The sequence below is a fragment of the Electrona antarctica genome (assembly GCF_951216825.1).
Source record: "Electrona antarctica genome assembly, chromosome: 1".
In the NCBI taxonomy this organism is placed as follows: Eukaryota; Metazoa; Chordata; class Actinopteri; order Myctophiformes; family Myctophidae; genus Electrona; species Electrona antarctica.
This window is the reverse complement of record NC_136806.1, coordinates 48,985,432-49,057,520: the sequence shown is the minus strand read 5'-3', so window position 1 is coordinate 49,057,520 and position 72,089 is coordinate 48,985,432. Positions and strand designations below refer to the sequence as shown.

The window sequence follows — 72,089 nt, the reverse complement described above, 5'->3', positions numbered from 1 at the left end:
CATGGTGGAAAGCATCCAGAAGAACATAGAGAGGCTGTAAAGCACCACAATGCTGCTGGCACGCACACACACAACCATGCAGGGCACACTGCTGCTGACACGCACACACACAACTATGCAGGGCACACTGCTGCTGGCACGCACACACACAACCATGCAGGGAACACTGCTACTGGCACGCACACACACAACCATGCAGGGCACACTGCTGCTGGCACGCACACACACAACCATGCAGGGCACACTGCTGCTGGCACGCACACACACAACCATGCAGGGCACACTGCTACTGGCACGTACACACACAACCATGCAGGGCACACTGCTGCTGGCACGCACACACACAACCATGCAGGGCACACTGCTACTGGCACGCACACACACAACCATGCAGGGCACACTGCTACTGGCACGTACACACACAACCATGCAGGGCACACTGCTGCTGGCACGCACACACACAACTATGCAGGGCACCAAGACACACTGCTACTGGCACGCACACACACACACACACACACACACACAACCATGCAGGGCACACTACTGCTGGCACGCACACACACAACCATGCAGGACACATGCACTGCGGCGGGCAGGCACACACACAACCATGCAGGGCACTGATGATAGGCAGTCATTGTATAGAAGTCTGAGAAAATGACCCTACTTGTTGTCGAATCGCTTTAGTTGATTATAAAACATCCGAATGTTTTCGCGCCAATTTGTACATCGTCTCTGTCGGGTGGAAGCCTATATGTCCAAAACAGTTAGTTTTAAACATTCAAATTCAAAAGCATCAAAAGTAGTACAACCTCAAAACGTTCCCCTTTGCGCCGCTTTTTCGAGCTCGTGAGTCACGGATCTGCTACTTTCGACACTTTCGTGTGACGCTGTAGTAGCATGATCAGAAGGGCGTTGATTTCCCCCCAAAAAAACACAAAAAGTAAAAATATAGAGATAAAAGGTTTGTGCCTGACAGCAATAATATATTGAAAAAGAGGAGAAATAAAATGTGTTAATCAAAAAGGTGAACAATGGAATGATCACCAAGAAAAGAATGGATAGCTGCAGCCCTGTTGTATAATAGTTCCCAGCATGTTCTGTGTTTGTGATTAGTAGGTCAGCAGTGTAGCGGTCAGTAAGCCCGTATCCCTGTAATTTGCCATTAGTTTGTCCTTCCATCACAGCCCCTGCATGCCTTTTCCTGCCCACGCGCTGCATCATGCGCGCTCATTAAGAATGCAGCCTCCGTACGCTCTTTGCCCACCGCGCTTAAATAATTCACAGTCTCCTTTTTTTCATTCACATTTCATGAGCCCCCGGTGGCAACTCAAGGCACTTTTGAGCCTGTTTATATCACCGCGTTCGCCCTGTTTTTCAACCCCTAAACTTTCTTAATGTGCACAGACTGGTTCAAATTACATACGAACACAAGCTCGAAGCAGAGGGGGAATAATGTTTATATACACGCAGTCCCTGAATGAACTGCTCTGACTGCGGCCAGTGCGGCGCACACGGACCGTGAGAAACACACACATGTTCTCGTGTTCTACATCGCAGCGTCTCGTTGTGGGGTCCGGGGGACCACCAGGAGGTCCAAAATGGACCTTTATAAGGGTCTGCAACTCTAACTCTAACCCGAGTTAATGGTGAGGTAATAATAGAAGTGATGTGTTGATGTTACAATAGGTGTTAAAATAGCTCTAGATTATTGAGTGTAACCATTGCTATGGAGTGTTTGTTCAGTAACAATGTAAATGATGGATGCTTTCAGGAAGAAACCAAAAATATACATCGAAGACATATTTGAATAATATAACCACACCTGGGGGTCAATTAGATTAATGTTAACTCCATAGACACATGCAAAACAGAAAAAGTACAAAAGATCACGGCACTCCATCTTTAAATATAGCTCTATATTTTGATAGTATTAGTAATCATTGCAATAGAGAACGTTTGTTCAGTAACAGAGGTCTCCCCGGTCGTCTCTCCAGCTGTGTGCTACATATACACTGTAAAAACCACCACACTGGCTTCAAAAAGAAAAGTGAGTCATGTTATGCTGAGTTAGCCCACGCACTACATACTATAGCAGGGGTTCACATGTTTCATGTGGAGTAAGCCTTGCCATGAGGCCCACAGCGCTGGAGCCTATCTCCTGTGTCTGTAGCGTGAGGCTGTTTGATGTAGGCCTTGCCATGAGGCCCACAGCGCTGGAGCCTATCTCCTGTGTCTGTAGCGTGAGGCTGTTTGATGTAGGCCTTGCCATGAGGCCCACAGCGCTGGAGCCTATCTCCTGTGTCTGTAGCGTGAGGCTGTTTGATGTAGGCCTACAAGTACACCACCCCCAGCCATGTATGTATGCCATGTTGTGATCTTGCAGATCGGCTATTGTCACTGGGTCTTGAGCAAAGTAAAAGCAAAGCAAAGTTACTATATTTACCCAGGGTATCTGGGCTAAGCTCAGGAACTTGTTTCCAGCCAGGCCCTGCTCATAGAACATTTCATGGTAGTGGTTCAATGCCTTGCTCAAGGGCACTTCAGCGGTGGTAATTTTAACGTGTCGGACCGCTGATTCGAACTGGCGACCTTCCGGTATCAAGACCGCTCCGCAATCCATTCGGCCACCGCTGCCAAAACGTTTGCTCTTGCTATACCTGATGCAGAACACGAGACAAAATTATGACTGTTGTCGCTTCCTATCACGTATTCCATTACCCAAAAATGTTATTTTCAAATGTGTCACGCTTTCCAATGCTAACATGTCTATAATTAAAGTTATTGCTGCATATCTATAGTAATTACAATATTTAGTTATAATTGTTAAGTTGTGTCTTGTTATTCCATGTGCGAGCTATTCTTTCGTAGCTGTTCGGCACAGTAGCCTACAATTAAGAATTGTATTAAACTGTGGTCAGAGATGATTGGTATACTGTATAAGTGTACTGTATATGCTTGCAGAAGATAGAAACATCAGGGCCATATTTGGACTGGAGATATAATAGCTGCTGCTAGTCAATTGTATCATTTTCTATGGAGTCAGAAACATTTGCATACCTATGAAAGCGCTGTGCCGACGAGCACAATGGGATAAAAGAGGGGGTGGCACAGACCACCCCAGGTGCAGTAAAGTGCCACAGTGGAACTAGTGAAAACTGAAAAGGCTGATTTTCCAAGCATCTGAAATGACAGTCGGATAAAGCCATTGCAACATGCGATGGTTGTGGCTTCTTTGGTACAACGAGGACTAGAGTATTCAACAGGCATCTATGTGTAACAAGACACGGTTAAATACATGTTTACACGTGGGATGAATTGACGGTCATTTTGAATGCGTTTCAAAAGACCAAAATCAGTCCGTAAATGGACTGAATTCAGAGCGCTCTATTTAAAATTAAACATATTTCTCATTCACCTTCCGTGATCATTAGAGAAATGGACATACATTTTGCATTCCCTGACTGACGTAAAGCAAATATGCGGCTAAGAAAACGATGTATTTGTCCTATGAGTTTTATCTACAGTAAATAATTTCATCCGGAGAAAGCTGCTCAATGATCAGGATAATACACTTAATTAAATGTTTGTTACGACTCACTGTAAATGTCAAGATGAACAGAGGCATTCGATGTGGCTTACAATATTTGACTGCACAGGACACTATACCACTGACTATCCCGCTTACACATTTCGGCCATTGCCCATGGGCATATGGTATATGCATAGACAGTCCATTGCCCATGGGCATATGGTATATGCATAGACAGTCCATTGCCCATGGGCATATATGGCATATGCATAGACAGTCCATTGCCCATGGGCATATGGTATATGCATAGACAGTCCATTGCCCATGGGCATATGGTATATGCATAGACAGTCCATTGCCCATGGGCATATGGTATATGCATAGACAGTCCATTGCCCATGGGCATATGGTATATGCATAGACAGTCCATTGCCCATGGGCATATGGTATATGCATAGACAGTCCATTGCCCATGGGCATATGTTATATGCATAGACAGTCCATTGCCCATGGGCATATGGTATATGCATAGACAGTCCATTGCCCATGGGCATATGGTATATGCATAGACAGTCCATTGCCCATGGGCATATGGTATATGCATAGACAGTCCATTGCCCATGGGCATATGGTATATGCATAGACAGTCCATTGCCCATAGGCATATATGGCATATGCATAGACAGTCCCGCCATATGCTAGGTTTCACATAGCCTTGTTTACTCTCAGAGTTATATATTAACAGTCTGGAGCTTTATGGTGTATGCATGGTTGCATTTCACATACTGCTGCATATTTGCACTGCGTGCGCTGAGTTATACCCAAAGCTCAGACGGTCACGTGGATTCCAGATTACATTAAGGAACAACAAATGCCATTACAATGCACTCGGCCCCTATTAATCACTGTCACAGACCCGGGTTCATCCTCGGCGATGTGCAAACAAAGCTTCCCTCAGTCTGGAGAAATGTGTTGCTGCCTAATGCATGCATGCATGCACTGTAGCAAGAATCCATTGTGCACTGAGATGGGGTTGGGGCGGTATGACTACAAATCAATATCACTGAGATGGGGTTGGGGCGGTATGACTACAAATCAATATCACTGAGATGGGGTTAGGGCGGTATGACTACAAATCAATATCACTGAGATGGGGTTGGGGCGGTATGACTACAAATCAATATCACTGAGATGGGGTTGGGGCGGTATGACTACAAATCAATATCACTGAGATGGGGTTGGGGCGGTATGACTACAAATCAATATCACTGAGATGGGGTTGGGGCGGTATGACTACAAATCAATATCACTGAGATGGGGTTGGGGCAGTATGACTACAAATCAATATCACTGAGATGGGGTTGGGGCGGTATGACTACAAATCAATATCACTGAGATGGGGTTGGGGCAGTATGACTACAAATCAATATCACTGAGATGGGGTTGGGGCGGTATGACTACAAATCAATATCACTGAGATGGGGTTGGGGCGGTATGACTACAAATCAATATCACTGAGATGGGGTTGGGGCGGTATGACTACAAATCAATATCACTGAGATGGGGTTGGGGCGGTATGACTACAAATCAATATCACTGAGATGGGGTTGGGGCGGTATGACTACAAATCAATATCACTGAGATGGGGTTGGGGCGGTATGACTACAAATCAATATCACTGAGATGGGGTTGGGGCGGTATGACTACAAATCAATATCACTGAGATGGGGTTGGGGCGGTATGACTACAAATCAATATCACTGAGATGGGGTTGGGGCGGTATGACTACAAATCAATATCACTGAGATGGGGTTGGGGCGGTATGACTACAAATCAATATCACTGAGATGGGGTTGGGGCAGTATGACTACAAATCAATATCACTGAGATGGGGTTGGGGCGGTATGACTACAAATCAATATCACTGAGATGGGGTTGGGGCAGTATGACTACAAATCAATATCACTGAGATGGGGTTGGGGCGGTATGACTACAAATCAATATCACTGAGATGGGGTTGGGGCGGTATGACTACAAATCAATATCACTGAGATGGGGTTGGGGCGGTATGACTACAAATCAATATCACTGAGATGGGGTTGGGGCGGTATGACTACAAATCAATATCACTGAGATGGGGTTGGGGCGGTATGACTACAAATCAATATCACTGAGATGGGGTTGGGGCGGTATGACTACAAATCAATATCACTGAGATGGGGTTGGGGCAGTATGACTACAAATCAATATCACTGAGATGGGGTTGGGATGGTATGACTACAAATCAATATCACTGAGATGGGGTTGGGGCGGTATGACTACAAATCAATATCACTGAGATGGGGTTGGGGCGGTATGACTACAACTCAATATCACTGAGATGGGGTTGGGGCGGTATGACTACAAATCAATATCACTGAGATGGGGTTGGGGCGGTATGACTAACCGCTGACCAACCGCTACCAGGTGGTGAGAATGGGCACAACTATCACATCTGACCTCCTGACCCTCAGCACTACAGCTTGATGTCCTAGTACAGCATGCGCGCACGCACGTGTCTGTGCGTGAGCGAGTATGTGACATCATGAGGCACATGACTGTTAATTAGTGCATTTTTAAGGTTAAAAAGTGTTTGCATGCTCTCCCCGTGTCCCCGGCCTAGGGTAGGTACCCTTCACAAAAAAACATGCAATAATGCTAGTCTCTATACTGCCACCCCCTGGTCAGCCGGGGCTACAACCTACTCCCCCCTGTCCGGTGATAAGAAGCGACCTACTCACTCCTCATGCATTGAAGGAAGCATGAGCTCAGTTCGGGGCTCTCCCCAGGTTGGCGGAGGGAGAGTAGCGCCCAGGATAATAGTTATAGTGAGCGGTGCAACTGTACCGTGTGGGGGTCCCCGCAACATCCAGACCCCCAGGAACACGCCCAGGGGGGCGGCCCGTTTCCGGCGAGCCTTCCCGCGTCCGAAATAGTCGAGAAATGACATACAGTACACGTACGTATAGGGACACACATAGCTGCGTAATGGAGCGGAGGCACCACTCAAAAACATACTGAAGTTCACAGGCCATATTTCTTTTTTTACTCCGTTATTCTCGTTAAGTCTTTCTCTCTCTCTCCTCCGGTTTTTCTGGCCTCTATACGTCAGTGTCGACGGCGACACACATGAGCCTGGGATCATCTGTAGAGCCTGTTCATTAGCCCAATCAGCAGTGAACAGGCGTGTGTTATCGCTGTCGAACGACAGTCTTTCAGAAGTGAAATTAAACCGTGCAAACTCCACTTTCAGTGCCAGGGGGAGCAGAGATTTAGCTCACACTGGCACCGCACACGCACGCACATGCACACGCACACGCACACGCACACACACACACACACACACACACACACACACACACACACACACACACACACACACACACACACACACAGATAAATCACCACCACTAAACAGCAAAAGAAGGGAATAAAGTGCTGCCGTTTTTATGACAAAAAGTACATTATATACTATGATGAAATGCGGACGAACAATGAGGTTCAAAAGAGAAGCGCCTGTGAGCTGCATCAAAGGAGGGGTCTATCACTCCAAAGGAGAGTGGAGAGAAAGAACTGAGCTAGAAAAGAGGCAAAGCAATGCATGAGAAACAAATGGGCAATGCCAAAGAACCTCTCCAAAAAAAACAAGAAAATGTAATGACAAAAGAGATAGAGACGGAGACGGGGAAGGAGTGCACTGATTGCTGTGAGTGGAGAGTTGCATTATAAACCACAATCATCTCTTTATGCACCTGACTCGTGCGTGTGCGTGGATGAACACTGTGTGTGCGCGTGCATTGCGTGGGCGCACACGCCTGTATGTGTGCGTGGGGGTTCCACACACTTTGCATGGCTGAGGTGTCATTACTTAGTATTTCCCAGCCCATATACTTGGCCTGTTTACTCACCTCAAAATGCAGATGTTGTTAATAAATCCTGCGTTTGCTCGTTTATTTGGGGGGGGGACTGCACCTTGGTTTATTAAAGGCATCCATCACCGAGTGCTTCTGAATCAATGGGATGCGGAGGAACGCAGTGTCAGCAGCACAGACACGCACGCGCACGCACACGCACACGTGTGCACACGCACACGCACACGCGCGGCAAGAACAGCAGCAGAGAAGCACTGAAGCACGGATACATCTAGATATGTATCACCAGTAGTGGAAAGTAAGTACTGAAATGTATTCAAGTACTGTTAGTACTCAAGTACAATTTCGAGGTATCTTTACTTAAGTTGAATATTTCCATAGCCAATTAGCTTTATACTATGTCTATTTTATCTATTCAATCTACAAGCTCACAACTGGGACGGACGGATCAACATACCGAGGTTTCCTTCCGTAATTACTTAAACCATTATATATACAGTACTTAGTTGACAGGGGTCCCCCAGGGGTCTACGCTTGCATGGCCCCCACCTTTTTCCCTTCTGAAGCAAATCTCTTCATCGAACATATAGCGGATGTACAGTACAAGCTCAGAAACGCATCATTTGCAACACATTGTGGCTATTCCAGCTATTTTTCAAATAGGGCCGTGATAAGTGGTTAAAGCCCCCACAACGTAAAATGGCGATACGCTTCATATAAGATATTTGGCTTGATAAACCCTGATGTCCATTTGTGCATTATTGTATATATATAATCTAGTTTGCTCACACTAAAGTTCAGATTTAATCAGTGGTGGATAGTAAAAGTACATTCACTAGATATTTGTACTTTACTTGAGTATTTCCAATTTCCAATACTTTTACTTCTACTGCACTACTACTGTACATCTCAGATCCAGTATTACAAAACATACATTAACCACTTCAGCCATATATACATTTCAGCCATTCTAAAATGGGTCAAGCTCACAATGCGCATTGTGAGCTTGTAGATCTGCTATTTTCAAAGTATTTTATGCATTTTAAAACTTGTGAACTGCATAATGACTTAAGTACATTTGTATACCAATATCTTACTTACTTACTTTTATTCAAGTACATTTTGAAATCCGTATTTCTACACTGAAGTATTTATACTTTTTGATACTTTTACTTAGTATACTTAAAACATGCGAGTACTTCTCCCACCACCACAGGATTTTAATTAGCACTGCGAGGCGATTGATAATAGTCCCAGAAGCAGATGCAGTGTAAATACAGACCTAAGTGCAGGCAGGTAATTAATGACTCTCCATCCATATTTAGAGTTCCGATTTGCACTTCTATCCCGGGATGGGAGTCATCTAAGGAACCGGAGGTGCACTGCCTCAAACAGAGCCCATCTGGAGATGCTTCCCTGGGAGTACATCTCCTGTGGTGCATCTAGGGGACGGGGGACGGGGGAGGTACAGCTGCGTATCCACCATCCAATCAGCCAGTCTGCTGAATTCTTTCAACCTGCTAGTCAGTAATTGATTAGAAATAAATCCCTATTTTTTTTGCATGTCATTATAGGCTTGTGTGAAGTGAGTGTTTGTTGAAAGTGCTGTAAACAAACATCATGGGCGCCCATTTTGAAAAACATTTTGAAATTGTTCAACAAGCTCTGATCTACATCGACGAGCTTGTAGATCAGCTATTTGAAATATTTAAAAACGTTTTTAAATATAGTAAAAATGGCAAAGAAGTTTAGGGATAAGGGGTAAGGCTGCGCGCAAGATAGGGTCCTAAAAGTCCATAGACTTGGGTGCCTCATGACATCACGTTTAGTGCTCTAAACAAACGTTAAAAGTCCACAGACTTGGCTGCTACTCTGTTTGTTAAAGTGCTCTAAACAAACATTAAAAGTCCATAGACTTCGCTGCTATTCCGTTTGTTAAAAGTGCTCTAAACATGGCTGCCGCATGACGTAATTTCAAAAGCCAGACGTTGGAGGGGATAGCGTCCCTCAAAAATAAAAAAGAGCGAGTCACGTTGTGACCTTGTAGATCTGCTATTTTCACTATTTTTGCATGACACCGTTGTGTGACAAAGTAGGCTATAAAATAATGCGTAAGTGGTTAATTTGTTGACACATGAAACATAAAAAATAATAATATGATTTAAAAAAGTGCTTCTTGATTATTCGATTAAATCGGAGAAAAAAAACTTGATAGAATAATCACTAAAAAAATAGGACAAGCAGAGAGTCTGAAGATAAAGGCAGAGAGAGAGAGAGAGAGAGAGGTGGGGGGGCATCTGTTTCTCAGCCAAACGGACATGGCCCAGATTTGGCCCCAGCACTTCTTTGGCTCTGCTAATGGCCGTACGGAGTGATATGGCTCCCCCTGGGGACAGACTGACACAGCCACTACCTCTCGCGCACGCTCTCTCTCACTCACACTCACACTCACACACACACACACACACACACACACACACACACACACACACACACACACACACACACACACACACACACACACACACACACACACACAGGTTCTGGTGACGGATGTTTACAAAGCCGCCGTCTATCGCTCATCCCACGGACGGAGCCGGGAATGCGCGGCGGTGACAGCGGCGAGCCAGCAGCGGGCCCGTTGCGTGTCAGCATGTGGTCCATCTGTCATCACCTTATTTATGTGTCTGTCTGAGTTTAGCCTGTCATCCATCCCCAGGACATGGACAGAGTTTAGCCTGTCATCCATCCCCAGGAAATACAGAGGAGACAGACAGGGCCACCGGAACACCAGTGGTGTAAAGCAGTGGTTCCCAAAGCGGGGTCCGGGGAACCCCAGGGTCTAAATGTCTATAGTAGTTCTCACATTCTACTATAGCCTATAGTGGGGCGCCGCGTCAGGGCCCTCACACAAGTATACTGTAGTAATACAAGTGCACAATACCCTAAAAGTGAGACCATGCATAATAGAGCAATGCGATACTTCCTTGGGGTACACAAATTCACACCAACCCTGGCTATCTTGGGAGATATGGGGTGGGAACCCAATGAGGTACGGTGGAGTGTGAACATGGTACGTCTGTGGAATAGAATACTGGGGTTGAACTCTAATAGAATTGTAAGAAGGATCCTCGAGTGGGATATTTTGAGGGCGCATGGGCTATACGGACATGTATGATATTCTTTCGAGAGCTGGTTATGAAGACCATTAATAATAAATTAATAAAGAACAAGTAGAGGTTAAGGTAATAAAATAAATTATTTTTCAAATTGTAAAGGATAGATGGGCACTGGATATATGGTGGAAACCAAAGCTCCGCACATACTGTGAGATAAAGCATGTCTATGAGACAGAAAACTATGTAGCCTACTGTATAATCTGTCGAAAAAGATGTAAAATGGCCTTGTTTTATTTGTTTTCATTTTGTTCAAATACTGGACAAACATGTATTTAGTAATGCATTATGGAATATGAACAGGAAGGACCAATGTCAGCTGTTTTCAATGTACTGTTAAATGTGTCATATAATCCCATATGGGATGGGCCAAAGTGGCATGACACGAAAATAAATATTTCACGCACGCACGCACGCACGCACGCACGCACGCACGCACGCACGCACGCACGCACGCACGCACGCACAGGGTTGAAGTGGTCCTTACTACATTGCGGTTGCGGGGCACTTGGGAGGCAAAGTCAGCAGAGAGGAACACTCAGTCCCCCGCGGTCAGCCGTCATCTGTTAGGACAAGGTTAGGACGAGGTAAGAGGCACTCTCACGCCGTCTGGGGACGGACTCGTCTCTGCTTAATACCACCACGGTCACCAACCCTACGAACACTTCATTGGAAGGTCAATGCACACATACAGTATAGGGCTGCGAGGATTATTTACTTTTTGAGTCTGGCTTTCGGAAATTACATCATATGGCAGCCAAGTCTATGGACTTTTAATGACGTTAAAAAAACAAGTCTATAATCAAGAAACGCAGTTTAAAAAATCTCACACACACACACACACACACACACACACACACACACACACACACACACACACACACACACACACACACACACACACACACACACACACACACACACACACACACACACACACACACACACACACACACACACAAATGAATCAATTAACCACTTAAAGAGAAAAAGTGTAAAAAAGTCTAAACACATTCCACCTCCAGCTGCACTTTTGCTCCCAGTGCAGAGGAAGAAAACTAAAGGCTTGTTTGTTGATGTTTCGGTGACCTCTCCTACTGTATATATATATATATATATATATAGGGTTTCTGAACTTTCTGTGGTGAAAGTGATTCCCAAACCAGTTTGGGAATCACGGTTGCGCCTCCGGTTTGCGTGATCAGCCGGGATCGGCACGCGAGGCAGTCAACCTCACGCCCAGCAGATCTCTCGCTTTCCCAGCGTCTCGCTCGGGAACGGCCTCACGAGCCTTGCACACAGGATGTTGAATGAACCGAAACGAGCGCTCCTCAAAAACAACAACAAGGTGTATTCTATAGTTTGTATAGAAAGAATAGGTCTATATAAGCACCACGTCGGAAACATCAACAACAAGGTGTATTCTATAGTTTGTATAGAAAGAATAGGTCTATATAAGCACCACGTCGGAAACATCTAACAGGCAATAATGTCCCGTGAGTCACATTCAGCAGGCTAAACATGCCAGACCACTGCCAGTGCCATGGTCCTTTAAAAGCTTGAAAGTGACAAATGCTGCACTTGAGTACGATTTTGAGGTGCTTGTAATTCAGGTATTTTTAAGATTGACTATTTAATTTTTTTGAGGACTTTTACTTTTGTACTGCAAGTAGATTTTGCACTTTTACTCAAGTAACATTTTGAATACATGCCTTTTACTTGTAAGAGAGTGTGTCTACATTGTGTTATGTGTTACTTTTACTTAAGTAAATAATCTGAGTACCACTGCTGGGAACAGTGACCACAGTAAACGACCTTCTAGACTTTAATAGCAGGTTTTAAAGGACAACGCAGCTTCACACAGACTGCAAAACATCCTGCTGCTCTTCTTATACAAACAATCATGATGATATGAAGAGAGTCTTTTTACGGTGTGGTTCTGAAGATGGCTAGCCGCCTATTAAACCATGCCCAAATGTAGAGATGACTGACGTCATCATCACTATGACTATGCAGAAATACATTTAGGCTGCATACACTGTACGTTCAATAGAGGGGCGTTCCCAAGTTACGGGAAGACAAGTCTATGGAAAAAAGTAGTACCACTCGTGAGTCGTGACATCATGTGGCAGCCAAGTCTATGGACTTTTAATGTTTGCTTAAACAGCACCCCTAAAAACAGGACCCCAGCCAAGTCTATGGACTATTAATGTTTGCTTTAAACAGTGACGTCAAGTGGTATAGCCACAGTGGGCGCCCCTCACTTCACACAAGTGTGATTTTTCTCTTTACAGTATGGCTGTGTAAGTGCTACCCACAATGCTTTGCTATATTCAGTGATGCAAAGCCAAGGCTCTAAAACCAGGAGGGATTTCTGAAGCGAATGTTGAAACGCAGCCCGTCCGTCTGTTTGCAGGTTTCTTCGGAGATGTGCACATATGCACAGACTGTCTAGGAGCGTGCGCGCGTGTGTGCGTGTGCGTGCGTACGAATAATTGTTTTTCACATTCATACTTTTCTTCACTATACTTTTGCCCAAAATAGGGATAGATTATTATTAATCAATTTCACTGTTAATATTTTTGCATGACACCATTGTGCGATGTATAAAAGTATAAAATACACGCTTCTTATGCAATAAATCTATAAAATTATCGCTAACATAACATAATCATTCTAACTCATGTCTGTGGTTGTTGTGTTAAATCAGGCAATTACAACAGCCTATTAAGAGATAATGTGGCTAAAGCCAAACGGCAAACATGGGCAAAACAGCCAAGCGCACACAGAACATCTGACAGAAATGTGACAGCTTGTGGAATATTACTAATGCAGTTGGTTCAGAACCTTTTCTGGGTCAGAGCCCACTTGAATCCTGAAAGAAAATCCCATAAGTGTCCGTGGTCCACCCATCTGACCACTTAGCGCGGCAGCCGAATTGTGTTTATTTTAATGATCAATCAAGCGATTGCATTCTGGCTTGGACCAATAGAACTTATACTAGTATACTTTCAAATGTATCTGCATCACAATGCAATGAGTTGACACTCATTAATGTTACTTGCATCAAGGCAATTATGTTTGCAGATACTACTGAACAGTTATTTCTTATAATGAAGATTTATTTGGTTCCTTGGCACAAAAGGGGGAAATACTAACACCAAAAACTAAATAGACAAATATCTGTATCAGTATCGGCTAAATTGTTATTATAAACATATTATAAACGGTATTGGCCAAGAATTTCAAAATCGGTGCATCCCTAATTAATTCTGTAAATTAATTAACTGAGTAGTTATTTTGACAGCCCACATAAATACTGTTGTTCAATTAGAAAACAAACCACTGTTATCTTCTGCTGCTATCAACACTTGTGTACTTGTGTACAACATGGGCTTGTCACACATCCAACATGGGCTTGTCAGGCATGTAAAAGTACCTCAAACAAACAACTTTAGGAGAGCATTGAGCGATGGAAATATGACTCCTTTAAAAAAATAACTCCAAGTGCTTCAAGAGAGGGCTAATCTTAAGGTGCCACGCGGAGCCTCATGCATAAATCATGCAATCACAATCAATGCATATTCAGTGCATGTGTGTGTGTGCGCGAGTGCGCGTGCGTGTGTGTGTGTGTGTGTGTGTGTGTGTGTGTGCGTGCGTGTGCGGGCAGGCGGGAGGTTGGGTGCGTGCACGCATGCGTGTGTGTATTTATGGGACATGAGACTCTGACACAGCCCCAGTGATTGTAATGAGCAGCTTTGTGGTTTCCTGTACCCAGAAAACAAGTCTAAATTAATCATAATAACAGCAACCGCCTACTGTGGCGAGCGTCTATCTGCATGTAATTTGGACTTTGAAATAGAGAAAACGGTTGAGATACAAAGCGAAATAAGCCCTGAAAGCGGTTTAATTTGAGTCATTTGTGGGGGAAATGGCTGAAAGAATATGTCCTCAATAACAAAGTCTTTATGGAAGCTGACTCAAACGGCTGTTTGCGGCACCATCTGCAGTGAAAAACCTTCAGTAAGTGAGAGAAATGAGGAACAAACAAGCATTTGGCAAAGCCTGACAACTGCACTGAAATCTACAGCTGGACCCCTGTGTGTGTGTGTGTGTGTGTGTGTGTGTGTGTGTGTGTGTGTGTGTGTGTGTGTGTGTGTGTGTGTGTGTGTGTGTGTGTGTGTGTGTGTGTGTGTGTGTGTGTGAATTAGAATTTAAAAATTAATTAAAAGAAGAAAAAAAGGTATACCAATGGAACCAAAAACGTCATTGCATAGATAAGAAGCCAAGGACATTTGAATTAATAAATCAATCTTGTCTCCAGGGACTATTTTGGGACAGACTGTTCAAATCCATCCACACTTTAAAATGCATGAAAATGCAACGATAACATAACTTTGACCCAGAATAGAGGTGACATAAAGGGATTAAATATCTATCTCAAGCTTGTTTCAAGTCTCTGAAAGTTGTTTTCATACCACACGGCAGCGGTTCCCAAACCTTTCTGGAGCAGCTAGGGCCCACTTGTAAACCTCGAAAGCGTCCGTGGGCCCACCACTCTGACCACCGTTAAGTGGTGAGATGGGTGGGCCTCATACATTTTCAGAGCATGTTTTTTTTTAATGATCAACCAATTGATGGATCCATGGATCAATGGAACTAACATAGTAGGCCTATAGGCCCATAGTAGGTTCTATTTATCGGCATCACATTTTCAAGGTCTTAACCGTCTGCCCGCCGAACACATGGAACACGAGAACCTACTTTTCTCAGGTTCTCCGCCAAACGCTAGATTCTCGGGTTTGAATTGTTTAATCCATTTTAGATCCGTTTCGATCGCTAGCTGATGTTGCTACCGCAACAACACTCTGGGACACAAACACACAATGGCCGCGGCCATTTTGAAGATGCGCCACTTGCATTGTCCGCCCGTCTTCAGAGGCCTGTATCTCGGAAGGGACATTGAGGGGGAATATTTGGCCCAGACAAGCGTTTTCAACGGCCTGTAGCAGGCGCTGTGATACTAGCGGTCTACTTTTTCCACCGCAGAACGAGACAACAACAACCAGTCATGACAACACACACGGAATTTTTCATAGTAACATGCGATTAAGGATATTTGGTTATTCAAAGTAAGTGTTACGCGCGATAAAACCTTGGCAGTACCTTATCGAGGGATTCATTAATGGTGGCGGGTAAATTAAAGAAAGATTTTCTACGAGTTTGGACGTGCACTGCTCGCTTTCAGTAAAGTAACGTCCTGCTGCATCCTCCATTACCTGCCAATTAAAAACAGGTGGTGGGCTGGGCCGCTGAGTGATATCCAACGAGCAGTTCCAAACTCCAACACTTACAAAAAATAATCATCGGCAAAGAATTTCTTGACCGAAGGTAGCACATAACATGTGGATTTTTATTAAACAAACACATAGAAAGAGGATTTAAGCTTTTCTTACAGCTGCAATGTTGGTGAGTTTGACATCGATTAATACAATCAGATAGGACTTTTCTGTTTGGATGTGTGAGCTGTCAATGGCAAATTGCGGCTAGTTGCCACCCTGCCATTAACATAATGGCAAGATGGCCGCCGTGTGCATATGTTCTATATCCTCATGGACCACCAATGGGCCCCGCAGCCTACAGATTGGGAATTGCTGCTGTATGAAAATTAACAGAACTGCTTCCTCAACTACTTAGGGCTCCATCTCGCGCCAGGAGCCCTATTTCCTTCATTTGGGGATTTAGTATTGTGTAAGAGGCGTTCCCCGTAAAAAATGCTATCTTGTGCCACCACCTAAATCCTTAAAACACCTCCGCTATACCCATTACATTATGCATAGGTGTGGCGACCAACACAGCCAAGTTGTGCTGCTCCACCGATCATTAGTGTCTAATGATGCGCTCACACTGGCAGATACAAAGTCACATGCAACCATAATTTTCAATGGAAGCCAACGACATGAAGATACAAAGCTACACGCTACTGTACCATAAATTTACAATGGAAGCCAGTGACATCAAGATACAAAGCTACACGCTACTGTACTATTCATTTACAATGGAAGCCAGTGACATCAAGATACAAAGTGCCGCCCGGCATTTGTGGCTGCCATATGCTCAAAAAAGCAACAATGCAAAATTGAGCTGGCTTCAACGGCAGCAATAAAGCTACAAAATGCTTCCTAAGAGTTTCATTTTGATAGAGACAGTGAGTGAATAGAGATATGGGAAAGGTGGGGCGGCAAAGCAACTCAAGTAGGATTCAAACCCAGGCCAACTGCAGGAAGGAACTACGTAGTGTGAGCTCTAACCAGGTGAGCCCCCAGCGGGCCCCCCACTCAAACATTCCTTTAAAAGTTAGCTTGCTGGCCTGGACTGGTAATCCAGTCTGGCAGTGTGCCGCAGGTTCGACTCCCGATCCCGACGGCCTTTACTGCATGTCATCCCCCCCATCTCTCTCCCCATTTCCTGTCAGCCTGTCTGTCCCTCTATAAAATATATAAAATAAAGGCGAAAGCCACACAAAAAAAACATTTAAAAAGTTAGCTTGCTTAGCCGCTTTACCTGGATCCTGAAATATAAATTCAGACGATATAACCACATCTTCAGAGAGACTACGGCAGTGGTTTGTGGGCGGTTTGAGACATTGACACTGTCCGGGTCAGGATTAGACAGGGCAGAGTGTGCGCCAAAGGCCTGTCTCATCATCAGCACTCTTTAGTCACACTGCGGACGTGCCTCTCCCCTCCGCTGTGCCTACCGGTATTATAAGCCATACTTGTCTCATAAATGCATTACTTGGAGTGAGCCAGTGGGATGCTGCTTGCCTGGTATACGGTCCTAACCAGGTCCTAATGAAGCTAGTGGACGTGCCAGAGAATATCAAAAAGTTAGCAGTGTGTTCTCCTTTACAGTACGTCCAAAACCAATTACTGTACTGCTTTCCAGTGGAATCAATGTAGTTATTATTTAGAGTAGACACAAGCTTGCCTTTCATTGGTTAAACATATATCCACAGATACACTTAACCACTCTACGAGTTCACGTGTTGCATCGCGACTTGCAGATTGTGACCTGTTGTGTGAGACTCTTGTACAACGAAGGGCTTTAAAAAGGTGAAATATAGTCATAGAGATACAAGGTTTCTGTTGCATGTTAAACATTGTGTCATCATAATAACACAACGGATTAACGCATTCCTCTCACATCATTTCAGCAGAAGTGAGAACTCTTTGCACATTCGTGCAACTCCCCTATAGCCGCTGGACAGACAGGAGAGAGAGCTTGTGTTAACTTTGAATGTGAACTTTTGTCGAGGACTTCTTTCCAGACAGAGACAAAAGGTCACGGTATACATGACCTCGTACAAAATATATGATGCCCCGGCTGCAGGAATGAAGAGTAGTACTTTTAAGTCCCGTGAGACTTCTGGCGACATCCACTTGGCCCCGGTGGTATTCACTTCCCAAAATCTGATACCTGCGGCAAAACCGCTGCTCGAAAACAATGTTGTGTGAACAGAATACTCCCGAGGCAAAGCATACACAGACTTGCACATTCTGTATGAGAATAGAGATGCCCAGAAGTAATTTACCTAGAACGACCCGGCGGATGAACATGGGTCATAAATGAAATGTTGAGATGTACAGTTGGAGGCCATCGATATTGTCCTTTTCTTTTTGCTGAGGTTTGCGTGATCTGCGCAAAAGGACAGTTAACCCATTTTGGGCGGGAACCCCTTTTGGTGTTTTAAACGTTATAATTTAGCTATTGAAAAATAGCAGATCTACAAGCTCGTAGCGCGCCACTCGGTGGCGCGCTACGAGCTTGTAGGTCTGCTATTTTTTTTAAATCGTGAAAATATTTATTTCAGAAAAATGGAGGATTTAGAAGGATTTTTTTTAAATTTTGAGGTCAGGCCTAAATGGGTCAAATGATAAGGGACAATATCGGTGGCACCCAACTGTAGTGGTTAGATGAATTTGCCTTGCCCTATTCACCCAGAATGACCCAGCGAATGAACATGGGTGAGAAATAAAATGTTGAGATGTCGTGGTTAAATGTATTTGCCTTGCCCTATTCAAACTATACCAGCAGAAAGGAAACCAACAGGAGAAAAGCCACACAAAAACAGCAGGTGCCATGGACTGTGCACTGCCAGCCCATAATGTACTTGCTGACTCCTGTAAATATAATGTGAATTCAATCTCGGCGCATGTCGTTCAGGTGGAAGTGAAAGGCATTGAACCGGCGCTCAGTACTGCGATGGGGACCGCCTGGGAACCCCGTAACCATGTTTATCAAAGGAGAGAACCTTCTGTAGAGACGTCCACAAAAGGGAGAAAGTGTTACTGCGCGCGCGTGTGTGTGTGTGTGTGTGTGTGTGTGTGTGTGTGTGTGTGTGTGTGTGTGTGTGTGTGTGTGTGTGTGTGTGTGTGTGTGTGTGTGTGAAAAGTAAGGCGAGGAGAGGAGATGAATGAAATGAAAAAGGAGTTATAGAGGAATGAAATGGTGGAGGGGTGAGGAGTGAGTCTGCCAGTGGTGGAAAAAAACATGGCAGGACAGAGCCATTATACCTGAGGGGAGGTGGAGTGTTGGGGGGGGGGGGGGGGGCAGGGGGGGTACATGGCAGGACAGAGCCATTATACCTGAGGGGAGGTGGAGTGTTGGGGGGGGGGGGGGGCAGGGGGGGTACATGGCAGGACAGAGCCATTATACCTGAGGGGAGGTGGAGTGTTGGGGGGGGGGGGGGGGCAGGGGGGGTACATGGCAGGACAGAGCCATTATGCCTGAGCGGAGACTTTTTTTTTTTTTTTAGGCCAGCGGATTTGGACGCTGTCCAGCAGACACCCAGGGATGTTATCATCGTGCCGCTTCGAATGGGAAGTCAGGAGCTCAGCACTAACAGGCCTTTTCCCTCTGATGACGGCGGCGTTTTAAAGCGGGTCAAGCTGACAGGGCAGCTGCCAGAACCCCCCTCCCACCCTCCCACCCACCCACCAGTGACCCTTTCAAGTCCAGCTGCCTGCACCTGGTGGTCAGGCTAACTGCCACCCGCGCCTGTCACTCAGCACCGTACGCACGCACGCACACGCGCACGGTGACTGATTCTCAACATTTTTTCATTTCAAGGACCGCCAGGTTGACATGCATAAGGAGAACCAGAGATGAAGATGAAAGTGAGAGAGAGAGTACTTCCTTATTGAACTTACGCGCTCAGAGCTACGTTTGTACACTCTCAGAGTACTACAGACCTTGGTGGTCCCCGGACCAGACATTGCACACACAGGCACACACATGCATGCATGCACATTACAGTATGTACGAGGAAATAGTACAGCATACGGGCATCGCGATGTGTGCAAAAGTAGACACAGTAGCCACCGGTGCACGCAGATGGGAAATCTTTATGCATAGTATACTGTGCATACGTACGGCCAGGCACAAACGTGCACATCACACAGATGGCTTGCTCAAAGAACACAATGCACGATACAGTAACAGTATACGTTAGGCAGCACAACGTTGTCTCCCCTCTGGGCGTTCTTCTAGGCATAACACGGTGTGGTGCCCCTTATAGAGTCTGTTCACGCCACTGTCAAAGATTAAGAAAACACACTTGGCTTTTCCTCTCCTACTTGAAACATCTCTGGATTACAGAGCACGCCTGAGGAGGAGCGGCAGAAACTCAGTGTTCCTGAACAGCGACCAGACAGACACAGACAGACAGACAGACAAACAGACAGACATTTTGTCTCTGTCGGGTTGGAAACCTCATACTGTATGTCCAAAACTGTTAATTAAAGCAAATCGACAAGCTCAAACAAAATGTGTAGCTTTGGTGTGACGCTGTAGTATGATCATGTAAAGGACATTAATTTAAGAAGAAAAAGTGAAAAGGAAAATGGAGATAAGGTTTCTGCCCGACTGCGGCGATTTCAAGGATGGTTGGTGTTCTGGCTGAGTGGAGAGGAGTGGAGCTGAGTGGAGAGGAGACGGAGGAAAAGATGAAGCAAGCAGGGAGGGAGGAGGAAGCGGGCGGGCGGGCGGGTGGGGGCGGTGAACCTTTAAGTCCTTGGTTCTGTCAGTCAATGCTGATCAAACCTTTTTGTTTCCAAGCTGATTTCCTCGACTGTTTTCCCTCTGAAATGCTAATGTGGCGACTAAGAGAGCCGACGTCAGCCCATTCCTATACGATGCCATTCTCACATCTCCATATCTCTCCTGGACCAGATCTCTCTCTCTCTCTCTCTCTCTCTCTCTCTCTCTCTATCTGTCTGTCAGGGACGTGCAGAGAATGTTAGAGAGACAAGGGATGAAATTCCCTAAAAGCGTACTTTTGGCCAAAAATACTGAAAATACCGGATTTGTAGATCTGCTATTTTCGGGACGCGACCCGCACTCTTTAGATGCAGCGTACGACATGGATTTCTACACAGAGGACAAATTCTGTCAGCACATTCAACTTCCGGAGAGTTCAGGAAAAAAGAGCAATTCTCCCGAATGCTGCATTCAGGTATCGCAAAGGAAAGGAGGGCATTTTGCATTTCTTTTCACCATAGTAAATGCTGCATTCATGGTCTGGAGTGGGCACTTTTTCTTTTCAGACGGGTAAACAGGCAGGGGCTCAAGTCCCCTTTGATGTCTATTGTGTACACGTGCCTCATGGTCTCTGTCCATCTCTCACTCTCTCAATCTCTCCATCTCTCTCCATTTATTTCTCTCTTCCTTTACCCCTCCACTCTCTCTGGATGTGCACAGCATGAGCAAAGATGAAGCCAGAGTTGAGTTGCTCATTTAAAATTCCTGCAAAGTAAGCAGAAGGTCAACAGTCCAGCATAGTTTAGATCCTCTGAGACAACAAGGACAAATAAGCGCCATTCTATTACAGCACAACGTGGCTCCCGACTCCTCCAATGTACGCCTGGCAAAGAAGTTAAGAACTGATTGCTAGTGCACTTATCCACTTGACTTTCAGAAAAAGAAAAGTTATATTCTCTCAGCTGCAGCTTTCTACGATGTCAAAAGTTGGCGAAGGACAGTGTCCCCTGCGATTAGCACAGGTGCAGAACTGTTCGCGTTCCGCCCCATTAAAATGCACACCGGCTTCTACCTCTCCCTGGCAGACAAATCTAAATGTTTCTTCATCCGAGGAGAAGAAGAATGAAAGTGGCCACGATTATTATTAACTAAAAGGCTCTCGCCATCGATGAGCCTATTACGTCAGTCAACTCCAATGTGTAAGACGGCCTCGTCCAAACGCGGCATAATCAAAGGACGGTCGAGCTGGTTGGTGCCGCTACTGTTGGGGTGTAAACTTCAGAACCGACTTCCGAAGGAACTGTAGGAAGTGACACTTTGGATTAACATCATAGTGCGCCAGGCCTGCTCTCCACTGGACCTGCTCATTGGCTAGTCCTTAGTACTTATAGCCTGTATCCATTCTAATAGGGAGCCAGAATTAATGGAGAGCGCAGTCAGACCAACATAGCCTCCCTCTGGGAGCAGGCAGCCAGTGCGGCTGACTGTAGCGCTGACAGCCAGAGAGCATTAAGCACAGGGGCTCCTACGGCCCAGTGCAGGGGCTCAGTGAGCCATGACGGTGTCATTTCTTTTAATAGGGCCACTCTCTCTCTCTGTATCTCTCTGTCTCTCTTTAACACTCTAACTGTTCTCTCTCTGTCTCTTTATCGCTCACTTTCTTTGCTTTTTCACTCTCTCCTTATCTCTCTATAGCTCTCCCACTTTGTCTCTTCTCATTCTGTCTACAAGCTCTCTTAAATTTGCTGTCTGGGTTCTCGTTTATTCCAACCCCCACACCTCATCCCACCTCAGGCGTCATTTCTCTCCGAAAATCTGTTTCTCTCCTTCATTCGCCCACTTCCTCCCATCCACCCCTCGCCCCCGCCTGCGTGGAGTGTTTAAAATGCAAGTGCGAGTGGAGATGCGGTTTGTTGCAGAGAGAAGAACCGCAGCGATGTGCGGGGAACTCTAATTGGTTTGCTTAACCTTCAGAGCAACAATGAGCGAGCCACGCAGGCTCATGATTCACGCCCAGGTAATAAAGCTGAAGAGGGACATTTACATTGTGGCGTGCGCACACACACACACACACCTCGAAGACGCCTGCAGCATTAGCACACAGCTGCATATGGGGCTTTAAACACAACAAGCGTGAGTGTGTTTGTTAGACAACTCGGGGTCCCTAATAAGGCCTTAAGCTATTCCGTTGAAGGACGATTGGGAGGCGTTCTTACATGGCGAGCGCATTTTGTTTAATCAAAAACATGCAAGCGGCATGGCGACCAGGTGTGGATAATTTAAACATTGCATGCCAACGGGGGGAACTATCAGGGGGCTAAGGGGGGGGGGGGACTATCAGTTCTTGGTGACAGTTGACAACATAATGCAAACATTTTGAGCAGTCAGCAGCACTGGCGCCCAACAGCGCGAGCCGTTGACGCGCCTACGTGACGTGAAACCGTCAACACGACTGAGACTACTTGGAAAAACATAGTCAAATATCGGTGCCGTCGGGCAGAAACATTGTATCTCCACATTTTTCCACGGAAATGTATTATTTCATCATACCACAGCGTATAACATCCTTGGAAAAAATATATATAAGTGGTTAATTAGGTCTTGTCTGTGGGTTTTATGAACACTGATTCAGTATTCATGCAACCCACAGACAGACATAATTCATGGTTCGGTATTACTGAACCAATGGAAAGTATTATTAACAAGAGATTGTGTGACTACATAATGAATACTTTCAATCCACTGGAACACATGGTTGTTTCTGTTTTTTTCACCTATTTCCAGAAAAGTATACGCGTTTTGGACATACTGTACGTCAATTAAGGTTTCCACCCATCAGTAATATACTGTACACGCCAGTGGTGGGAAAAGTACTCACATTCTTCTTTACTTAAGAGGCCCATTTGAAAAAAAAGGCTTTTAAATCCTAACAGTTTTCTGAAAAACCTATGTTTCTATCAGTGGCGGTGCTCAACCATCTGAAAATATCTTGTTCCAGGGACCCCCCAAGGAGGAGAATATATATTCAAAGATTTGCACATAATTTTCACGATTTTTCAAAGATAGCAGATCTACAAGCTTGTAGCTATGAGCTTGTAGATCTGCTATTGTTCAATAGCTGAAGCATAACATAATGCCTAAAACACCAAAAGGGGCCCGGACGGTTAGCTCAACCGTCTGGGCACCTAGGCTGCTAAGCCAGCCTGACGGCGTGCCGCGGGTTCGACTCCCGATCCCGATGGCCTTTGCCTCGTGTCATCCCCCCATCTCTCTTCCCATTTCCTTCTACTTTCATCCTATCAATAAAGGCAGAAAAAGCCACAACAAAAAAAAACAGGGTTTCCCGTCCCGAATGGGTTAAGATAGAAATACACTTTTAGAAGTAGAAGTCCGGAATTCAAAATTTACTTGGGTAAAAGTACAAAAGTATTGGCATCAAAATGTACTACCAAAAGTGGAAAGTATAGTACTCCTTATGCAGAATGTCCCATTTGAAAATAGCCGAGTAGATCGGCTATTTTCAAATGGCCGGCTATAGGCTCAAAGTGGGTAATGTTTGTTTTGTAACAATTATCAAAACCGGTAGTAAGTTTTCAAATAATTGTAGTAGATTAAAAGTACAATATTTGACTCTGAGACATAGCTCAAGGTTCAAGGTTGTACTTTATTGTTACATACAGGTAAATTGTTACATAAGAGTAAAACTTGTTTTAGTTTGGCTTCCTTACAGACAGGCAGCAGCACATAGATAGCATAACATTCAAACAACAAAACACAGCAAGCACAGCAAACAGAGGGATAGAATAATGAGTGCAAGAAAGAGCATTCAAAGAGTAAAATAAAATAAAATAGTAACATATGTGCATGTTTTCCCTGTACATACTGTAGGTAAACTTTATGTGAACAGCTTCACAGTAGGTTATGTTCCATATATACAACACAATTTAGTTTAAGAAGGTGCAATTTGAGGTTATGTTCCGTATATACAGCAATTTTAGTTTTCAAAGGTGCAATTAAAGCCTGATAGTGCAACGTTTTCCCGGTTTCGCTCTGGTTCTTATCAGTTCGTTCATGTATCTGATTGTTTGGGGGAAGAAGCTTTTTTGCAGTCTGCTTCCAGTGGCTTTGAGACTGCGAAAACGTTTTCCATGTGGCAGCATCTCAAACAGTCTGCGGTTGGGATGGCTTGGGTCTTTCATAATTCCACGAGCCTTGCTGACACAACGATGGTCGTAGAGGGCTTCGATGGGGGGGAGGGGGGGGGGAGATCCCCGGAGTAGAAGCAAAAGTATTGGAGATTGTAAATACTCCAGTGAAGTACAGATACCTTAAAATTGTACTTAGTAAGTAGATGTTCTTAGTTACTTTCCACCACTGTACTGTACACACATCAATCTAAAATGTACACTCAAGTCAGTCAGTTTAGGAAGGTGTTGCGCGTGGGAACGAACGTCTGTTGTGGTAATTAATGAGAGTACGCTGTGATGCAGAAAGGCCTTCAGGAATTCAGAACAAACTATCCCACTATGCATGGGGGCCGAGGGAGTCTTGTTATCACCATAGGGCACAACACACACACACACCACAAAACTGAATTAACTTGCCACACGTGCACTGTGTGTGTGTGTGTGTGTGCGTGCGTGCGTGCGTGCGTGCGTGCGTGCGTGTGTGTGCGTGCGTACGTGCACTGTGTGCGTGCGTACGTGCACTGTGTGTGTGTGTGTGTGCGTGCGTGCGTGCGCGCGTGCGTGCGTGCGTGCGTGCGTGCATGTGCGTGCATAACGTCAAGCCTGAATGTACATGCATGAACACAGTATGTATTTGTATGTGTGCACACACACCTGCATTGGTATTAAGTCTGAATGCATGCGCAAATGTGCATGAATATGCATGAATGTGTGTGTATGTGTGTGTGCGCACATGTGTACCTGCATTGATATTAAGTTTGAATTTGTGCCCGCATACACATGAATATGCATGATATACAGTGTACAGTACACACACACACACACACACATACACACACACACACACACACAGATATTAAGCCTGAATGCGTGCCCATATTCATGAATATGCATGATATATATTGTCTCTGTCGCATGGACACCTCATATGTCCTGCTTTTCAGGATTAAAATTCGATATAGCAAACGTAGCATGCATGATCCAAAAGCTCAAAACTCGTCCCTTCCCTTGCAAATCTGCAACTTTTGATACTTTTGTATGATGCTAGTATGATCAAGTTAATTCACGAAAAACACCAAAAGTTAATATGGAGATAAGAGGTTTACGCCCGACAGAATAGATATCTGCGTGTGTGCGTGAGTGCGTGCGTGCGTGCGTGTGTGTGCGTGTGTGCGTGTGTGTGCGCGTGCGTGCGTGCGTGTGTGCGTGCGTGCACTGATGAGGTGTTTTAATGAGGCGGAATAGAGGCAGATTCCGGGCAGCAGGTTGCTGCGTCAGGTTATCGTCTGCCTTTTTTAAGGGCCCTCTTGAATAAGTGATGATATTTGTGGAGATAATGAGACGGAGGAGGGATGGAAGGACAACCAGGACATGAAGGAGGACGCTTCATCAAGCGAGGGGAAAAGGGGGGGACGTCCCTGAGAGCAATGACGTGACAGCTGGGAGAGGGAAGCTGGCGGGGTGACGTGTTTGTGGCCCTTCCGGGGTGGGTGCACGCACGCACGCACGCACGCACGCAAGCGCGAAAAAAAAGGTATTTTTCCTTCAAGTTGTTCAAAAAAAGTTGTTTTGTAATTCCCAAAGGTGTAAATTGCAGACTTGTAAAGAAAAAAAAGGGAATCCAAGGCACTCCGTCTTTGGTGAAAAAACATGTATCATTTATTGATGATGAGCAAGGCCAATAAAAAACAGGACCTACGCGTTTCGACCGATAAAGGTCTTTGTCAGGGTCTATCTGATAGACCCTGACGGAAGGAAAAATACCTTGTTTCAGATCAGATCAGATAATCAAAAGTGTGATTTATTTTGTGAGTTTGCATGTTCTCCCCGTGTCCCCTAGGGTAGGTACCCTCACGAAAAACATGCAGTAATCCTGGTCTCTAAACTACCTCCCCCTGGCCAGCCGGGGTGCCTGATGGAGGGGAGAGGAACTGGTCGGAATAACGTGCTCCTTCCACGCGCTATGTCCGGCCGGGGAAATTCCCCCCTGTCAGGTGAGAAAAAGGCAGCTTGGACTCCTCATGCATATAAGGAAGCATGAGGTGATTGACCCTTACTGGTCCATTTTGTTCCATTTGTACAATCTCAATTATGGGGTCCTTGAAATTAAAAAGCTTGAGAACCACTTGTCTATATTATGAGATATATTGTGTAAGGTTGACATTTTGGCCTGAGGGTGGCGCTAAAGTTCAGTCAAGGACGGTCCATCCACTGTGCACAGCATGTACACTCCATCCACACATTGGATTTTGAGATATCTCTTGTGCAAGTAGTAGAGTATAGCCAAAGGGTGGCGCTAGTGGAAAGGCAATGAGATCATCCAAATCAGTATTTAAAACAAGCAACTCCCGCACACTGTCTTCAAATGCAGTTGAAAGGGTTTTAATGGGAAATCACAACATTTCGGTCCGTTTTATCAGGCTATCTGTAAAGATGAAACAGACTGAATTTGTGTTTTCCCATTCACAATTTTTCACCTGCAATTGAAGTCAGTGTGTCGGAGTCAGTATGTCGGGCCCTTGCTTGGTCTTCTCCTACGCACCTGTCACCGTTATGTGTGCAAGAGTCTTTCCTTCTTGTGCAGCCTTAGCCTTATTAAACAAGCTACTCTAAAATCAGTACACTGCTACCCTTAGAGCCTCACCGCCTGCAGGGCTAAAACAAAAAAATAAGCTGAAAGAGCAAAAAGTATGTTTGCCCTAAAGCAGGCTTATTTAGGTCTCTGTGGTGTTCCGATGCATAAACTTGGTAAACAAAAAGAAAAGAAAAGTGTCTCTTCGGACATTTGGGAGGTATATAGACTATTCTTGAAATGTGCCTGAAATCTCCATGCAGATCAAACTGTCCTTGTCCTCTTTAATACTATATAATGTAATAATAATAATAATATAAGGAAGTGGATCATAGTGGACTTCAGTTCTTAGATCTTTACACTGGCTTCCTGTCTGTCACAGCATTGATTTCCAAAATACTACTGTTCGTTTGGTTTATAACGCATTGAATGGTTGAGGGCCAAAATACATTTCTGATCCCGTACGTGCCACATGGTGAACCATCCAGACATCTCAGGTCTTGTCTGGGACAGGTCTGCTTTCTGAAAACACGTAGCGTTCCATTTTTATACAGACGCATTATCTGGAACTCCCAGAAAACTGCGGTGGGTCTTTTTTTTACTGAGTTTTATTTCTCCGGCTGTTCTCTTATCTTTCTTTTATTGTAATTCAGATTTTATAATCATAATGTCTGGACCGTTCCCGGGAAGGCTTCAGACGTGCCTCCTGCAAGGGGAGACTCTGCTCAGATCTTCAGATTTGATTATATTTATTTTAATGTTCTCTGAATTCACGCTTAATGTTCTGTGTAAAGCATTTTGAATTGCCCTGTTCAAATGTGCTATATACCAGTGGGTCCCAAAGTGGGGTCCGGGGACCCCTAGGGGTCCTTGAGAGAGTTCCAGCGCGTCCCCATCTAAATGATAGTTTGGAACCAAATGGACCCTTATGGGTCTGTAACTCAGAGAGTTAAAATTACATTGATTTTACAATATAAAATGGGGGTCCCAGAGATAGAAATTCCAATAAATGGGGGTCCGTAGACTAATGCAGGTCAAACTGGAGGTCCTTGAAATTAAACGGGTTGAGAATCCCTGGCTTACCTTTTCAAATGGGGGTCCGCGGGATAATCAATTTGGGGGTCATGAAAAAGGTTTGGGAACCACTGCTCTATACAATCCAACTTCCCTTTCCTTTCTATGCCTGAATTGCCTTACTTTACCTTGCAGTCTGGCAGACATCTTGGAGGACTACAGGTGAATTGCCTTACTTTACCTTGCAGTCTGGCAGACATCTTGGAGGACTACAGGTGAATTGCCTTACTTTACCTTGCAGTCTGACAGACATCTTGGAGGACTACAGGTGAATTGCCTTACTTTACCTTGCAGTCTGACAGACATCTTGGAGGACTACAGGTGAATTGCCTTACTTTACCTTGCAGTCTGGCAGACATCTTGGAAGACTACATGTGAATTGCCTTACTTTACCTTGCAGTCTGACAGACATCTTGGAGGACTACAGGTGAATTGCCTTACTTTACCTTGCAGTCTGGCAGACATCTTGGAAGACTACATGTGAATTGCCTTACTTTACCTTGCAGTCTGGCAGACATCTTGGAGGACTACAGGTGAATTGCCTTACTTTACCTTGCAGTCTGACAGACATCTTGGAGGACTACAGGTGAATTGCCTTACTTTACCTTGCAGTCTGACAGACATCTTGGAGGACTACAGGTGAATTGCCTTACTTTACCTTGCAGTCTGACAGACATCTTGGAGGACTACAGGTGAATTGCCTTACTTTACCCTGCAGTCTGGCAGACATCTTGGAGGACTACAGGTGAATTGCCTTACTTTACCTTGCAGTCTGGCAGACATCTTGGAAGACTACAGGTGAATTGCCTTACTTTACCTTGCAGTCTGGCAGACATCTTGGAAGACTACAGGTGAATTTAATGCACGAGGAACATGTACGTAGGGGTCAGAATTCTGCCCGCACCAACATCTTGTTCTACACCTCAACTGTGACATTGCCCTTTGACCCTTTCAACCCAAAACATAACAAAAGGTCTATACTCTATTCTCTCCCACTACGTTTCATGAAATTCTACCACCATCCGTTCTCTGTAGGAACAAATGAACCACGAAAGATTTATTTCCACTTCACAGAAAAGTGCATGACTTTCAACCTAGCGTCTCTATTTTGGGCAAGTCATTATACCGGTATGTGAAAATTGGGAAAGTTCACCAACTTTGCCAAAAGGTTCACCTAACTTTGCTACTACAGGGAAAACGTATGCGCATTTTATATCATGATGTTTTTTGCATTTTCTTGAACCTCGAACCTTGAACAGAGAAAGAGAGAGAGGTGGTGTCATACGGTATATGAAAGGTTGGAGCAATACGAATATGACATCATATTAGTGTTGAATTATGATTGTAGGAGAGAGTGGAGGTTGGTAACATGTGGGAGGTGCCGCTAGAAGACACACATTGCATGTGCGATGTGCGTGTGCGTGCGTGTAAGTTGGGTCATCAATAGGTCCGTAATTTTCTCGAGCCATATGGGAAGGCGGAGTTGGCCATTTCCATTTCATAAGTACAGTAGGCGTCTTGCCAATAATGTTGCAAAGGCTATCAGGTCTGCTTGAGAAGGGCAGTTGAGAATTAGGCTCAAACAGTGTCCCGGTTAACTCTGGTCTGGAAAAGTATTAACAGGCTCAGTCAAATGTTTTTTTTTAGAGCCTAGCTTTCATAGTTTCATTGGACAACTTTACACGGGAGTAGGTCATGTCTGGCATATCAGACTTTGATAAGGGGGTGTTGACTAGTCCTTCGTGTACTTTATGGAGGCTGGCAGAGGCTGCTCTCTCTGAGAACATGTGTCTCACCTGAGCATCAGCAACATGGTGGAACGCATCCAGGAGAACATAGAGAGGCTGTAAAGCACCACACTGCTGCTGGCACGCACACACACAACCATGCAGAGAATTCCCCCGGCCGGGTCGTACCAAAGACTGTAAAAATGGGACCCAATGCCTCCCTGCTTGGCACTCAGCCTTGGCACTCCAAAGGGATTGGGGGGGTTAGATCAACTACAAATGATTCCTGAGCGTGGCACGGCTGCGGCTCACCGATCCAAGAGATGGGTCAAATGCGGGGAACAAATCTTGCATACAGCAATGTATGTGACAAATAGTATAGGACTTTAACTCATATTGCAGAATGTCACGTTTCAGAAGTTTTGAAAATAGCCAATCTACAAGCTCACAATGCGTTGCACCCCGCATTTGGCTGCAGACCCACCCCCTAGACATGAAAACATTTGAGGACCACCAGTCTAAATACAGTTGGAGGCCATCGATATTGTCCTTTTCTTTTTGCTGAGGTTTGCGTGATCTGCGCAAAAGGACAGTTAACCCATTTTGGGCGGGAACCCCTTTTGGTGTTTTAAACATTGTTATAATTTAGCTATTGAAAAATAGCAGATCTACAAGCTCATAGCGCGCCACCGAGTGGCGCGCTACGAGCTTGTAGGTCTGCTATTTTTGAAAAATCGTGAAAATATTTATTTCAGAAAACTGGAGGATTTAGAAGGATTTTTTAAAAATTTGAGGTCAGGCCTAAATGGGTCAAATGATAAGGGACAATATCGGTGGCACCCAACTGTAGATACAGTCCACCAGCACAGGCCGGGGGTGAATATGTTCTCAAAGTTTCCCAACTCTTACTCCTCTATCTACAAACAGCCGCCATGTCCTTGAAAGCCGGCTTCCCCCCTCTCTGCCAAGTTCTTGCCTATTTAAGGTAATTTATTAAACAGAGTTGTTTTTTGCTGTGAAAGATCTATTTTTGGCCTCCGGCTCTGAGCGGCATCTCCTCTGTGACTTCTCCCTGTCTAGTATAACGGCGGAGGCATGCAGCGCCACTGGTGCAGTCACGCCTCCGTAACTGTGTTTATTAATGAACAACACAGGGGTCCTGATTGACGCCCGCCTCAGAGGCTGACCTCATCCCCGCAGAATACGAGAGCACCGCAGCGCTGCCCGGTGAGATCAACGACGTGACAGGCGAGCTGATAACAATCCCACACCATTAAAATATTACATCCGATGTTACACAATAAAGCCGCTTTCCCCCCCAGGTTCCAAGTCACGAAACGTCTCGGAGGAGGATATCTGTGGAAAGAATTTAGCAAAAAAATAAAAAAATAAAGAAGAGGAAGAATAAAAAAAATTGGAATCAAAATACATTGAGCTAGTTGTCCAAGTCATATTTTCATGGTCGACTGCCAACTCCAGCGTACGAGGAATGCGTGTGTGCTGGAGGAGTCTCAGCTCATGTTGCACAGTAACTCAGATCAGGATGGATGTGAGATGAGATGTGTACCTATATGTACTTGGATCTCGTCGTATTTGTGTCATGCAGTCGCTGTCGGAAACCTTTTATCTCTGATTCTCCATATGTTGATATGTTCTACTTTACAAACCAGTGAAAGTGTGTCTGTGGGGTTTTATAAAAAAATATATATATAACCAATGAGAAATATTAGATCGTCTGTCGGGTGGAAACCTCATATGTTCAAAACTGCTACTTTTCAGGATTCAAATTCAAAAGTAGCAGATCTACAAGCTTGATGACTTGACTTGCACAATGTATTGCACAATGTTCACATTTTTTTAATAGCCAAAGTATAAAATATGATTACAGTGGATGATTGTGATGCTATATTAACTCATTTTGCCCCCCCCCCAAGGTCCACTTAGAGAACCACTGATTTAGACAGAACATACTGTATACTAAAAGATGTATAACATGCAACATTTATATTAGAGATACTATAAGAGATGGGTGCTCGCTCGTGTAGCGCAGGGGTAAAGTTCCTGTCCACAGAGACTATCGGTTTGAACTCCCCGCATTTCCTCCGGCTTGGTCGGGCGTCCATAGGAGCACAATTGGATGTGTCCGTGGGAATTGGCAACTCTACAAAGAGATATTTGAGATACCGTAGTTGATCACTAATATTTAAAAAAGGATCCATGGCTAATAAGCTAAATATATCTTAATACATCATAATTGACCTCTATGACAAATAATTTTGTTAAATTAAAAACAAAATGTATTTTAGAAATCTTTTACTGAAGGGGACAACACCCATTGTTGATGTCATTTTGTCCACGTGTGGTCCAGCCCCATGGAATGTATGGAAAGCATACATGCTAATAAAACAAACTGAAAATATTGTTTTGATGTTCATATTAAACTTTATTAGGTTGTTGTTTTGACATGCTAATAACATTCCAGACCATGTCTCCCCTGGACCACACATGGACATCATCAAATTGTGATGGGCATTGTCCCCCTTGACTATTTTAAAAATAAATAGCCTACTGTAAAATATTGAAGGTGATTTTAAAATGTATTTATTTTTGTTATAGAGGGCAATTAGAACGCATACTTGGCTCATTAGCTAGGGAATGGGATCGTTTTAATCACAAATGAAGAATCAGCTTGTCACATCACGGGTTTACAGATGTAAATAATTGGATGAAATTCGTTTTCGTGCAAGCTCAATTTTTGTTTTTCAAGAAGGGAGAAGAAGAAGAAGAAAAAGGATTAAATAATTCATCTAGTCATTACAATTTTAATGAGGACACACACACACACACACACACACACACACACACACACACACACACACACACACACACACACACACACACACACACACACACACACACACACACACACACACACACACACACACACACACACACACACACACACACAATAAAGTTTGCAAAATAAAAATGACTAGCAAATAGATCTGTGTGGAGCAAAAACAAAACAAAAACAAAACCATTAAAGGGCTGTACCAAAAGCATTCACCACAATGGCCAGCAGGGAATAGGGGGGGGGGTGTAGCTGAGATGGATGGTGGTCTCAATGGCAGCAAAGTAGAGAGACGAGGCATACATAGCCCAGTCTTCATCACAACTCTTAACACAAATCCAAAACAATACAAGTTAATTAATTATCGACTTGGGGGCAATGGTGGGTTGCGTTTCAATGCACACACAGCGGAAATTATAAGGTTGGTTTATTGGAGCGTGGGGTGAGGTTTGCACCACTGGGATCATGTAAATTAGAACAGAAAACACTGGCCCTTTGGGCCCTTCGTCAATAGGCGGAAGATGCGTCAAGAATTAAGAATGACGGGTGCAGAGAGGTATGCGAGGAAAGTGGATATAACAAGCACACATCTGAAGCGAGAGACACCGGCAGCAGATAATGTTCATGAAGGTATAGCATTTTTACAATAGTTTGGTGAAGACGCAACAGTCATAGAACGGTACAACCGTAGGCAGTAGAAGTCCTCCTCAGTGTTCGTTGAACTCCTTTAAGCTTGTCGATGGGCTATTTTCAGCGAGGACATTTATGTACCATGTATGAACATGTCAACGTGCCATCTCCCACCTCAAGAAGACAGCAGTACTTGCTGCAGTTCATCTTTAAATGTATTCACTTCAATTAGCCACAGTATCTGAAACAGCTCATGGAACCCTTCACTTTTAGACTTCAGAGATTGTTCACAGGTTTACTTTAAAGTTCCAATTGTACCTAAATCAGTTGGCAAAAAGAAAAATATATGTTTAAAGCTCCTTCTGACAGGAACAATCTATCTGTCTATATTCGTTCAATAACATATTTTCATTGTTTAAAACTGCATGCGCTGTCCTCTCACCTTGAGATTACCTGTTCATGTTTTGACTAATCATCATTAACAGATCTATGACGCAATTATGTTATGTTGTAGTTGTTATCATTGTATGTTTTTTTTTTTTCTGTTTCGTTTGAATTGTCTGTAAAATATGTTGTCTCAATGCATGAAGTGTACTTTGTCATTCGCGGACCCCCTTGAAAACGAGATGGTTCATCTCAAGGGGTAAATCTGAATAAAGAAATCTCAGGCGATATTTAATGTAGAGCAAAAACAGAAAATACACTGGCATAGAGCCCTGAGGGACTCCGCTCAACCATATGGGGTTTAAGTGGTTAAAGGAACCCTGATGATTTTAAAATGCGGCAGCCAACCCTTCCTCCCATGGTAAACAGTGCGAGTGAGCGCCCATATTGGTTCTGCAAACTCTGTCATCTGGCAGCGAAAAACCTCTAAATCTTGTTATAAGCTCAGAGAGGATAGAGTGGCACAGCGTTTATGAACGGTGCATTAGAGCCATGGGGACATTAGAAGAATTATTCGTGAGGCTTTTCAATGCCAAAAATAATCACAACAATAACGGTTCTCGAATGCGACTCATTTTAAAGCCGAAGCGAAGCTCGTGGGCCGTTCCCCGACAGGGAAGTGGCGGAGGAAGAAGTACTCTGATTATTAGTGTTATTTTTACTTAAGAATAATAAACAATGCCACAATATGACAATAAAAAGGCCTGTATTAAAGTTCAGTTCAGAATTATTGCCAGCAAAATATACTGCCAAAATATACAGTACTTATACAGTAAAATAACTAAAGTTTGTGTCAAACAGACAACCGTTTAACCTTAAACAATAGCAGATCTACAAGCTATTTTTGTAGTATAAATGGAGTATAAAATAGGTCTTAACTGTATGTTTTGTAATAATCTAAAGCTGCAAAGTAACTTGTAACTAAAGCTGTCAAATAATTGTAGTCGAGTAGCAGGAGTAGGCCTACAATATTTTACTTTGAAAACTGAAAATACTCAAGTAAAAGTACTACATAATTGTACAATACAGCAAATGTAGTTAGTTACATTCCACCACTGAGGGTCCGGCTTTGTTTATCATTGTAACCTTTTCCTCAAGGCCATATGACCTCCTCTGCGCTATACCACAAACGAACAGCAACAAATCATTTAACGATAACAATTAAATTTGATAAGGTAAACAGCCAAGAGCGACCCTTTCACGTTGCTGCGTAGGCTACTATACGCAGACTCGAAAACCAAACGAAAACAAAATGGATCGAATTAGAGAAAATGAATGTGGCTGACTGTTCCAGGCCTGCACAATAATCGGCCTGCGTCTCAAAGTCATTGTGTTTTCTGCTTGAATGAGGACCGTGGCAAACATGCTTAGGGTGAGCCCTCAGTCACCAGCCCTGTGAGGGTTACTTTGAATGTCTCTTCCCCTTTCTGTTGCACTATCTCGCCGCTTCCAAAGAGAAGCACACAAAACAAAATGTGAGAACATCCAGTCCCACTTGCCTATGAGGGCCCTTGTGGAGTCTTAGAAATGTTGTGACAGAATGCTTAGTTTGTATTTAATAGTAAGTCACCATGACACTTGGTATAATAATAAGAAGAAGAATGGTCAGATACAGAATTAGTGCAGTATCCGTTACGAGAGTACTTTGGAGGCTATGACATTAGTCATCTATGATGTCAGTACATCATAGATTATGTCTATGTCTCATGGACATAAATCGACAACAGACATTACTGGAATTCTTTGATTCCTTCTTCTTCTTCTTGGTGCATTTACTGTATTTATTATAGCACCTTTCTCCGAAGTGCTAGTGTGCAGAAGGGTGTTGGAGACTAAAACCATGCGAGGCGCCACCAACCTGCTCATCAGGATTCAGTGTCTTGCTCAAGGACACGTAAACACACGGCCAATGCAGGAGGAGCCGTTTGATCGAACCGGGAACCTTTCGATTCCAACATGGCAGCTCTAGCCTCCTGCGCCAGTGGCGCCACCGAGTGTTACTGTGATCTGAATAGACAAAGAACTGAAGCTTAATGAATTGCATCTATCTACCTTCATGAGGTACAGTGGATGATGAGTGGGTAGCACTTTTTCCCACGCAGCAAGAAGGGTGGGTCGTGGTTCAGGTCAGGTCCCACTGGGGGGCTGATTGGGGCCTCTCTGTGTGCAGTGTGACACCCCCTCCCCACACAGAGGATTTCCTCTGGGATCTCCCATTTCTTCCTGAAAACCAGAAGACAGACATGCATGTTAGAAACACACTGATGCCAGGGAGACCGGAGGTCCGTAGAGCTGGAGCTGGTCACGTTGCGATGGAGAATGGCTGGCCGATGCTCCTAATAGTTGGGAAGGGTTAATCACGTTCAGCATAGCGACCTGCCATTATGCGTTCATTCTTTCTACTTATACATTCTTATACATTTAGCAGATCTGCATGTCCACAATACAGCACGATGGGACACATTGTGAGCTTGTAGATCGGCAAATTTCACTGCACAACTGTGTGTACAAATGGAACCAAAAAAACCTATTAGTCGTTATTGTGGTATATTAGCCATGTAGCCAATATTTTCACATAGGGGTCCCCCAAATGTTGTCTTCTGCGTTTTCTAACTAATATGAGCAGTGAGTGAACAACTATTGAACAGCACCCAGAGAGCAGTTGGGTCTTGCTCAAGGACACTTCAACGCAAAACCGGGAACCTTCTTGAACCCTGTGAGTCATGGATGCCCCCTACCTGGCAGTAAATAGACTGCAGTGTACATGCACTGTTCAGTCAGTTCCATGTGGGACAAGAAGACAGCTGTATTTCAGTGATATTGATTTATGGCTTGGCAATGCTGCCCTTCAGTGGCAGATGACTAGAATGACTTTCATTGCAGTTCAGTGGGAAGCCTTGCAGTATTGTAATGCTGTGGTGTCGATAGCAGATAGCAATGGCAACTTAACCATATTAACCCTGGTGTCCCCGTTTTTGACACATCTTCAAAGAATGTATGTATTTTCAAAAACAGCAGATCTACAAGCTTACAACGTGTTGCATTGTGGCGTGTTGTGAGCTTCTGGATTGGCTATGGTCGACAAAGCATATAGGGCTCAAGTGGTTAAAATATCTGTTCAAGCTACTACAGAAAGACTCAAAAATCAGCATCTTTACACGACAGCCATTTTTGCATCCCAGTGTCTATTGAATTCCAAGACAGTAAGTAGCGTACCCTTCATTCTGCTCAATGACGTACAGATAAATCACTTAATAACAACTTAAACCCCGGCCTCCTTATTGTGGGGAAGGCTTTTGCAGACACGTTGTGAGCTTGTCGATCTGCTATTTTCTGCGAAAGCCTTCCTCACAAATAACAGAAAACGGAAGAAGACACTAGTTTAGAGCCCTGAGGGACTCTGGTCAGCCAGGGTTTTCAACAGGTGGTCCGTGGACCACTGGTGGTCCATGGAGGTATTGCATGTGGTCCCTGACCAATGACCATGCATGTAGTAATGTCGGATTTGTTGATTTTTCTTTACATTTTCTTTCCAGTTGGAGGTCAAGAAATTCAACAAAAAATAGAATCTCAAGAGGGGGAAGTGCACCGGATTGTCTGGTTGAGTCATTATTATTAGGAAATTATTAGTAGTATAGGGTGCACGCACAAACCCAGGCATTGGAGAGCCTAGTGCCGCTCAAAAATGGCAAACCAGAGGAACTGATCATTTTGCAGTGATCTCTCTCTCTCTCTCTCTCTCTCTCTATATATATATATATATATATATACAGTATGTTTGCATTATTCAATAATGACTGTCTGTCTGTGTAAGAGCACAACATGATGAGTGTCCCTCTGTGTAGGCCAGGACAAGTGCACGCAAAATGTCAGAAGTTGGCCAAAGGAAATAAAGACAGATGTTTTGTGGCAGCTGTCTGAAAAATAAACTGAGTGGGCAATCCATCAAGCCCCGAGTTCCAGCTCTGCTTAGTGTACAAGTTTCATCATCCATGGCTCAAGGACAGAATATAATCCACACAGCCTACCTCTGGTTCCCTGCTTCAGAGATCAAAGTGTCTGCGTCTGAAGAGAACAAAACGAAAGTCCAGCTTTGAATCCTCAAACTTGAGAAAACACGGTGTCACAGTCAATCTGGTTATAACCATGTCCTCAGCTGGCCCCCTTGGTACCGAAAATGTCAAACGGTTTCTTGAGTCGGGGTGACTGACGCATGTTTAGAGAATTTGATGTTGTTGTACACAAGGCCGTGCTGTACTCCGAGTGATCATTGCTCCCCCACCCCCCCCCCCCTCTTCCTGTTATCATAACGTTGAGCCTAACAGGGTCCGCATGTAATTAGATGTAATTGTGTACATGGGTATGTATGGTGGGTCTCCTCTATACAGTATGTATTCTATATGGGAATGTTGGAAGAGCTTGACGTTGTTTATCGATATCATGATGAAATGATCCTTTTTGTTTTTCTTCCACGACAATATTGTGAAATATTTACCGTATTGAGATTTATACTTCATTTTTCATCTCGGTGGCAGGCCAAGGAGGAACACAAACAGCATCCATGCCCTCCCTGCATCCCACCTCCCCACACCACCCACACAACACAAAGAAAGTGGCAAACAAATATGACAATGAAAAATAGCCTACTTGGCACCCCCACCCACATAAAACACATAGGTAAACAAAATGTATCAACAATTATGCTCTCAAAGTGGGCCCTGGGGACAGGGGGTCCCCAGCAACACCAGGAAACGGTTTAATTTCACGATTATTTAACCAGCTACAGTAGAAGTTAGCCCTGTGAGAGAATAAGAATGAATATTCACATCATACTGCATAGGTTTCACTCTCGCCACTGTTATATCCCCACCTACAGTAGCCTATAGACAGCTGTCAGTTGACTTCTGTGTTAAATCTGATCTAACAACAAACATCTCCGCTTACGGAGGTCCTTGGCACAAAATGTCAAGGTCTCCGGCCTAATATATGTAATTTTTTGGGGGTCCCACGCACGCACAAACTATTATTAAACAATGAAAAGACACGTGTGTCGTGTGGGGGAAAATAAAAACGCGTATGCTATACATGCAGGCCAAAAGAACGTCAGTGATTCAGACAATACATGTAATAACGGCCACATAAATGAAGAAGCCAGAATGATGTGGGGAAATACGAGAGAACTCCTAGAAAACCTGTGAATGGTCTGTCTGTCTAACTCTAACAGAAGCTTTTTTGCTAAAACTACATTTGTCCAGTAGGTGTCGCTAAAACACTGACTAACATAGAGGCAAACCCCGCATAGACATTTATCTATGGAGAACCTATGCCCTGGATTGTAATTGACCCGAACCAATCACAGTGTTCGTAGGCGGGTCTCCATTGTTACTACAGATACACGAACGAGTTTGCACCACCACCACCGACCTGACTGCAGGGCTGCACCTATCCTATGAGCTCCTATGTAGGCGCCGTCCGGATCTTTCATAAGCTTTTCATGAAGACCCGCTCGCACGAAGACAACACAAACGACCCGATTATGCCGAGATAATAATAAATCAATAAAAGTACTTGTACTTTTGCTCTCTACACCCGATAATGGCATGCGATGGTTCTCCCAAGCAGGACTTCGCGGACGAAGTGATGCCCAGACCCCCTCCGTGCACATGCAGCAACAATAAGTGCATGAAGAGCAGGAGTTCAACAGCCGGCACCACCAGCAGCAGCAGTATCACCACCAGCACCACGAGTCTGATCTTCTTGGGATTATTCATGCTGTCGCTCTCGTTGCACGCCGTCACGCTAGTCTGCTATTTGGATCTGCGGTCCGAGGTGAAAAGGGAAATATTCCACCAGAAAAGGGACTCGGCGATGTTGACACTGGGCGGAGCGGAGCTGATGGCCGAGCCGGCGTTGAGCGACTCAACGTCCAGCAGCGGCGGCAGCACCAGCAGCAGCAGCAGCAGCAGCAGCGGCCGTGGAGGAGGAGGAGGAGGAGAGGGAGGAAGAGGAGAGGGACACGGAGGAGAGGTAAACATCTTCCCCATCCCACAACCCGAGATTTAAGAAGCCCCCCAGTAGGCATTTCGACATTGTTTCCATTCCGATCAATGCGGAGACGAGACATGTTTCGTGTTGATTCACCTCTGCTCACTTCTCCTGTTCCATAATGCGGGTGTCAGGTTGTGTAGTGTGTTCTGTTATGGCATGTTTTTCTGGGCAGAGTGTCTTACAGTAGCTTGTCCAAATAATGATTCCCTTTCCCCCCCCCCTCCTTCCTTCCGCACACCGCACAGTTCAGGTGCTGCTGCTTGCGGATCAGTTTCCATGTCAAGATTGCCTCAAACATATTTTGCGAATAAGTAATGCTCTCCGCGCGTTGCGTGTGATTCAGACTTATTACAGCAAGGAGGAGGGTTGGCTAGAATAAACCCTGGCTGTGGTGCTGCATGCTGCTGTCACCTGGCCAAAGCTGTGTCAGCCTGTGTGTCTGCCTCTGATACTATACTGTGTAGGACAGTGTGATTCTCAAACTTTTGAATTTCAAAGTTTGATATGCACAACAGGCAACAAACCATGTTTTAATCTGGAACCCCAATTTACACTATTTGCCTGTAATTACACTGTAATTTACACATTTGCGTTAATTTAACTGAGTGTACAAATGGAACCAAATGGACCCTTACGGGTTAATTTGGTTCCATGTTCCCCAATTTACATTGTAATCGACTATAATTACAATGTAATTTACGCCAACTAAAATCATCTGCGTTGGTTCATTGAACTGAGAGTGTACAAATGAACCCCTTACGAGTCCATTTGGTTCCATTTGTACACTCAGAGTTACAGACCCGTAAAGGTTCAATTCGACCCCTGGTGGTCCCCGGGCCTGATGTTGACAACCAGTGGTGTGTAGTAAGACACTGTAGTACAAGCCAACTGAGCCAAGGGGTCAACTCTTAAAAGTTGAAGAGTTTAAAATGTTCAACTCTTAAAATTCTTGCCAGAAAACGGTGTAGACTATGGTCCGACAAATGGGGAAAGGCCTACTAATGAAAAGTTAGTTAATAAGGGGAAAAAAGGAAAAAAGCTGTCTTGTCCTAGTTGCTCCAAACCACACAGATCACTGTGTGATCCACATAGAACATGGATTATGATCCTCATACAGTATCTTATTCACACAGATGGGGTCAGTCGGTGTACGTGATGGAGCAGGTGGAGGAGGGAGGGAGGGGGGGGGGGGGGGGGGTGTACTTAATTACCAGCAGGTGCAGCGCCCGGGGGCTGATGTAAATTCATCAGGGCTGGATGCCGGGCACTTGGTAACATTACTTGGGCCACGGCCAGATTCATCTAACATACATGTGTTTCCTTTTCTGGCACTGGACTGGACTGATCAAAATGTTTATTCTGCTTTACTCGTCTGCGCCTCAGGTTAACTGTTAACCCCATCCAATTTAATTCATTAAAAAAAAACAATCCTTTGCATTACCTGCTCCTTTTTAGCTCGTATGTAATCTGTGGTGAAACCATTGATTAGGCCAATATATCTATTCGGAGCGGGTAACTGAATTCATAATTTTAGTGCTGATGGTCCTTGCTTCTATTGAATGGCAAGCGCCTTTTGAGGGGTTAAAATAATTCAGGCTACAGTCAAGTCGTCTTTAGATAACTCACTGACACTGTGGCATCTTTGGCAAAGCAACCAAAGATGCTGACGATCAAATCCCAGATCCCAGTTCTGCCTCATTTTCCTGTCATAAGGAGGCAGGCAACCCGAGGGCCCTATTCATTTAGGCCTTTTCATTTAGGCCCCACAATGTCCTTTGCTAAGCTTATTTTAGATAGTGGTGGTTTTCCCGGTTGAACCCGATTGAGATGGGTTTGGTATTCAGCCCAGATGGAGATGCTTCATGAGGTGAAAGACTGTGGCCCAGCTGTAAATATTTAACAGCGCTGTGATGCTGTCCTACCCAGATGTCTGCATTAAACAACTCTGATTACACATCCCACAGTTTACATAGTTGGAGAAACAGGAGCATGTGGCATTTGGACGTAGAGGCCGCACTTGTTAGCTTTTGAGACATTTACTTTGAAGATTTTTTTTTATAGGCCTAAACATTGTTTATTGGATTTTTCACACAAGTCGACATCAAAGGCACGTCAGAAGCATCAATGAGATTCAATGTGATATGCAGGTATACAATCAAGAATAATTGAATACGAAAAGTCTGCATAGAAAAACAAAGACTAATCCCAAAAGGAAAAAATCAAACATAGGTAAAGCAACAACAAACAAACAAGCATCCACACGACATGCTACACATACATACCACAATCTAAATATATTATGAGACGTTACAATGTATAGCAGTGTAATCTCAAACAAACATTCCAAGTTCTGGTTAAACTAAAATAAATCTTAAGTACAAATAGATTGGAAAGAAAGCTTTCTAAATGTCATAAACTGCTTTTTCTTTAATACTGTATTGATTCTCATATGCTACTTCAGAGGGAGAAGGACACCAGCTGTCTCCCTGTCCCTTATATGCTGGGAGGGCAGAGTCAGGGTAGAACTCCAATCTGTTTTGCAAGCTCCAGACTCATGAGGAAAGAACAGCCCAAACACTTGTGCAAGGATGGATGAGGCCAAAACACAGAGGGTGGGTTGGGTGCAGGGCAGGCAACACTCTCGCCCAGTGATTAGAAAATGGGAGTTTCGTTACTTTTCACTGGGTTGGTTGGTGTCCAGCACGGATCAGCCTCGACAACTACTACAGTAACTCTGCCCCATAGTTCCTCTGGTATTTCTGGTTGTAAGTGCTCCTCCTAAACAGCTTCAAGTGTTAGAGATGTGAGGCGCAAAGAGAGCATTTGCTCATGAATGAGGTCATGCTGCTTTGTGGGTAAAAGTTTTATAAAGAAGCCAAAAAGGTGGGGCCCTCGGAGAGATGGGGAGAGTAAGCTTCCACAATGGAAAAATATGAATCTGTAATACCTGAAGAATTATGTCTCAAGACATGGCTAAATCCTGACTGAGTGTAAAACTAAAAATGTACCTATAAGGAACAATGTTTCTGATAGTTGTTGAAAGGATGCAAAGCAGTCCATGATTACTTCATGTAAATAATTTATTTTTAATGTCAAACTCTGTTTGTCTGTTAGGACTTATGTTTTTCTTTCCGTTTTTGCTTAGCTTTAGTCGACAAAATGTAGAAATAACTTATTTAATTAGCTATAGATCATACCTTCTTATGAACCATGTAAGTCTTTTGCTTGTTGTTGGAAGGACTAGATAAACCTGATCTCAAGCAATTAATGGCTAATAAAACTCCAAGCTCAGGATCTATATTTGCCCCAATGCTACAAGTTGCCTTGGTGCATACAGGTAGGGTGTGCTTTTAACAGTGTTAGAGACCTCAGAAGTTGTGAAAGGATGGTAGGGACCGAATAAGGGAGTACTTGCTTGTGTTTTTCAACTAAATGCAACATAAATCCTTATGTAAAACAGTTTCAGTAAATTGAATACCTGTTTGCGTGTTAACAAATGTTAATCTCATACTTCTGAAGAGATACAAGTAGCCGTAGAATTTCAAGGTGGCATATTTTTGTCTGATCCGAGTCGAGTTTAAGTAAAAACAAAAATAGTTGCCAAAATGAATACCTCTTCATCTTGCCAGAGAATGCAGAGTTAACTTAAGGCATGATTTGTGACGAGACAGGCAAAGGTAGCGAAGTGTTTTTCCTGCTGAAACTGGCATTTCAGCACTCCTCCAACTGCCAGAGAGGGAACAGGAGAAGGCAGGATTTGTGGCAAACCAAGATAAGGTGGAAGTGTTCTGGAGCCTAAACTGGCACTTGAAGCATTTCCAGATCTGCTTTTAGTGTAACAGAGAATGGACATTACATAAGAAAGTGTATGGTAGGTCACACTGAGGTCCTCGGCCTCCAATCCAGTCACGCCTTCGTAGGCAATTGAAAGTATGCCCATGTGACCACCTGGATTCAAACCAAACCTCTACTTGCTCAGGGGAAGAGAGATGCTAGGCTCCTGGGGTACAGGCAGGGCTACTCTGCTATATCCCCCCCCCTTGACCTCCGCCCAACCCTACCGGGAAACCCAATCCGGAATGGATGAGTCCCCAATGTGACCACCTGAATTTGAACCCGGGTTTCCTGCCTAGTGGGAAACCAAACAAAGGGGATTCCCCCCCTCGGCCATAGGGAGACATTAGGCTTTGATATGACTCTGCCACACCACGCCTTCAAGTGATTTGTAAAGTACAAATGAAATGGATTGGAGGATTAGTCTAATTAGATTGTCAACCCGGACTTGAAAAAGACTGAACCCTTTTAGTAGGATATTGATCCACGCACATCTTAACACGATGTGAAAATATCAAGTCGATGACACATCTCTGTCTTTGATCCATTGTATCTGTTTTGAGACTAATGATTTAAAGATGTTGGCAACGTAATCACAGTTCTTCAATAATATGCTTGTCAACAGGATAAAACTAGTAGAAACTCAGACAATCTGAAAATCAGTTGTCATGCCCTACTTAAACAGTGTTTTGCCTCCAAAATCTAACACAGTTAACATACTCACAGCATCGTAATTAAGATGCTGTATTTCCATTTGGGTTTTTTTATCAACACAGGTAGTGAAAGGTCAAATTTCTAAAATGTAAAACAGAAACCTATTACTGTACTTCAATTCTCAGTCTACAGCATATAGATCTGTGGCCTGCTCACATGTATAATTAAATATGTTTCCTTGGATTGCCTGTAAATTTGCTATGGCTCCGTTGTTATGGCTTAGCAAAGTGTGTCATTTGATATAACTGCCAGCTAGCAGGACCTTACCCGCCACATAGATGACGTCTTAAGTTACCGTTTAGGATCTATCCAGTGCTCTGCTTTGAGAGATTGTGATGGATGCAGCATAATTATGCAGCATAATTATACATACATAAGCATTAGGGCCGTCTCCTCGATAGTTAATCACTAATCAATTGGTTTGGCCTTCGTCAGACCAAGGCTTTATTAGTTGATTTAGTAGTTGTTGGTTTTTCTGCGTCCCCCCCCCCCCCCCCCCACATGCATGTCTCTTGTAAACGCTACAACACATCTAGGCCTGATCCTTTCATTCTGCCAGTCTATAACTTTAACTAACCAGTAGTCAACTGTCATTGGGAAATTCAGTTCTCAACGTCACCAACATGAAATGGCTGCTCTGCATGATTGTATGCAGTAAACATTATTTCATTTGTTGATTCAATCAATCAAATCAATTTGTGGACAAATCCCTATGACTCTTAGTCAACTCAGAATGTCTTTAGTGGAGGATAACCCTAATAAGCAGGAGATGCCCGTTTGTATACGTATGCCGAGAAGAATGCCTTAGAAATAAGCCTGCGAATGGTGGTAGGTCATGGGTTTAAGTCTACAGGCCCTCTGGGGGAAATCTGGGCTGTGGAAGAGAACAAACAACACTTTCCCCTTCAACAGCCGCAGTTAATGTGCCCTTGAGCAAGGCAATAAAGCCCAGCTGTCTGTCCAACGGAGCTATGAGATTCCCAGCACTGAAAGACTGCGGTTGCGTTGCACTGGTCAGGTTCCAGGTGTGAACGCGGGACCTTCCCTGCTGGAAAAAAAACAGCAAGTGTCTTTCTTGTCTTTCTTAACACAGGGTAAATAAAAGTTAATCAAAAAAAAACTTGTTTTAGAAGAATGATTAGCTGCCTTTAGTTCAGACACTGTCGATTACTTAAGCTTAAGCGTTTTCTCATAACCAGTATATGAAATAATCTCTCCTCTGATGTTTGCCTTCAAAGTCTCACAAAGAACAGATGCTGAAACATCTGGAGTCTAGTTAACAGCTATTAAAAAGAGTCAAGTTTGATGGGACATAACGTCCTCGGCAGCCTACATGCGCTGGGGGGCGCCAGGGTGTGCTGTCAACCCCATCAACATCTGAGTTAATTGTGACCAGGGCATGATCAGATATAACAACAGTATCGTATGAACACACACGCACGGAACGCGCCCCGTTCCTATCAGGAGTTGATCGATGTTGTTTAAGGTGTGATTGGAGCCAAAGGCAGATGAGTTAAAAGCACCACAGAGACTGAATCATCTTGGCGGACCAAGTGCAAAGCCGGGTCAAAGACGTTGCACACCCTGGCAATATATATATAATTATTTTATTTGAAGCTGATAAGTGATAATCCCCCCCCATCCCCCCATTTGTTGGACAAACCGTGCGAGCACAAAATTGCACATCCCTGGAGTCAGTGAAATGTAGTCATATCCTCGGAGCAACGGGGAAGCATGTCCTCGGCGCGCAGCAGCACCCCCCACACACTTTGAAGATTTAAAGGGCCTCTAATTAATAGTTTTTTTTCCCTCTCCCGTGCTGAACAATGAAAGGTTTACTCAATAGTTGGCACTTGGCATACATACCAACACATTGTCATCCTGATTTACTGTAACTCCGCATGTCTTTGAAGGGTATAGGAGCTGTAAATACTATAATGGCATGAAATGAAGCAAACAATACCACACGGTTCCAAAGGCAGTCTTATAATAGGGCGGGAGAAAAAAGAAACTCCTGTGAACTTTGACTTTTTTTCCCCCCGTCTGTTTATAGCTTCCATGTAATGTTTATTAACCCATTCAGGCCTGACGTCGAAATTTAAAAAAAAAAGTTTTCTAAATCATGACAATTTTTGGAAAGATTTGAGGCACATTTTAACGATTTTTCAAAAATAGCAGACCTACAAGTTCATAGCGCGCCACTCGGTGGCGCGCTATGAGCTTGTAGATCTGCTATTTTTCAATAGCTAAATTATAACAATGTTTAAAACGCTAACGCTAACGTGACATGGATGCGTTCCAGGTCTCAATGGATTAAGGCACCAAACAACGTACTAGCTTGGTAGTAGCCTAGCAGATTGTTTGTTTGTTTTGTGTTTTTTTGATGGAGCTTAATCTCGGGGCCCCGAAAATTGGCCGTTGGAAATCGTGTTTGGCTGTCAGAACAGACGAAAGTGTGATGCCATATGCTCGAACATACACCCAGAACCCTTTGAGGGGTAAAAAGCCCCCCTATATGCCAACAGCTGGAGTGAAGATGTGGAGACAGACACCTGCACACCAAATGAACAGCGAACGTCGCTGCTCGCAGGGAACATCTGGAGGCCTGTGTGTGCCGATAAACCGTTCCAACACATAGCTCTGCATCAGGATGGAATTCCCGTGCTTATAAGGTCAGACATGGTTGGCGGCTGGTCAGGGATGTGGACTTTAACTACTTTCAGCTTGCCTGACACAGCCCTGGCGGGGGTGAGGCTGGGTGTCTGTGTGTGTGTGTCTGTGTGTGTGTGTGTGTGTGTGTGTCTGTGTGTGTCTGTGTGTGTGTGTGTGTGTCTGTGTGTGTGTGTGTGTGCGTGCGTGTGTGTGCGTGTGTGTGTGGGGTGGGGGTGGGGGGGTGTTCGACATGATACAGCTCATCCCTCTCTGGGGGGGTTCCACATCTGAGTTGAGGTATAGACAAGACCCGAAACATAACTTTTCCTGTCTGTCTTCCTATGGGTCTTTCAGTGGCTGGAGCGTAAAACCACACAAAGAGACAACGAGGGGTCACCCCGTATTCAGTAGACTGATCTGTTCATTGTTGCCATTGAGGTTAAACTACTATGTTTATTTGCCTGTCACAGATGGAGAGACGAGGGCCTCGTCGTTTGGGGGGATCAAATTGGGTTTGCACCAAAATTGAAATAAAGAGGTGAAAGTGTCCGTCAGCAAGCCTGCCTAGCCTGCTGCTCGGTGATTCATTGGCGAGCAATAGGATTAAATGATACATCATTATTCATCATTATTTGATTCAGGCTTTCGGTGCCGCACGTGTCAATGCTCCGGAGATGTCAGTTACACAAACTCTGAGCAGATGTCCAGTACAATAACAGTTATGGGCCTATTTGTCCTCAGCCATTGACAGCCTTTATGTCTACACTTCTTGCCATCACTCACCCTGACACTCCAAAGTGCGACCGAGAGTGATCTCCTAAGATTGCGAGGCTCGACGAAAAGGCGGCTGGGTGGTCTTGTTGTGTACCAGCGTAGAGCTTCTTTTGTCTTTTTAGTCTCGTTCTGGGAGCTCTCCCAAAGATGTGATCACACACTGGCTCTCTAACAGCATGTGACTTTGAACAATAGGACTCTGCTACGTTTTTTGGGGGGGAACGTCGAGTTTTGCGGCGAAAGCGTTTAACTGTCGGAGTTGGTCGCGTTTGCATAAGTGTCGGGCGGTTACAGTGGGGTCAGGGCGTCCCGCGGAGTTCATGTGAATGTAAGTCGACCAGAGCCAGTCACATAAGAACACAGGCATGTGGTTTGTCCTGCCACTCACACCCCCATGGGAACACACCCCCCTGCTGTAGCATAGCCCTTCCTGTTTTTAGAGATGAGCTCAGACCAGCTCCATCAGATCCTTTCTTCACCTCCATTTATTAGCTTATTCATGCCACTTCTGAATAGGGTTGGAACCAGGTGCCACATGAATGGGGTATTACTCTCAGATTAACCACAATTCATGTCCTCCTTTTGTATAAAAAGGTGAATTTTAGAGCAGTCGTGCCCAGGTGACTGTCTCAAGCGGCAGAGACACAGACAAAAGTGACTTGGGTTACAGGATAGGTTACAGCACCATTGGGACAGACAATGGCTTGGCCCCGAATGAGTATGTTTGGTTGGCACTGTCTCGCAGCTTTTCAAAAGGCCCAAGTTGTCTCTGTGTAAACATTATACCCCAAGAATAGAGAGAACACTTGTAATGTGGCTCTCACTCCTCAAAATGTACTATCACGTTTTTCTTTTTGTTACATACAATCATTAATCCGCTTAAGCTTTCTCCAGAATACTATTCACATTTAGTTTTCGTCTCCGCTAAATCTCTCTCAGTCTTGGACTATTGTGCAAAAAAAAAATAAGTTTCCATCCTCACTTGTGTTTATTTTTGTTGTCTTCTTTCAGCAGGAGAAGTTACTACACCGGCATAGTGACTTCCACGCCACAGAAGACAGCCGAGGAATAACTCAGCGATCAAAACGGAGCCCAGGCAAACAATCAGACTCTGGTATGGACTTTATTTTGTTTTGTTTTTTCATTTCTTTTTATGGTTCAACCACTTTTTCATCACTTTCATCTTTCTTCCTTTGGTTGTGAGACCGTGGTTACCTTGGCCCCCATGTCCCCACAGTAAACCTCCCGTCCACTTCTGTGAAGCTCCAATGACACAATTCAAGCAGGAGACAGACTTCCAACGTGTATCGCTCTTTTCTGTGTCCAATCAGTCAATATGGAGCTTCAATACCACAGACCTTGCATTGACGTCAATACATCATATATTATACCATACATAATGTATGTAGCTTATATTTTAAGAACCATAGTGTCCCTGTTCCGTAGCAGATCTACAGGCTGACGAGGAGTCACAACGTGATGCCTTGTGAGCTTGTAGAGCTGCTATTTTTGCCAGAGACATTTGGTTTAGAGGAAAACAGGCGAGGGCCTAATACAGATCCCTGGGGGACTCCAGTCAACAAAGTACAGGGTTTAGTGGTTAAATACATCGACCATACATTTCTGGAGAATAACAAACGTCTCAGCTGGACACATGTGGACACACACTGTACTGTAATTTATGTTTATTTAGAGCCAATTAACAGTGGATCCATCCAGCAATAACACTTGGTCCGTGACTTCTCTTACCATTGTTTGTTTGGGGTGATTTGCTCTAATCCAAAAAGCTGTCTTATGGTGGATTTAAGGCTCTTACATTTTTTTGTGCAAACAGTTTGTTAATGGTTTCTCACTTTTTTGTGGAATTGATTTTGTACTGCTCGGTGCTTACTTAACAAAGCAGCTCCACCGCATAATGTTGCTCGGTTTATAGAGCAAAGGATTTAATGGAATGGGATTGATTATTACTTGGATAGCTAACAAGGCAAACAGAGTTTGGGAGACTTTTCACCAATTTGAAACAGACAGCGAAGCCTGTGTTGATTTCCCACTCTCAAAATAATATCAATTCCCTGAAATATCTTTTGAATCGAAGTTAGCCCGTATAGACTCGGAACTTGGAACCGGCAGTGTTGTCACTCTGGCCCGCGACCGTCGGAAGATAAAGACACAAATTCATAATTTCTTTTAGTGGAACACGCAGTCGTTTCAGGGGGAACCAGGTGGCGATTTAAAAAAGGAAAACGCTGACGGGCTATCAACTCGGAGGCAGAGAGGCTTTGATGGCTTTCATTAATTTTCATTGATTTGATTTATCACAATCAATAGCCCAAAACAGAAAACCATATGGCCAATATGCTCAAACTTTCTTGTAGCCTTTGTTTAGAATGTGAGCTATGCAAATAAAACAGCAAGGCTTTTGAAGTCCCATGTCTGAGTGCAACAAGTGCAGCATGATCACAAGGCATTCCAGCGTCTGTGGCGTGACACTGAATACTTGGGGGGAAGTTTAGTGATTGTGTTTAAATTAGAAGAAAAAACTCACCTTTGAGACTTTCTACATAAATCAGTAAAGTCCCGAGCCCTCTAAACACTAATCATTACCAGGTCTCTCCTCTCTGCTCACAGCATACAGACAAAGGCTTTTGTAATCTCAGCCTTAGATCTGTGTGTGTGTGTGTGTGTGTGTGTGTGTGTGTGTGTGTGTGTGTGTGTGTGTGTGTGTGTGTGTGTGTGTGTGTGTGTGTGTGTGTGTGTGTGTGTGTGTGTGTGTGTGCGCGCGTGCGTGTGTGTATCACACGCGCGTATGTATGCACACGTGCGTGCGTGCAGCACAAGTGTACACACGTGCGTGCATTCTCGGCACTCCTAACGGGCACCAGATTCCAGATAGGGCTGCTCGTTAAGAGAAATCCATGCGGATGCATCCACTCATTTACCCAGAGGAGAAACGCCGGCCATATGTTTGAGGGTCTCAAACTGTGAGGTTTTAAGGTTAAATGGCCTTTGTAGTTGTAATGACATGGTAAACACAAGAACAGCGAGACGGCTATTTGAAAAGGATTCCTTCAGCTGCGCACACAGCCCTGCACACGCACAGATGCACACACAAGTGCATTCTGTCTTTTCAAGGCACTGACAGAGATGCCCTCACCGAAACACATGCAGTCACTCACTCGCGTACACACACACACACACACACACACACACACACACACACACACACACACACACACACACACACACACACACACACACACACACACACACACACACACACACACACACACACACACACACACACACACACGCAGCTGTAAAAGTAACACACAGTCAAGCAGACATGCGCACACACCGCCGTGTACACACACTTTCATCTGCATTCCCCATCTGGGCCTAATTCAAAGAAAAGGATTTTGGCAGGATGAAGTATCTCTCTAATGATCTTCTCCAGTTCCACTGCCTGTGAATGCTTAAGGCACTTGTTCATACAGAGGAGGTGAAACCACACTTACAAATTACTACACTAGAAGATACCACAGACTGACATACCTCCACTCAATTGCTCATTGCAAGCACATCTGAATCTGTTATTGTAGCCTGTTTAGTGTACCTACACGCAACGAGCTGGATACACTAGACGTTATCTGAGATGATAATTGTTCAGGAGACCATTTCAAACCTTAATCACTTTGTTTTTGTTCGTTTTCTTTCAGAATCAACGGGAAAGGAGAGAAGGAAAGGCAAGAATAAAGGTAATATGAAGTCCAGCCTGAATTTCTTCTACACCGTTGCCATTGATTAGGTCTCCCGCTGCTGCCTGCCTGCTCAGCGGCAACACACCGCCAATGTCATCCAATATCGCAATCCAATAACCGTCTTGGCTCACAGTGAATGTTAAGCATCCAGTTTCCTGTGTTTCTTCTATCCTCCGGGAAACCCCAAGCGAACCAAACTGAGCCCTTATAACCTCCCCTCTTGGCCTTTTTTAAAGATTTGTAAAAAAAATAATTGACTGACTGACCCTTTTGTTATTTTCTTTCTCAACCTTCCCAGGTGGCCGGAAAAGGCCGGGTGCGCAGGGTCCCCCAGGCCAGCCAGGCCCCCCGGGGCCCCAGGGGCCACCGGGCATCCCGGGGATCCCTGGCATTCCAGGCAGCAACGCTGTGGGGCCAGCAGGACCTCCCGGACCCCCTGGGCCTCAAGGGCTCCAAGGCCTCCAAGGAACTCCAGGTATATACGTTTTCTTTTGTGTCATTTGTGTGGTGTGTGCCATACCGTAGTTCAATTGTTCAAAGATGATTTGAACCGCCAAAAAAATAGCAACTTATAAGCTCACAGTGCATGTGACACGCTGTCGCTTTTTTGCACGACGCACTCGTGCGACAAAGTATAAAACAGGGCTTACGTGTTGCTAGTTTTGAAATTCACGCTACTACATTCGCCCAGTTTAATAATTAGATGACGCTCCTCACTTGCTGGAGGCAGTCACCATAACAAGTCACAGTGCTTGGTGAATAATCCACTGACTGAGAGAGGTTTGGACTTGGTTTGAGAAACAGTCAGAGATTTCAGCACGCAATCTTGCACAAGAAAAGTCTTCCCCTTCCCACACTACAAGAGGGGTCAAGCTGCCAGAATCAATGAACTCATTGTCATCGCATTAAGTGATTTCGGTGCAAGATGTCAAACATTGTGTGGGAATGCAGTGATCAGGGCTTTATACTATGTCACTGGCTGTTTTGTTTCAACTGTCATCTCTTCCTTTTTCTGTTGTTGGCTACGATATGACGATCTCTCTCTCTCTCTCCCTCTCTTCTTAGGGGCTGTCAAAACAAAGGAATTCCAGGTATAGTACGTCATATCTTTAAACACAAACTGTATCCCATGTGGAATGTCCCTAATTGAATGGAATTGTGATCATTTATTACTCATCATTGTTTCATCACCGATTGTGTTTGATCTTATTTATTGTTTTTTCACAGCCCGCAGTGGTTCATTTACAAGGACAGGAAACCACCATCCAAGTAAGGGAAGGTAAGGACAGAAAGCTAATGTTAAATTCATGAATGTAATCTCTGTTTATCTTTTTATATGTTCGGCTACTGTTAGCATATCTACCCGGTTCTTTATCCGAAAAACAGTTAAAAGACCACTTCGCCCATTTTCAGCCTATCTTTGTATACTTGGTCTGCACTACTAATGCTCATTATAAGATGGCACCATTTCTGTCTACTCGTTCTGTGTCTCAGAGGAGGGCTGTGGACAGTTCAGAAACCTGCCTACCAGTGACATCGTTGGTAGGCAGGTTAGGTTTGGCTTTTCAATGGCTCTATTTCAGCACGCTAACTTTTCAGGAAGAGAAACACTATAGTTTCTATTACCATTGATGATGTCAAAGGTAGGCTGGTTTCAGCCAGTTCAGTCCAGAGCCCACCAATGAGACAGAGATTGAGTAGATGGAAATTGTGCCTTCTTAAGCATGAGGTTAGTCCGTTGCTCTCCCCAGGCTGGCAGAGGGAGTGTAGCACCCAGGATTAATTACGCTAATAAACAATTGACACTGGGTGAAAAAAATGGGTTACAAACATCCTGGGATAAAAAAGGAAATTGTGCCATCTTATAATAAACATTAGTTTGGACCAATTATATGAAGGTTGAAAATTGGCGATGTGCTCCTTTAAAGTAGGAGTGAAAATCTGCATAGTTTAGCTGTTTAGGGTTAGTAATGTGTAAAAGGTAACTAACTAAGCTAACTTAACACAAATGTGAATGCTTGTCTTTGTTCCATATAAGACGGAAGTTATACTTTTTTATCAGCGTTAGTGATATTTTAATAGTTAAAACAGGGGGTTGTTAAAAGAAAAAATATATTCATTGTGTGTATTCATTCACAGGGGTCTCCCATCCCTCCAGCTATTTAGTAAACAGAAAATACATTTTCAGGGGGGTTGCCAATTTCATTCCGTCGGGAGAGAGTACCCATTAATCAGCTCCAATCGTATAGTGTTCCAGTTCCAATGTTGTGTCATCAGTTCCAATTTCACTTTTCTGTCTTACATCCCGTATGCGTTCTCTCTCTCCTGATCGGATCAGATCGGTATCTCGATCTGAAAACACGTGTTCTTGTTCACTAAAGGGGGGGGGGGGAACTCCTGTGCACTGAACAAACACCCTACAGCAATGATGATCACTATCAGAACATAGAACTATCAGAGTGTTCTTTCTTTATTGACAGCAGCCTCTCGTTTCCTGTCCTGTCTCCTAGACCTCTCGGAGGGCGTGCTGAGGAACTGGAAGACGGTGTCCATCCACCACCGCGTCTTTAAGATGCACTCTCGCTCCGGAGAGCTGGAGGTGCTTCTTGACGGGGTCTACTTCATATATAGTCAGGTAGAAGTGAGTACGGTCCTGGACCTTACTCTTATACAGTATATTACAGCAGTGACTCCCTACCTTTAGAATTCCAAGGACCCCCCTCCACCCAGTTTGTTATGCGTTAGGCCACAGACCCCCGTTTTGATACAATTTGTTATCTCTGGGACCCCAATGTATTTTTTTTACTCCGAGAACGTACAAATGGAACCAAATGGACCCCTGTCAGAGAGCATAGAAAATAGAACCAAAATGGACTCGTGTCTGAGATCGTACAAATAGAACCAAATGGACCCTCGCGGTCACAGGTCCATTTGGTTCTATATACAGTTACAGGCCCATACGCATCCCTTTGGGACCATCGGAGGTGCTCAGAGCTCATGTTGAGACAGCAGCGTTTTACAGCCCTCAGTCAGCCATTCTGGCTGTTAAGTTCAGCCGTTCGGTCACACAAAGCTTCTCTTTTTCTTTCTTTTTTTTTTTTTTAATGTCTGGCCATGAACCGTTACGATGTTTAACATGAGGTATTTAAATCATGAATTAATAAATAACTTAATAAATCTCTGTTTCTCAGCCCCTCTCTTGGCCGAAACTTTAACATTCATAACTCAAACCACTGGGCCACATTCCACCGCACAATCCCTATAAATTTCAAACCGAGCGGTAAAACCATCAATATGAACTTGTCCTATTACTCGTTCACGGGTCTTATTGTATTTTATGTCTTCCTGCCCTCTCGTTCCCCAGGTATACTACCTCAACTTCACTGACATTGCCAGCTACGAGGTGATGGTGGACTCCACGCCGTTCCTGCGCTGCACCTGCAGCATCGAGACGGGCCAGCGCAAGTTCAACACCTGTTACACGGCTGGGGTGAGCCTGCTGCGCGCCGGCCAGCGCATCTCTATACGCATGGTGTACGACGACACCCTCATCAGCATGACCAACCACACCACCTTCCTGGGGAGCGTCCGGCTTGGAGAGTCACCCTCTGCTGGACACCACTGATAACTACGCGTCTTTTGCCAAAAAAAAAAAAAAAAAGAAGACCCACCACACTACAGCGCTGGTTCTCAACGTGGAGGGGCGGGGGGGTGTCTAGCGGAGACCCCTACGGTGTCCTTGAGCAGGCACGTGCACACATAAGACACCAAAGGGGGCTTGAGCCCCTGCCCTTTCTACCCGTCTGTAAAACAACTGCCCTCTCCAGACCATGAATGCAGCATTTACTATGGTGGAAGAAAGAAATGCAAATGCCGCTCCTTTCCATGCCGTACCCGAAGGCAGCGTTCAGGAGAATTGTTTTTTTTCCCGCGACCTCTCCTGAACTGGTTTTGCATCTTTCTTTAGAAATATATGTCGTACGCTGCCTCTCCAGTAGATAAAGAGTGTGGGGTCGTGCCCCAAAAATAGCTGATCCAGAAGCTCTCAACGCGTGGCAGCACGACACGCTGTGAGCTTGCAGATCCGCTATTTTCGCTAGGTTTGTCCAAAAGTGCCCGTTCCGGAATTTCAGCCCCTGCCTCTCTAACACCCTCTGCACGTCCCCGTCCTTGCGGAGTTTCCTGGGGGTGGTCCTCAGCTAAATGGACCCTTTATAGGTCTGCCACTTCCAGAATGTACACAATGTAACCAAATGGACCCGTAAAGGGTCTGTTTGGTTACATTTTGTACGGTAAACTGAAATTAAAAAGTGCTCGAACCAGTGTGCAAATGAAGTTTCCCTCCCTCCCTCCTTGTAGCTGTTTCAAGGATTAATAACGATTAGATTTTGTTTAGAAAAGCGACATTCTAACGAAAACTATTGCTCACGAAGTTACGATGCCCTTTGAGACCCTGTTCAGAAGATACTGGCCCTTGTGTTGATGAGTGTGAGGAGTGACTGGGGGGGGGGTTTGCCCTCTCGGTTCCGTCTTTTTGGGAGAAAAGAGAACATTTGGAACAAGGACAATAGAAGCTCTTCCCATGATGTTGGTTCCGTGAGAAATAACGACAAGCTTTTAACAAGCCAAAGGTCCTTTTCTCATCATTGGAAAAATAAGAGTTCTTATTTATAGCTACGATTGTGTTTCAACACATAGACATCTCCCTTTATATCAAGGAAGGACACTGCGCTGACAGATACTTTTATATTAACGTACCTTAAGTGCTGTCGAATGTTAACCTTGTATCTCCAAAATAAAAACTAAAGAAACATATATTCAGATAATAATAAACATTTGTACCGTCAGATTGTAGAACTTGCCTAGTAGAAAATTAGCAATGAGAATGAATGGGGTTTCACGGATTCCAGGTTCCTGGAAAAATGACTCACGACATACGGAACAAGATTACGTCAACAAATCCGTCAACATTGGAGTTATAAGGTTTTCACATGACAACAGCACTATGTTTTTGCGCACATTTGCACTACAGCATCCCTGCAGAATATCAGAGTGATATGTTTTGTTACAATGCTATTGTTTAGTTACCGTATGAATGAATCCATGTTGAAAAATGATAGTTATGTTTATATGTCAACTGTATATATTGTATATAAAATGGGATATACTTTTGTAAATGGATTTGATTGATGAATTAAAGTGTTTCATTTTCTGTCTGACGGCATGTGTCTGTTTCTGGCGTTTTCACAGCTGGTGGTATTGATTTTAAAAGGTTACAACTGTGCTTTCATATTGGACTCTGTTGGCACGAGTACTGACAAGAACAAATGATGTTCTTTTGAATAAAGCCTTTGTCTATATTAAAATGTGGCTTTTAACTTGGACTGAGAGTTTCACAATGCGCTGCAAATTTGGCTGTAATCTTCATACAATCTAAATGAGTTCCATGTTGCGATACAGAGAGAGGACTCTCGAGGAGATAGTTTCTCATTAAGAATCCCATTTTGAAACTCAACATTTTGAGTTTCCGGGGGAGAACTGATAGACTCTGACTTCACCCTTTTCAGTAACTCGAGGACACCCACTCTTCAAGTGTCAAAATGCTTTACTACATTTTCTTATCAGTAAGTGCCTTGGTGTTTTGTCTCAGCTTTTCCCTGGTGTATAGAGTAAGTGTTTTAGAGAGTGATTTTAGAGCCCTTGGACGGGACACAATTCACCAACTTAATCAGCCGTGCTCTGAGGGACTCATGAGTGATGGGAGAGCGGCCAAGATGTCTAAGGCAAGGAGGGAGGTATGTCGCAAGTTAAGCTGGGATGGAGTCATGTTGGACACTGCACTACTGAGATTTGTGCTGTTATCAAGTCCTACTCGGATAGCCGTGCAATAATACATTTTCTCCCAAACGCTGTGTTCTCTCAGGACGTAAGGCCAAGTGCTTTCCAGCACATTCAAAAGGGCTCTCTCAAATCCTCCCTCAGGAGGGATAAACGGGAACCGGGTGGTTCTATAGAGGTTGGTTTTGTCAGTCGAGAGTCAGATCATGAGAACGTGTACATCGGCTTAAATCTAATCTGGAGGTGAGGCCAAATATGTCATTACTATAATTGTATGTTTATTTTCACCCGTTACCAGCTCCGCTGTCATTTCTGCAGTTGTCGGCCAACACTAACAAACAACCATATGTAAGAGGTAAAGTTAAATTGAAGACTTTTGGCTTTGGTGTGGAAATGTCTGTCATTAATTTGACTAAGTGAAATTTTACCCTTTCCCATAGGAAATGTAACAGTGATCCCTTGGTCCATTGCCGTCCAGAATGGACAGGCCATTTCACTGAAGGAAAACAAAATTGTTGTCCAAGAAGACGGATATTACATGTGTTTGGACAAGTACTGTGTCGCCACCACTGCCTGACTCTTGAGCATAACATAATTGATATTAGATCAAATATGTTCTGACTAGGCTGCCAATGTTCCACTTAATTCACAGGTCTTGTTCCAAAGCCCCGGCAACATTATGGGCCATGTAGTTCATGGCTGGAGTGGAACTCCAGCTGCCTGACTCTTGGCTGGAGTGGAACTCCAGCCACGTGAGTCAGCGGGGATGAGATTGGCAGAGCTCCTGCGCTGCCTACAAGAGATGCCCCAGACAAAATAATGGTGCCAATAGCTGTTACACTGCAGTATTGTAACAGCACTATACTGTATACCAAGCTGTTGGTTTATTTAGAATAGAGGATAGTAGAAAGAGACAGCAAAGGACATGCAATGCAGGTCTCCTGTCAGAATTGAGTACATGAGGACACCAATGGAAACAAGTCCAAAGACTTTTCTTGGTTTCATCCTTTTAGCAGGCATTGTATTGTACTGTACTTACTGTACTGTACAGGCACAGGGCTGTCCTTGCAAACTGTTAAAGAATTCAATCAATCAGGGGGCTGCCCATTAGCCATTAAATATTTAGATTCTGAGATGCAATACATCTATATTGGCTCAAAGTGAGTTTAACAGATCATGTGCATTCTGTCAAAATGAAGCTATCACCAGTCAACAAATGGCTGGGTAAATTGTCACATAAAGTTCAAAAGCTACAACGCAGGACTTATGTGTAAACAACAAAACAAAATTGAATATTTTAATATCAACAATGAGTGCATATAACCAAGTCGTTATGTGCACCAGCACAGCCCTGTCAAAGCTCCATTAAATTGTGTCTCTTCTGTGCTGTTATTTGAATGGTGGTACTGTACTGTACTGTACTGTACTGTACTGTACTGTACTGTACTGTACTGTACTGTACTGTACTGTACTGTACTGTACTGTACTGCATGTTGTGACAGCTATGCCTAAGCTTATATGCCCCGAGTCTAAATGACACCTATCCCGGGTCACAGGGATAGTGAAACTACAACAACAGGATGGGCTTGAACTGCTGGTTCCTAACCGGCCCGACGATATACGCTGATCTGCACGGACGCAGACTCGACCTTCTTCGGTGTCATGCAGCTCAACTGACTGGCTGAGGAAATATGAACGCGTGCGATAAGGACGCAGCTTTGTTGCTGCAGGATGTGAGAACACAACAACGTGCTGGCTGTTAGGACGCTGATAGGGAAGACAAAAGTGAAAGCCTGTCATCTAGCCGAAGAAAGAAAGAGGCTGATCCTCGCTGAATTCCTGTGACAAGCCATCCATTCTGTAAAGACAGCCACAGTGCTATTAAACGGCATTGTAAGAGCTGTGTGTTAACATGTTAACATGCATTGCCTGTCACTCCACATTAAAGCAACACTATGTCACTTTTTGTTAATGAGTGAAATTCATTTTTAGTCCAATCTGTATATGGTAGAGTATGGTAATACAATATAACATACAATAGGGGTGGTTGTATTCTGTCTCCTTGCTCTTCCCTACTCTTCTATTCCGATATTTAGATTGTGTAAAGGCCATGTCCTACCTAGACAGGATCAGACACAAAGTTTGACCTGATGGTCAAGATTCAATTTATCCCCTAAAGCAAGCAGGCAGGCTCTATTAGCTCAAAGGTAAACAAGAGAGTTACATACAGTAGTGCAGCTTTAAGGCAATTACTTTAATAATATATATGGCCTGGGCCGTGGCTCAGCGGTCCAGGCACCTTGGCCGGTAGCCCAAGCTTGGCAGTGTGCCGCGGGTTCGACTCCCGATCCCGACGGCCTTTACTGCATGTCACTCCCCCATCTCTCTCCCCCATTTCCTGTCAGCCTACTGTCTGTCCCTCTATAAAAATATAAAATAAAAGGCCGTGGGACCCAGGGTTTAACGTGAGAAACGTGAAAAACTGGGTGGCAGCGCAAAGCATCCGGGAGGTTCAGGCGAACCGCCGAAGGGTTGATAATTGAATCGATCTTGAAGGGACCGATGAACTGTGGGGCCATTTTGCGGAACTCTAGCTTGCGATTCAAGTTCCGGGTGCTGAGGAGGACGAGCTGTCCGGGGGAATAGGCAGGTGCCGGCGAACGGCGGCGATTGGCCTGGAGCTGAGAGCGCTTGGAGGCCTTGATGAGTGATGCTCGAGTCCTGCTCCAGATCCTCTGGCAGCGTTCGATGTGTGCTTTGATGGGCAGAGGGGATCTTCGGTAGCGGAATCAGATGGCAAGCCTTGGAAAAGCGATCTATCACCGTGAGGATGACTGTATTGCCGTCAGAGGGTGGGAGGCCGGAGACAAAGTCTACGGCGATGTGGGACCAGGGGCGTCCAGGAATGGGAAGTGGACGTAGCAGCCCCGGCGGGGGTTGAGTAGAGTTTTTGTTGCGGGCGCAGACGGAACAAGAGGAGAGGAAGGCCTTGGTGTCGCGTGTGATGGCAGGCCACCAGAAACGGCCCCGAATGGAGGCAAGGGTGCGGTTAACCCCTGGATGGCCGAAGAGGCGGGAGGAGTGTGCCCATTCAAGGACCTGAGGCCGCACGGCCTCGGGGACAAACAACCGGCCAGTAGGAGTGGTGCGTGGGTCTGGTTGGGCCTTCTGAGCCGAAAGGATCAGAGTCTCGATGTCCGGAGACGAAGAAGCAACAAACAGGGTAGGTGGAAGGGTGTTGGTGTCAGTGTTGGTGTCAACAAACAGAGTGGGTGGAAGGATGGTGGTGTCGGATGGAACAGGTTCGTCAGGGGAAAATTGCAGAGAGAGGGCATCAGCCTTAACGTTCTTAGAGCCGGGGCGGTAAGCAATTGTGAAATCGAACCGATCGAAGAAGAGAGACCATCTGGCTTGGCGCGGGGACAAACGCTTAGCTGTACGCAAATAAGCCAGGTTCTTGTGGTCAGTCCAGACCACAAAGGGGAGAGACGCTCCCGCAAGGTGGTGACGCCAAACAGTAAGAGAATCAGTCAAAGATAAAAGCTCTCGGTTCCCAACATCATAATTCCTTTCAGCCGGGGAAAGCCGACGTGAATAGTAGGAGCAGGGGTGAAGTTGCCCATCAGATGGGGAATGCTGGGAGAGCACGGCCCCGACACCGGAGTCCGACGCATCGACCTCCACGGTAAATTGAAGGTCAGGGTTGGGATGGAGTAGGATAGGAGCGGAGGTAAAGCGGGACTTGAGGTCGGTAAAGGCGTTAGCCGCTTCGGTAGACCAGGCAAAGGGGATGGAAGTAGAAGTTAGCGAGGTCAGTGGAAGAGCGATGATGCTGTAGTCTTTGATGAAACGACGGTAGAAATTGGCGAAGCCCAAGAATCTTTGGAGGTCCTTCCTGGTGGTGGGAACCGGCCAGTCAGTCACCGCGGAAACCTTAGCGGAATCCATTTGCAGCCCAGTGATGTAAATAGGGTGCGTTTTGCGTCCCAAAACGCACTTTATAGTTTTGGGCCGCAACCTGCGCTCATCCTTTGCGTCCCCGGGATGCACTACTGTACTCAGTCAGCATGTACACAGTAATAATAATCCACGTTAAAAAAAAAAGAAATCGCGGGGGGGGAAAATGCGGTAAAACAATAATCTACGGACACGATCATTTTGCATGCCCGCATCCGACCTCATTCTATGTTATAAAACATAAAATCCACGTAGGAATCGTTCTTGTAGAACCACTAGTCTGTAACAACATTGTCAACACAGCGCGCTGTGCGCCGCCATGTTGGCTCTGACTGAGCGCACTCAGCGCAGCCTCTAGACTAGAGCTGTTTAGAGACAGAGAGTGACGACAATGGAGTGATCAGTGACGCATGCAGCCCCACGAATAAGCAGTGAACGGAGATGTCGCAACTCTCTCAACTAAACGGCGCTGCCTCCGACAGAAATATTTAGGGGAACATGTTTTAGCGTGACAAGCAGACCCGATTCAATGGGAAACACACATTGTGTAACACACGCCGATATTTTGACTAAGTATAATAATTGCAACTTTTGGTTGGTTTAAGCTATGTTAAATCCACTGTTGCCCACTATTAGTATTTCTTACTGAGTTGTGCTTGCTAATACTACTAGCCTACATTAACATAAATATACTGTATAGGCCTATTTGATATGTTTATATATTTTTTTTTATAAAATAAAATAAAAAATGTTTTATTATTATTATTTTTGAGTGGTGCAACCACTCCCTTACGGAGCTATGTGTGTGGGTGGGTGGCTGGGTGTCTGGGTATGAGCACGAAAACAGCATGGTTGTTTTTCACCATCTGTGCGCAACCTAATGCACACACAAACACACACGTATTAACTGTATGCTTTCGGGGGTGCCAGTACATTACAGTACAGTAGAGGGGCCGCCACACGGTAACTCTGTCATTCTCAACCGTTTCGGACGTGACGCGGCACGCCGGAACCGGCCCGGCCCCCTGGGCGTGTTCCTGGGGGTCTGGAACACCCCCCGCCCCGCGAACCCCAACACGGAGTTGCATCCCCTCACTTCACACAGGTGTGATTTTTTTTGGGACTCATACGAATTTTTTGGGACTCATTGGAATGACCACCTGTGCATCCCGGGACTCATTACATTGAAAACCTATTTACATCACTGGCAGCCCACGGCCGTTCACGGTGAACCCAAGAAAGGAGATGGTGTCCTTATGAAACTCACATTTCTCAGCCTTGACGAACGACTCGTTATCCAACAGGCGTTGTAGAACTTTCCGGACGTGGGTGATATGCTCAGTCCGGGAGGAGGAGTAAATCAAAATGTCGTCTAGGTAGACGAAGACAAAGCGACCAAGCATGTCGCGAAGCACGTCATTGAGCAAGGCCTGGAAGACGGCTGGGGCATTTGTCAGGCCGAAGGGCATGACGAGATACTCAAAATGGCCCATGGGCGTCTTGAAGGCTGTCATCCCTGTCGTCTCCCTCCTTAATGCGAACCGGATGATAAGCGTTTCTGAGATCGAGTTTAGAAAAGATCGTGGCATTGTCTGTTTGACCCGACCGACATTTCCTTTCCTTGGAGCGAGAATTCTTGCCGATGCGTGATGCCAAATAAAAATGACAGTGTTTGAAATCAGTCCAACCCGATAGACGTCCCGAACTTCTAAATGTTTTGTCAGTCAGAAGAACAGTTCTGTCCGTCCTTCTTTGTCTGTAAACATTTCTGCACGCGACCAGTGGAACTGATTTCCACGCATCACGGCTCTCTTTTTTTCTCTCTCCCTCTCTCGTGGAGAGGGAGAAAATATCCAAGTAACTGACGGTGAGGTATGCGGAAGTGCATTTTAGATAACGCTGTAGCACTATTTGTGGCGGTGATGCGTCACATGACTTGATCTATCCTATGGTGTATATATAAACCGTGCTGCTGCTACGGACCTCTCTGCTGGCACAATAAATCAAATATATATAAATTACATCGATCATAGGCGGCGGGTATGTAAGGCTAGGCCAGGCTTAGCCTTCCCAAAAATTATGCTGGGTATTTTTTAAATATATATAGGCTAATATGTGCGCAGCATTATATAGAAGGCTAGCCGCTCCCAAACTCCCAACTCCTTTGTCTGTAAACTTTTCTGATTTGCACGCACGCACACACAGCTCTTTCCTTTTTTTGGCACAATCAATCAAATATATATTATTTACATCGATGTTTCCCCCTCTATATAAAAATGACAATATATAACTAATGTCGTATTTCGTCTGACTCTGAGCAATGTGCCTGGCTCTGGCTGTTATACAATAACGTGTGGTAGCCTATTTTATTGGCTCAATACAAAGTCGGACAGTGTTTGCTGCGCAAGGGTATTCAATATAGCGCTCACACCGTCACTATAATTATAGTTTGGTAAACTGAAATAAAACATAAAAAATAACTTGAGTTGTCCTGTCGAGTTGAAACTGCTGCCTTGAATTATAGTTGGAATGTAACATTTAGAAGACAATGGCAAGCCGTCAACGGGTGCAGAGAGAGGTGTGAAGATCATTAGGAGTGGGGGAGAGAATGGCCAATCAAATAGCACGAAAAACACGGTCATCCTGACCGTTAGCCGTCATAGTAGTAGTGAATTTTTTTCAGACATCCTAGTGTTAAAACATTAAAAAATATATATAATATATATATCCAATACTGTGACAGCGGTCGCAATAATTGAGAATTGAGTTTATTTATTAAACGCATGGCATGTAAACGCATCGCATCGTGCCACGTTGGGCTGGTAGATCTGCTATTTTTGCGACTGAAATTAAATAAATAAAAAGGAGATTATTTTATTCAATTCAGTCAATCTTTTTTTTAAATAATCGATTAGTTTGATTAACTGCCTTGTCCCTCGATCTAGATTCTAGGCCATACATGTCCTGTCTTTTTTATGTCCAATGTATTTGTATTTATGTTCATAAAGTTAACTAACTAACTAACTGCATTTGAAATCAAATAAAATGTGTACTTTTCCAATTAAAAAATAGCAGATCTACAACCGACAAAACGCTGCTATTTGTGACGTTGAATGACGAAGGGGGGGGGGGGGGGGGGGGGGGGGGTCCCAGATGACAGTAAAGTGGCAATTTAATGACTTTTAATATCAAAAAGAAAAAATAAATTGAATTGGGAAAAAAGACCATTACTGCACATCTAAACTAAACTCAGGGTGGGGGGTCCCCAGTCGCGGCTTGAAAAGGTTGAGAACCACTGCATTTGAAATACTCTTTTGTTTCCTACTAGGACATTTTGTTTACATTATTATTTCAAAAGATTTTCAAAACTTCAAATTGGGTCCCGGGGAGTCTGTGACCCTTGTTTGGGAACAAGTAATTCCCAAACTAAAAGGTTTGGGAACCACTGCTCTAGACCACCTGTAAGTCTGTTTGTGTCACACAAGGCCAGTAGGCCTCCTGTACATGAGTGTGTGTTTGTGTGCTCTGTCACCTCATTCATCACATCCCTTTATACCTTGCCGGGGGGGGCTTCCGTCCACCTCCACACTACTCTGTTTATTTGTTCCTCGTCTATTTTAGAAAAAAGGGTTTCCGTTTTCCCAAGACTATAGCAGGAACAAACATTATAATAATCGCTTGGAGGTGGTGTTTTCCACTGGATACGACAGCCCCTTAGTCAATTCCAAATGTTAGGATGTGCTCAAATTAAAGAAGATAGAAAACAGGGTAATTCTTATTCATTATGTTAAAGTGACTTGAATCAGCGTTCATTTTATTTATTTATCAAAATCTTAGTTTGTATTGTTAATTTTAGTTTCTAAGATTTTGATAGTCGACTAAGACTAATCAATTTCAGATGACTAAAACTAAATAGTGTGTTATTCAGAAAGATTAGCTGTCAAAATGAACACTGCTTGATTGATTTAGAGACAGTAGGCCTATTTATTACCCCAGCCCAGAAACAACTTTATAAATAATGCTCCATAGTGTTGTCTGTTGTGCTTATCATTTGTTTTGTTTATTGTGTTAATAACACAGTGTTCACAAAGCCTATCTGATGTCCACAGCTGTTTTTTTGTTTTTTAGCGCAGCTATAAATGGGTGTGTATGTTTATGTGTGTCCATGTGAGCTCTGACAGTCACAGTACCAGACTATAGTACAGTAGCAACAGCAGCAGAAAGACAATGGCCTGGCATCAACTCCTACTACTACTCCTCTGGACATTTGGCCATGCGATGCGTGTCTCTGGAACACTGTACTACAATCCACAGGTAGGCCAACTCCGCACGTACGCACGCACGCACACACGCACACACACAGATATGTATTGGTTTGGCCAATGGCTGATCGATGCATCAGCCATTAGCCTATGTCTTTTTGACAACTTTGGTATTATATTGGCAATCATGCAGTCGATGTGTCCCAATTGTATCCTTTCAATTATTTTCACACATTGCTGATCTACCACCACACAATGTGTTGTGTTGCAAATGTGAGCTTTCAGATTTCTGAAAACCTGTGAATAGGGCTGAAGAGCTTATGTAAAATAAAGTTTGTGTACAGTATGTTATATTTACTGGTTTGCTTGGTCGTTTCAAGTTAAGTTATTTTCATATATTGAAAATTAACATACATAATTAAAATTTGTATCCATCAAAAATTTAATCAAATACATTTCTCAAATTGATTTCAATATTTTGCACTTTATTTGTTTTATTTTACAAAATAACAGTCAAAACATCAGATATTGGTGAACTCTCTGAAATTGGGATCGACATATATGTATGACCCCCATCGGGAAATGTTTTTTTTGCCAGGGACCCCCATAAAAAAACGCTTGTAGATCTGATACAATATATAAATTGATAAAGCGGTTAAAATGATTACTGTGTTGTTAACTACTTTTGTTGGGGACCCCACTCAGTGGCGACCCCGCTTTGAGAGAGACTCATAGCAGACTCGCTGCTTGTGGGTTCCTTGGACTTGTGGGAGACTTATAATAACTTTCACTAATTTCTCTTATTGTAGGAACAATCTTGGAAGAAACAGGACCTCTATTCTGTTCCTGATAATCTGGACGCAAGGCTTAGGAGACTGGATATGTCCAATAACTTCATCACACAGTTGCACACACTTGGTTTGCCACACCTGCAGCGCCTGGACGTAAGCTACAACCAGCTGGATTTCATCTCCGAAGGGGCTTTCGTAAACCTGGCTCGGCTTGAAGAGTTAAATCTGGCCAGAAATGCTCTAAACAACAACCTTGGCAGTAACAGCAAAGCCCTCCAATCCATCAGCAGGCTGAAGACGTTGGATATATCAATGAACGGTTTGGACGACGACGCAGCAGAACTTTACCTTCAAAACAAATCCTCACTTGTTCAGCTCAAACTTGCGGGCAATGGTTTAACAAGGCTAACACGCAACTTGTTCCAAGACAGCAAATGTTTGAGAACCATTAGCATCGATAATAATCTCATAACCCACATTGAACAAGGGACATTTGACCCACTATGGAAATTAGAGTCGTTAAACTTGGCCAGAAACAATCTTGCCCATATCTGCGATTTTAAATTATATCGGGTCAAATACTTGAATCTCAGTCAAAACTCAATTGAGTTTTTTGTCACACAGGAGGACCACAAGCAATACCGGCTTGAAACCCTAGACCTGAGTCATAACAAACTCCTTTATTTCCCAATTGTTCCAAAGATAAATCGTTTGAGATATCTTTATTTACAGAATAATATGGTTGGAGCCTCACATTCAGAGGAGGCAACACTTGTCTCTGACGCCAACTCTCTGTATAAAGAGCTAACACCCGACGAGGACAACGCGGTCGAAAACGAGAACATATACTCCAACTGGAGGCTCATGCCATTGGTCTACATTGACCTAAGCAACAACAACTTCAGATATTTCCCGATGGAAACTCTCAGTCTTCTCACATCATTGGAAACCCTGAATTTCAGTTATAACTGTCTGCAAACCATCAGCTATAATATTACAAAGCCTAGGCTGTTGGAATGCCATCAGCAGCCTTCCTTCTCTTCCCTCAGGAAGTTCGCCCTGCAAAACAATGGACTTGTACACATTTCTCCCCTCTTTCTCGGGGCCCTTACAAACCTAGAAACGTTAAATCTGCAGGAGAATTATGTGAAACCGTGCGCCCCCACGGACCATTTAGGACCATCCGATTCAGCACAACAAATCATGACATCATCAAACGTGTTGTGCGTTGCCTTTGGACAAATTAAGACTCTTAAACATCTCAACCTTAAAGAAAATGGCATAAAGACTCTCTACCCAGATACTTTTGAGAAGAATCCTTTGGTTTCCCTTAACCTTGCAGGAAATCCAGACATGTTCATGCAAGTGGGTGCACTAGAGGGCTTGCAGAGGACTCTAGAATCCCTCAGTATTAGTGAAACCAACACGAATAGCCTGTCGTTGCCCTGCCTGCCAGTGCTAACTCATCTAAACATCTCCAACAACTGCCTGGACGCCGTGCCCGGCAGCTTAAGCTGTTCTCCTCTACGAGAACTGGACATAAGGAATAATGCCTTTAGGTCTTTAAATCGTTCATTGACTAGAGACATATCTGCACACCTTGACGTCATGTATATTAGCGGGAATTATTTCAACTGCTGTGATTCACAATGGTTGATGATCCTGAACGAGTTGGAGACTAAACTGCCTGACATTGGTGGAGCTGAATGCATTGCAAGCATCAATAACGTTCTTCTGACGGACTATTTGAAAGAGCCTGCCATATACTGCCTGTTTCATACAAAGTCCCAAGAAATCAGCATCGGGCAAGCAACTATAATTGTCATATTTGTAAGTGTAGTATTTACAATGCTAATCATATTTATCAGAGAAGGGTTGTGCCACCAAAAATCCTTTATCGTGTGATATGTAGTCCAATATTTAATATGTATTACATGCATTATTCTCTCCATAGAGAGAACAGTTCCCGACCTAGAAAAAGTTATCCATGCATTCATCACATCACGCTTAGACTATTGTAATGCACTATACACAGGCCTAACCCATAAATCAATTTCCCGCTTACAACTTGTCCAAAATGCTGCCGCCAGACTCCTGACAAACACCAGGAGACGGGACCACATCACTCCGATCCTGGCTACACTTCACTGGCTTCCTGTTGTTTTTAGAATTTACTTTAAAGTCCTTTTATTAACATTTAAGGTACAAATGGGCCAGGCACCCCAATATCTTGTTGATCTCCTACACCCCTATAACCCTCCCCGCACCCTTAGGTCTTCAGACGGGGCTCTCCTAAAGGTTCCCGAGAAATTCCATCGTGTAAACAAGGGAGAACGAGCCTTCTCCATCCATGCCCCTAAAATTTGGAATACCCTTCCCAAATCCATCCGACAAGCAGATACCATTGCATCTTTTAAATCTCTTCTCAAAACGTATTTGTTCAGAAAAGCATTCCCCCCCTGCCCCGTTAAATGTTTTTTCACTGAACTTTGTCGGTATTATTATCTATTTTTATCTATTACATTGTTGTTTTTTATATTGCATCTTTAAAATATGCTTTCTACTGTTGGCCAGCTGACTGTAAGTTGTTGATTTGCTATGTTGCATCTATCTAATTTTGTTCGATTTTCCTGCTTTTATTTGTACAGCACTTTGTGACTCCGTCCAGAAAAGTGCTATATAAATAAAGTTATTATTATTATTATTATTATAGATATGGAAAACAAAAATACTGTAGTAATTTTACAAATAATTGAAAAACTGTCCTATTCATCAGCATTAGAAAATGTCCTGACTGAGACTGTCTCTTTCCAATGTTTGTATAAACAGAAGTAAGCATACTGCCTTCAGTACACGTTAATGTCTATTCACAGCTTCAGCCATAATATTGTACATAAACACATTTCTATCAATTACACACTCCATGAAGCATTCCAATTCAAGGAGCATGTTATAGTTTGGCGCATTCCTATAAGCCAATAATTTGCTGACCCGATTATTATTATATAACGAAGAAGAATTTTTCAAAAAAGTATACAGTATTTGTTAAAATGTCGTTTTTATGTGGAAGTATGTAAGTATGCCTGGTATGCCTTGTGGGTGGTGATGGGTGGTGATGTACCTGAACTGAAGCCGCACCCACAGCTGTTGTTGTATGATAAAGGGGGAGGGGTTAGGGGAGGGGATGATATTGTGATGTCACTATATCACTGTTTTTTTCATTGGCACATTTGACTGTCAAGATCAACATCATTGCACATAATAACAAGGGGTCTAATTAAGTACTGTCTCCTCATAAACATGTGACAAACTGGGGGGGGAAATCACAGCACTCCATCTTTAAAGAAATGTAGTGAAAATGGCATCCTTCAGCTCTTGAAACGAGTGTGAATCATTGCCTGAAGCCAGTGACGAATAGTTGTCATAATCCTCAAGGGGGCCCGTACCGCCCCGCCTCCCCGCTTCTAAACCCCTTGTTTATTTTCCCTGTGACGGTCACTTTGCAATAAGGTGAAACAGAACACAAAGATGAGTAGCCTATTTTTTTTTAACACGCAGCACCCCCCTCCCTCTCTCTCTCTCCCTCTCTCTCGTGTGCGCAATGTCTGTGACTGTGAGACTGTGACACAGACGCGGTCAATAATATATATATATATATGTGTGTGTGATGTTTGGCAAAATGTTTAGGAGCAATATAAACGTGTGTGTGTGTGTGTGTGACGCGGCTTGGCCTGTTGTAGCGCCACCATGAGGCTGATTTGAAAACTGGCAAGTGGCATTTCTTCCAAAGCCTAGTGGGAATATGCATGCACAGTTTCACCACAATCGGACGCTGCGTTGAGTAGTTGTGGCGATTTGTACAAAGTGGGTACAAAGCGGGCTACTCCTGAAAAGTTTAGAAGCCAATCGTAGCCAATGAGGGTGGATTATGAGAAATCAAACAAACCCGTCTTGATCACATGACTATGAAGAGCATGTGTACCGATTTGCGTAAAATTTGGATAAAATCTGAAGGAGTAATATTAGAAAATGTGTTTTACATATGTCGGCCTCCTGGTGGCGCTATAAAGAGCAGATGTGAAAAATTCCAGGCAAAGGTTTTTCCTTGGCCTCTAGGGAGTTGGCATACAAAGTTATCCACAGATCCGTGCAGTTATAGGTAAAAACACTTTTCGGCCAGTTATAGCGCCACCATGAGGCTGAGTTGAAAATGTTCATGTGACATTTCCTCCTCGGCCTAGTGGGAATGTGAGTGCACAATTTCACGGAAATCACACGATGTGTTCATGATTTGCAGCATTTTGTTTGAAACTGAGCACTCCTGCGAACTTTGGAAGCCAATCTTAGCCAATCAGGATGGAGTCTGAGAAATCTGAAAGACCCGTTTCGTTGAATGGCTCTAGAGAGACTGTGTACCAATTTGCGTGATGTTTGGACAAAATCTGTAGGTGTACTGTCCAAAAACTTGTTTTGCACAAAGCGGCCTCCTGGTGGCGCTATAACAGGCCGTTCTGGAAATGTTGGGGTAGAGGTTCATCGTTGGCATCCAGGGAGTGTGTGTGCAAAATTTGGCATCGACCGGGTTAACGGTGCCGGAGATTAGCTGTTCACAGACGGAAGGACGGACGGACGGACGGACGGACACACACACACACACACACACGGACGGACGGACGGACGGAGTGCAAAACATACTCTCTCCCCATGCCTTCGGCCTGGTGGAGACAATGATAGGCCAAATATAACACTTTCCCTCTATCTGTGACTGTGATCAGCTCCTCACACACATACCTACCTGGCAGGTTAAGCACCCAGATTAGCATTGCAATGCCTGATCTGCATGTGTAGCCTACAAGGGACAGGCAACGCAGTCCACCCCCACCCCCCACCACCCACGGACAGTGGCGGGGGGTGGATGGGGGCTTTGATGCTGGGGGGTTGGATGGTTAGAGCGGCGCGATTGTATACACAGTCAATGCAAGACGAGAATTGCGCGAACGGGCGCGACCTGATGCGGCACAAACGGGACGAACCGAGGCGAATATATATTCAGGTCCAATTCCTCATGGGGGCCGAGATCCCTGGTCCAATTCCTCATGGGGGCCCTGGCCCCCCGGCCCCCACAGACTCTACGTCGTTGCCTGAAGCCATGGTACACATTTTTAAGAAGTAGAGTACGGTAATATTGGTGCAGTTAAAAGACCAAGTTTAATTTAATTTAACCATTCAACATAACCCAAACAATTATCAAGCAAGATGGATTTGCCACTATTTCCTAATTGGGGAATTGTAAAGTTGTTAAGTTTCTTGTGT

General features: G+C 44.2%; 2 protein-coding genes and 1 pseudogene across 3 annotated transcripts; all 3 read left to right on the top strand.

Annotated features, from left to right (window-relative positions):
* Positions 1-39,580: 39,580 nt before the first annotated feature.
* Positions 39,581-56,248, top strand: eda (ectodysplasin A). The gene is made up of 8 exons (XM_079500247.1): positions 39,581-40,175; positions 49,182-49,284; positions 51,887-51,925; positions 52,227-52,403; positions 52,994-53,019; positions 53,156-53,207; positions 54,439-54,569; positions 55,293-56,248. The coding sequence occupies exons 1-8, from the start codon at positions 39,744-39,746 to the stop codon at positions 55,551-55,553; spliced, it is 1,221 nt and encodes a 406-aa protein (XP_079356373.1). The 5' UTR covers positions 39,581-39,743; the 3' UTR covers positions 55,554-56,248.
* A 903-nt stretch (positions 56,249-57,151) lies between these two features.
* Positions 57,152-58,620, top strand: LOC306920461 (tumor necrosis factor ligand superfamily member 13B-like; annotated as a pseudogene). The gene is made up of 4 exons: positions 57,152-57,239; positions 58,207-58,318; positions 58,419-58,454; positions 58,515-58,620. The product of its transcript is annotated as a tumor necrosis factor ligand superfamily member 13B-like (transcript).
* A 7,381-nt stretch (positions 58,621-66,001) lies between these two features.
* Positions 66,002-68,725, top strand: LOC306920451 (transforming growth factor beta activator LRRC33-like; the record flags this gene model as incomplete). Its single annotated transcript, XM_079497208.1, has 2 exons — positions 66,002-66,037; positions 66,795-68,725. The coding sequence occupies 2 exons, from the start codon at positions 66,002-66,004 to the stop codon at positions 68,679-68,681; spliced, it is 1,923 nt and encodes a 640-aa protein (XP_079353334.1). The 3' UTR covers positions 68,682-68,725.
* Positions 68,726-72,089: the final 3,364 nt, after the last annotated feature.

Bases quoted from the DNA above. Each gene is read 5' to 3' on its own strand.
- eda (XM_079500247.1), top strand. From the start codon at position 39,744: ATGGCATGCGATGGTTCTCCCAAGCAGGACTTCGCGGACGAAGTGATG. The intron at 40,176-49,181 runs GTAAACATCTTC...GTCTTCTTTCAG, and splicing joins GAGAGGGACACGGAGGAGAG to CAGGAGAAGTTACTACACCG. The intron at 53,020-53,155 runs GTATAGTACGTC...GTTTTTTCACAG, and splicing joins TCAAAACAAAGGAATTCCAG to CCCGCAGTGGTTCATTTACA.